This window comes from Aegilops tauschii, chromosome 7 (genome assembly GCF_002575655.3).
Source record: "Aegilops tauschii subsp. strangulata cultivar AL8/78 chromosome 7, Aet v6.0, whole genome shotgun sequence".
Classification (NCBI taxonomy): Eukaryota; Viridiplantae; Streptophyta; class Magnoliopsida; order Poales; family Poaceae; genus Aegilops; species Aegilops tauschii.
In genome coordinates this window covers 528453714-528525802 of record NC_053041.3, presented here as the reverse complement: position 1 = coordinate 528525802, position 72089 = coordinate 528453714, and positions in this window count along the sequence as shown.

Sequence of the window (72089 nt, the reverse complement as noted above, 5' to 3'; positions counted from 1 at the left end):
TCTGGAATATAAATGAATTTGAATAAAAAGAAACAACTGGGGGGGTGACGTCGAAGGCGTAAAGCCCAGGGGCGCCACCACTCGTACCGCTTCGCGCGTGTACTGAGTGGCTGACTAGCGGGCCACGCTAGTCAGGTGGGGGAAGAGGGAGAGAGAAACAGAGAGGGCCGCGGCTTCGCCGGAGCTCTCGCCGGCGACGAGGGCTCTTTGGCCCAAACGAGAGGGAGGGGTTGAGAGAGGGGACGATGGCGCACCTGCCCGTACCCGTAGCATGGCTAGGGGTGGTCGGACGGCGTCGGAAACTAGCTCGCAAGCGGAGGCAGAACATGGAGGTCGCCGGAGTTGAGGAAGATGACAAGCAGAGGTCACTCTAGAGGCTCCAAGCAGGCGAGATGGCCTCATCGGAGAGAGGGGGAGGCCTTGGAGGGGTCGCCCAGGCCTGGGAGGGGCTGGAGCTACCGCGGCTTCCAGAGGGGATCGCCGGTGAGCTCGAGCTCGGGGACGGCGGCCTGAGGCCTGCCCGGCCGGGCTACGGCTTCCTACTCGATCGTGGGGTGTGGGTGAGTGCTGGATGTTGCTCGAGGAGGCTAGGGGTGGCTCTATTTATAGGCGAGCGGCGAGGGTGCTTCGGGCTCCGCCGGTGGACACCTGTCCACGGCGCCCGGCGACGAACGGCGTCAGTGAGAGGGGAAGAAGGCGACGGAGGTCACGCGGCCACTGTGGGCGAGCGGAGACGAGCACAGGATCAAGAGGATGGCGACAAGCACAGTGCGCTCTGCACTGTTGGGCTGGCCGGACCTTGCCCGTGCTCGCTGCGGCGAGCTCAGGCGTCGGCGAGTGCCAGGGAGGAGTTAAAGACGTCGAGACGATGATGGTGGCGGGGTTTGGCATGGTTGGGCAGGCGGGGGAAGCGAGCACGCTCGAACAGAGCGCTCGGCGTCACCCAGAGCGTGTTGACACGCATGCCTGGCATCGTGGACTGGCGTGGTCACCGCGCGAACTCTCTCCTCAGGCCAGCCTTCATCCAAAAATCATGTCTTGCATGTTGTTCGTAGTAGTTTTGAAGTTTACCACGGTTTGGTTTGGATCCAGGTGCAGTAGAGAAGATTTTACAAGCCAGGTAAGTTTCTGGTCAGTAACTTTGGGATGTTACTGTGGTCAAATGGCTGGGAGTTTGGGGCTGTGCTTTGGAGGCTAGTTATAAGTTACTAAGGTAAAGATGCACAAGAAAGTTCAGGTCAAATGGAGTAAGTAAAATGGTAGTTGCTGTAGAAACCACCATTTCTGTCCAGAACAGAAAAGATTTTCTGTAGCAAAAATATTCCAAAAAGTGATGAAATATTTTTGCTCAGGAGGTGCCCTAGGGTCCCTAAAATATTTGTGAATTATCTTAGAATTTTCTGAGCCATAAAAATTAGGGTTGCCTTGAAGCAAACAGATCTGGCTTAGGGTTTTTGAGAGAAAATGAATATTTTTCATTTAAGAAAAATATTCCAAAGGTTATTTTGTGGTGGATTAGAAGTGAAGTGATGGTTTGGGAGAGAAGTGAACACTTGGGTGAAAGCCAAGGATGCCCAAGTGTTTAAGTCCAAATGAAAAGATTCAGAAACTCCAAGTTTCAAAAACTTTCAAATGAAATTTCAAGCAAATAAGAAGGGGCAAAAACCAGGCTTTCACAAACCTCCCCCACTTAGAATGAATCTCGTCCTCGAGATTCGGTTGCTTGGGAAAACCACTCTGGATACTGACTCTTAAGGAACTCTTCCTGCTCCCAAGTTGCTTCTGACTCGGTGTGATGCTCCCAGTGAACTTTGAAAATTTTTCTGACTTTGCTGCGAGTGACCCTTTCCACTTGATCCAAAATTTTGGATGGTCTTTCTTCATAAGTTAAATCCTTTGCCAATTCTATCTCAGTCATTGCAGTCCTTTTCTCAGGCGGGGATATGCATCGTCTCAATTGCGAAACATGGAATACATTGTGTATTTCTGACAACTCCGGGGGTAGTTCCAGTTGGTATGCAACCGTACCCACTCAAGACATAATTGAGAATGGACCAATGAATCTGGGTGCCAGCTTTCCATGAGTCTGAAATCGCTTAACTCCTTTCATAGGAGTGACTCGGAGGTACACATGTTCTCCGGGTTGAAAACTGACCTGCCAGTGCTTTGCATCATAATAACTCTTCTGACGGGATTTGGCCAATTGCAGTCGGTCTCTGATTTCCCTGACTTGTTTCTCGGCTTCCATCATGAGATCGGTTCCGAAGATATGGCTATCTCCAGCTTGATACCAATTTAGAGGAGTGCGGCACTTACGACCAGATAGAGCTTCATAGGGTGACATCTTTAGACTGGTCTGGAAACTGTTGTTATACGAGAACTCGGCGTATGGAAAGCAATCTTCCCAGTTCGCCCCGTTGGCTAGCACACAGGCTTGCAACATATCTTCGAGTATTTGATTTACTTGCTCTGTCTGACCGTTCGTCTGGGGGTGATAAGCGGTACTATACTTTAGTGTTGTCCCCAAGGCTTGATGGAGGCGGGACCAGAAAGCGGAGGTAAACAAAGAACCTCGGTCGGAAGTGATAGTTCGGGGTACCCCATGCAGACTAACGATTCTGGATACATACAGTTGCGCCAGTTCATTTGCTCTGTATCTGGTGCTGACCGGGATGAAATGAGCAACCTTGGTTAGGGTGTCCACTATAACCCAGATTGCGTCTTTGCCTCGCTGAGTCCTAGGCAATCCGGTGATGAAGTCCATGCAAACATCATCCCATTTCCATTGTGAAACTGGTAGTGGTTGGAGAAGTCCGGCTGGCTTCTGATGCTCCGCTTTCACCTTGTTGCATATGTCGCAACAGGCTACAAAATAGGCAATGTCTTTCTTCATCCCATTCCACCAGAATATTTGTTTAAGGTCTTCATACATTTTCGTACTTCCCGGATGAATGGAATACGAGGATTCGTGTGCTTCTGACAAGATTTTCCTCTTCAAGTCCGGTTGATTTGGTACACAATTTCGTCCACGGAATCGGAGGGTACCGAAGTTGTCCTTCAAGAAATCCGGGGGCTGCCTTGCATGTTTTTGTAGCTTGGCGTCATCTGGCTGGGCCTTGCGGATTTCCATCTCAAGTGTGGGGGTAACTTCCAAAATATTAGTGAGTCCAGCATCCACGATGACCAAGTTGAGCTGAGCGATCTCCTTCTGAAGTTCGGTAGGCAATGATTTTAAAACGACATTTAAGCTGACGGGCTTTCGACTGAGCGCATCGGCAACGACGTTGGCCTTGCCTGAATGGTAATTTATTCCAAGGTCATAATCCTTGACCAACTCTAACCATCTTCGCTGACGGAGATTTAAATCTGGCTGAGTGAAGATGTACTTGAGGCTTTTGTGGTCGGTGAAAATTTGGCACCTTTTTCCAATGAGATAGTGTCTCCAACTTTTTAATGCATGAACCACTGCAGCTAATTCCAAATCATGAGTAGGATAATTTCCCTCATGTGGTCGTAGTTGTCATGATGCATAGGCTACTACCTTGCCGCCTTGCATCAATACACAACCAATACCTTGTCTGGAGGCATCGCAGTACACGTCGAAGCTGCGATAAATGTCTGGAAGAGTCAATACGGGTGCGGTTGTCAGACGCGTCTTTAGCTCATAAAAACTCTTCTCACAGTCCTTGGTCCACTCAAACTTTGTATCCTTTTTGAGCAGTTCTGTCATAGGTTTAGCAATTTTGGAAAACCATTCAATGAAACAACGAAAGTATCCAGCTAATCCAAGGAAACTCTAGATCTGTGTTACAGTCGTGGGCGGTACCCAATCGAGCATCCTTTACTTTGCTCGGGTCCACGGCTATGCCTTCGGCGGATAGTACATGCCCGAGAAACCCAACTTGCTTGAGCCAAAATTCGCACTTACTGAACTTGGCGTATAGCTGATGGTTGCGGAGCCGTTGTAGCACTGCCCGGAGGTGATCCTTATGCTCTTCTTCACTCTTGGAGTAAATGAGGATGTCGTCGATAAAGACTACCACAAATTTGTCGAGGAAGTCCATGAACACCTTGTTCATCATATGCATGAAGAAGGCTGGGGCATTGGTGAGACCAAAGGACATCACAGTATATTCGTAAAGACCGTATCGTGTAGTGAATGCGGTCTTAGGAATATCTTCCCTTTTAATCTTGAGCTGATGATACCCGGTCCGTAAATCGATTTTTGAGAATACTTTAGCCCCACTGAGCTGATCGAACAGATCATCAATCCTTGGCAGTGGGTATTTATTTTTGATAGTGACCTCGTTCAGCTGGCGATAATCTATGCACATACAGAGACTGCCATCCTTTTTACCCATGAAGATTGTAGGTGACCCCCACGGTGAAGAGCTGGGACGAATATAACCTTTCCGGAGTAATTCGTCAAGCTATTTCTTTAGTTCCACTAATTTTGATGAGGGCATCCGGTAATACTTCTTGTATAATGGTGCCGTTCCGGGCACTAGATCTATGGCAAATTCCAGTTCCCGATCTGGTGGCATGCCTGGCAGTTCTTCTGGAAACACATCAGGGTACTCACTGACCACAGGAATAAATTCCAATTCGACCACAACATTGCACACTAGTTCTGGCTCGGGTATATGCTTGCAAGCATAGAATTTGGTGAGCTGCCCATTCAGACTGGTTAAATTGACTTCTCGGGTTGTGCAGTTTATACAAACTTGATATTTGGTCATCCAATTCATTCCCAATATAATATCCAACTGTTCAGACTCAATGATTATCAGAGATCTTGGAAAGTGGACCCCGTTGATATTGATCTCCAGATCACGGCAGACTAGATTGCTCTTGATAATAGATCCCGGGGTTTGTACCAGCATATTTTTGCCCAAAATTGTGCAAGGAAAATTGTTTTGGGCGGCAAAACTCCGAGAAATAAAAGAATGGGAAGCCCCAGAGTCAAATAAAATTACTGCAGGTATGTCATTAACAGAAAACATACCAATGACGACTTCTGGCTTCTCTTGGGATTCATCGGCGGAGATATGATTCACGTGCCCAGCGACGTTTTGCTGGGTTGGCCCTGACTCCATAGAGTTGACTTGTGGCCTGCTCAGCGCATTCACCTTGTGGTTCTTGGGGCACTGTTTGGCATAATGTCCGGGCTGCCCGCAAGTGAAACAAGAATTATTGCGCTGCCGCTCCTCATGCATTGGATTGGCCACAACATTCTTGACTTGAGTGGTGGTCTTGCTAACATTCTGCTGCCAATTTGGCCGGTATTCCACCTGAGTCTGCTGCCAGGTACAAGCCTTTTTCATAGGTTGCCCATCCTCCTTTGGCTCAAATTTGCGCTTGTTGTCGTTAACAGGCCTATTATCTGATATAAGCTTGTCTTCCTGTTCAGCAATGAATGCCTTGTCTACCAGAGTTTGGAAATCCGTGAAATCAAACATACTGAGAGCACACCGAAGTTGCGGATTTAAACCTCCAAGAAATCTGTCCATCTTCCTTTCTTCGGTGGCTACGTCATACAGAGAGTAATGGGCCAGATGATTGAATTTTTACAGATACTGAGCCACAGATTGATTTCCTTGGACAAGCGCGAGAAATTTACGCTGCTTGGCCTTCATAACTCCAGTAGGGATGTGATATTTGCGGAACTTATCCTTGAATTTTTCCCAGGTGACTTCCTCATCAATCGGCCACGTGGCTTTTGTATTTTCCCACCATATGGCAGCTGCGCCTTCAAGGTAATGGGTTGCAAATGGGACTTTATCATTTCCTTCAGTACGGGTGATCTCAAGCTTTTTCTCCATGGTGCGCAACCAATCGTCTGCATCCAATGGGTCAACAACCTGACTGAAATTGGGTGGATTGGTCCTCTGAAAATCTGACAGCTTTGAGTGATGACCATTCTGATTTCCATTTTGTCCAACTATAGCTTGCACACTTCTTAATATTTCAATCAGATCATTGTCCCTTTTTTCTTCAAACATACGCAGAACTTGCTCGGTGGAGGGAGGATCAGGCGGAGGAGGTGGTGGCTGAACGTACGGCTCGGGAGAATATCCTGCCTATCGTGCGGAACGACGAACATGAGTTCCCTCACGAACGTTGCTACTGCCGCCTCCCCGCGTCATCCTATTGAGTATTTTTCCCAAGGCAACGAAATCGAGATGAGAGACATCCAAGAATAAAATTGGGGAAAAGCCAGTAACAATTCTTGAAAAAGACAAAAGAGCAAAGAGAATGCGGCGATTAAAGTCCCATCATAATTATACATAGACTCATACATGAAAATTTAACAACCTGACTGGTTCCGCTACTCTCATACATGAAGCATCATGACTCGTACAACTACATCCGTACACCATCTAGACGACTGCGAATACTCAAAGACACTACTCCTCTGCTGGTGCTGCGGTGTCCTCCCCTGAAGCGGTCTGAGATCCCGAACTGACGTGGTTAACGGAAACCTCCGGGTTAAAGGTAACACGACGACGCTACCTCGAGGGCTCTCCCTCAGGGGCAGGGGTAGGACGAAGCATCGGGGCTGCAGGAGTAGCAAGAAGTGAGACCCACTCGGCAGGAGTACGGAGAGGGTTCACGGCCGGAACGCCTGTGCTACTCGGGGGAGTAACCGGCGAAATAGGGGAGCTAGAGCTAACTGGGACATAAGGGGTAAATCCCAGTGAGGATGGAGTAGTGGTGGATCTAGTAGTGACCAAGGTAGCGGCTAAAGCAGTACGGGCACGAGTCAGCTCTCGAGCCAGCTCGTGGATCATCAGATAGCTAGCAGTGATATAGCGAGCAAGATGGCTAGCAACACTATCAGACTCCGGGTTAAGGAGAGGAAAACGGACACGACCGTTGTCGTGCAGAGATGGGTAGTAATAGAATCCTGGGTGATGCTGCATTTGAACCTCGGTATAACGAAGCTCGACAAGGACCTCAAATGCGGCAAACTGGACAGCCTGAGAAGCGGTGGAGGCGTAACCGCTCCGAGAAGTGCGAGTGTAAGAGCCGGAATCGGAACTGGTGCGCAGAGTAACCACTGCATGATACTCAAACACTGAGTCTGCTAGACGCTCCCGGTACACACGGTAGACTGGTCCGTCTTCGTGAGGGTACAACCGACGCCACATGTTGCAGAGAAGGTGCGGTGACGTGTACGGCATCAACTGCAACTGGCACGGATACGACACCGGAGCCATCTACGCTCACAACCATTAACAGGTTAGCATAAAAATAATAATCAAATGACTACAATGCAACAACCAGCTATAACTGCTACCAACACTCACATTTACTCGTGTCTAGCGTCCTGTTAACACGTCGTAGTCTAGCATGGCCTACAGTCAGCGCGGCTCTGATACCAACCGTTGTGGCACCCCGGCTCAGAGCGACCGGTTTACCCTGCATTGCCAGCCCAGAGATCATGTCTTCTGGCAACACACAACATATTGGTACAGAAAACAACCGCTTTATTGATGCTAGCGGAACAGAGTTCATATTAGAACCGTGGTCGAGGCCAAGCGGCACACTCGGTGCGGCAGAACAATATGTACATTATTTAGTGAACATAAAGGGGCCTCGAATCGAACAACTACGTGGCAGAGGAATAACGTCATAGCGGAAGCTCCATATCACAGGGACACTGATGTGGACACGATCTAGACTCGAACAGCGCTCCTTTCCAACGAGACTTTCCTGAAATCTGACATGACACGCCAGGTCAGTACATTGAATGTACTTGCAAGCTCACAACAAGCATAATCATAATGACAAACAATATCATGATATTTAACCAATTATTAATAATGCAACATTATATGTCAACATGCTGTGATCAAGCCCGAACGTCCCTCAGGACAGCTTACCAACTGTGATCATCTCTGGACCACAAACACACCACCATAGTGGTCTTTCTCAAGAACATCTCGTGATCCTTACGGCGATCACAACCGCGACCATCATTTGGTCCCAAATACCTCGATGGCCTTTCTGCCATCCATTGACAATGCAAAGTTCATAGCTTAGTGTGCAATTTTTATTAAACGTTGACTCATGGTGTGACCTAATACGAGGTGTCCGTGACCGTGGACTCGGCTATCGATAGATTATACACTCTGCAGAGGTAGCACACTGTACCCACACCACGGAACCCATGGCCTCGCATTCCCATTCGGGTGGACCAACGACATTCCGACAAAACCCCTCCATTGCCACAGCACTCTCCCGGCCACTCCGACCCAATCCCCAACGGGCTGGTCCTGGGTGGCCCCATGTCTACCAAAGACACCCCGACCACCGTCGTGGTCAAAACACTCCCACCCGGGGACTCGGTACCATAATCTCATCAACGAGCACACAAGATTATGTGTGCTTACCGGGCCAGGGCAAACACGACATAATCTTCCCTAGATGGAGGCACCGACCAGAAGCCGTGTCAATGGACCGAATCAAGGCCTTCCCACAAGGCAAATGTGGTTGCACTGGAAAGAAACTCGATTCAGCGGCACCATGACCCAGTCAACGGTATATTCAAGTTGAGTTATATTCAGGATTAACTTTGAACTAAAAATGACCGGTGTCATAGCATGCCATGAAATGCAAAACAACACATGCATCACATATTGATAAAAATGACCGACGTCATCCATATGCACACCAAGCATAAACGTCAACAACTCATATTACTCTACTTGCTCAAAATGACTCACAACTTAACCAAAATATTTTGCAACAAGTCTTATTAATTTCCTACGCAAGAAAGTAACTCCGATAAATTTTTCATATGCTTGACTAAAAGATATCATTATCAACAACTCTTAATTTCTTTATCACTAAGTTGGGTTCAAACATTCTGTAAGACAAGTAATATGATTAAACAAGTATTTAACAGAATATTTTATAACAAATTTTTATCAATTTAATAATGCAAACACAAAGATTTATATAATTACTAACATGCATAACAAAATTATTTCTAACATCACCTCAAATAAATTTTAACTTGCTTTACCCACTTAAACTAGTTTCAACTATTCTGTAAATCAAGCATAACAAATGACCAATACTTAACAGAATACAAATAATTCAATAATTATTTAAATGCATGGGTTAATCATTTCATTTAAGTGAGAAAATCACAAATATTGAAATGGCATCATAAAAATGTTGCTGTGGCTTGCCTTAGTGCAGATGAGGTTCACAAGCCTCCTGGTGATCCTCAAGACAAGCCTCACCTTCTGAAAATAATTTTAAACACAAAAGGAGAATATCAAGAACACTTCTGAAATTTACCAGAAATTCTAAACAGCTCAGAAAAATCTCATCTTTGGTGAGCTGTTAGATTTCCTTTCAAAGAACACAATGCAAAAAGAATCATCTCATTTGGACTTATGGTTAAAAAATTAAAATTGTTTGAAGCTCTCTGGAATATTAATGAATTTGAATAAAAAGAAACAGCTGGGAGGGGTGACATCGAAGGCGTAAAGCCCAGGGGCGCCACCACTCGTACCACTTTGCGCGTGTACTGAGTGGCTGACTAGCGGGCCCCAATAGTCAGGTGGGGGGAGAGGGAGAGAGAAACAGAGAAGGCCGTGGCTTCGCCGGAGCTCTCGCCGGCGACGAGGGCTCCTTGGCCCAAACGAGAGGGAGGGATTGAGAGAGGGGACGATGGCGCACCTGCCCGTACCCGTAGCGTGGCTAGGGGTGGTCGGACGGCATCGAAAACTAGCTCGCAAGCAGAGGCAGAACGTGGAGGTTGCCAGAGTTGAGGAAGACGGCGAGCAGAGGTCACTCCAGAGGCTCCAAGCGGGCGAGATGGCCTCACCGGAGAGAGGCGGAGCCCTTGGAGGGGTCGCCCAGGCCTGGGAGGGGCTGGAACTACCGCGGCGACCAGAGGGGATCGTCGGCGAGCTCGAGCTCGGGGACGGCGGCCCGAGGCCTGCCCGGCCGCGGTACGGCTTCCTACTCGATTGTGGTGTGTGTGTGAGTGGTGGATGGTGCTCGAGGAGGCTGGGGTGGCTCTATTTATAGGCGAGCGACGAGGGTGCTTCGGGCTCCGCCAGTGGACATCTGTCCACGGCGCCCGGCGACGAGCGGCGTCAGTGAGAGGGGAGAAGGCGACGGAGGTCACGCGGCCACTGTGGGCGAGCGGAGACGAGCACAGGATCAAGGGGATGGCGACGAGCACAGTGCGCTCCGCACTGTTGGGCTGGCCAGACCTTGCCCGTGCTCGCTGCGGCGAGCTCCGGCGTCGGCGAGTGCCAGGGAGGAGTTAAGGACGTCGAGACGATGATGGTGGCGGGGTTTGGCATGGTTGGGCAGGCGAGGGAAGCGAGCACGCTCGAACAGAGCGCTCGGCGTCACCCAGAGCGCGTCGACACGCATGCCTGGCATCACGGACACGCGTGGTCACCGCGCAAACTCTCTCCTCGGGCCAGCCTTTGTCCAAAAATCATGTCTGGCATGTTGTTCGTGGTAGTTTTGAAGTTTACCACGGTTTGGTTTGGATCCAGGTGCAGTAGAGACGATTTTACAAGCCAGGTAAGTTTCTGGTCAGTAACTTTGTGATGTTACTGTGGTCAAATGGTTGGGAGTTTGGGGCTGTGCTTTGGAGGCTAGTTATAAGTTACTAAGGTAAAGATTCACAAGAAAGTTCAGGTCAAATGGAGCAAGTAAAATGGTAGTTGCTGTAGAAACCACCATTTCTGTCCAGAACAGAAAAGATTTTCTATAGCAAAAATATTCCAAAAAGTGATGAAATATTTTTGCTCAGGGAGGTGCCCTAGGGTCCCTAGAATATCTGTGAATTATCTTAGAATTTTCTGAGCCGTAAAAATTAGGGTTGCCTTGAAGCACAGATCTGGCTTAGGGTTTTTGAGAGAAAATGAATATTTTTCATTTAAGAAAAATATTCCAAAGGTTAGTTTGTGGTGGATCAGAAGTGAAGTGATGGTTTGGGAGAGAAGTGAACACTTGGGTGAAAGCCAAGGATGCCCAAGTGTTTAAGTCCAAATGAAAAGATTCAGAAACTCCAAGTTTCAAAAACTTTCAAATGAAATTTCAAGCAAATAAGAAAGGTCAAAAACCAGGCTATCACAAACAGTAATTTTGTAGCAAGTGTAACAGTGATGATAGCAGTAGTAACTTAGCAGAAACAATATAAGGTAAATTCATAGGCATTGGATCGGTGACTTGTTGGATGATATTCATCATGTGACGGTTATAACCTAGGGTGATACGACACTAGCTCCAGTTCGTCAATATAATGTAGGCATGTATTCCGTAAATAGTCATACGTGCTTATGGAAAGAACTTGCATGACAGCTTTTGTCCTACCCTCCCGTGGCAGCGGGGTCCATATTGGAAACTAAGGGATATTAAGGCCTCCTTTTAATAGAGAACCTAACAAAGCATTAACACATAGTGAATACATGAACTCCTCAAACTACGGTCATCACCGGGAGTGGTCCTGACAATTGTCACTCCGGGGTTGCCGGATCATAACACGTAGTAGGTGACTATAACTTGCAAGATCGGATCTAAAACATGGATATAATGATGATAACATAAACCGTTCAGATCTGAGTTCATGGCACCCGGGCCCAAAGTGACAAGCATTAAGCATAGAAAAGTCATAGCAACATCAATCTTAGAACATACTGGATACTAGGGATCAAGCCCTAACAAAACTAACTCGATTACATGATGAATCTCATCCAACTCCTCACCGACCAGCGAGCCTACGAAGGAATTACTCACTCCCGGTGGGGAGCATCATGGAATTGGCGATGGAGAAGGGTTGGTGGTGATGAAGAACGAAGACCCCCCTCTCCGGAGCCCCAAATGGACTCCAGATCTGGCCTCCCGATGAAGAACAGGAGGTGAGGGCGGCTCCGTCTCGTGGATCGCGATAATTCTTTCTCCCTGATTTTTTTCTGGAAAAATAGGATTTTATAGCATCGGTTTTAGGGTCTGTGGGGCCACCAGGTGGGGACAACCCACCTGGGCGCGCCAGGAGAGGGGGCGCGCCCTGGTGGGTTGTGCCCACCCAGGGGCCCCTCTCCGGTAGGTCTTGGCTCCAGAAATTCTTATATATCATATAAAAATTCCTCGCAAAGTTTCGTTCCATTCCGAGAACTTTTATTTCTGCACAAAAACAACACCATGGTAGTTCTGCTGAAAACAGCTCAGTCCGGGGTTAGTTTCATTCAAATCATGCAAATTAGAATAAAAAACAAGAGGAAAAGCGTTAGGAAAAGTAGATATGTTGGAGACGTATCAACTCCCCCAAGCTTAAACCTTTGCTTGTTCTGAAATAATTCAGTTGATAAACTAAAAGTGAAAAAGAAAAACTTTTACAGACTCTTTTGCTCTTGTTTGCATAAATAAGCTTAAACAGCACCCAGGTTTTCAGCCAAGATTATATTGACTCATATCAATGACATAATCAGCTAGCGAGCAATAATAAGATATCTCAAACAGCAACACATTGTCAAAACAACCATGATATAATATGACAGTAGTGGTATCTCTCTAGCCCTTTCTGAGACCGCAAAACATAAATGCAGAGCACCTCCAAAGTTCAAGCAGCGACTAAACATTGTAATTCATGGTAGAAAAGATCCAGTCATGATGCACCCAACATTAGCTACACACAATGCATAAATCATGACAGCTGTGCTCGTAGGTTCTGGCGCTTGTTTTAGAAGGTGATGACACAACATAAAAGTAAATAGATAGTCCCTTCACAAAGGTAGGCAGTGATTTGCAGAGGTGCCAGAGCTCAAGTTTTAAAACAGAGGTAAATGATATTTGGAGACATGCACCCTTCTCATTCACTTCACGACCATCAGTTACCAATATCTTTAAGGAAATATGCCCTAGAGGAAGAAATAAAGTTATTATTTATATTTCTTTATATCATGATAAATGTTTATTATTTATGCTAGAATTGTATTAACCGGAAACTTAGTACATGTGTGAATACATAGACAAAACAGAGTGTCCCTAGTATGCCTCTACTTGACTAGCTCGTTAATCAAAGATGGTTATGTTTCCTGACCATAGACATGTGTTGTCATTTGATGAACGGGATCACATCATTATAGAAGGATGTGATGGACAAGACCCATCCGTTAGCTTAGCATAATGATCGTTTAGTTTTATTGCTATTGCTTTCATAATGACTTATACATGTTCCTCTGACTATGAGATTATGCAACTCCCGAATACCGGAGGACACCTTGTGTGCTATCAAACGTCACAACGTAACTCGGTGATTATAAAGATGCTCTATAGATGTCTCCGAAGGTGTTTGTTGGGTTGGCATAGATCGAGATTAGGATTTGTCACTCCGTGTATCGCAGAGGTATCTCCGGGCCCTCTCGGTAATGCACATCACTATAAGCCTTGCAAGCAATGTGACTAATGAGTTAGTCACGGGATGATGCATTACGGAACAAGTAAAGAGACTTGCCGGTAACGAGATTGAACTAGGTATGATGATACCGACGATCGAATCTCGGGCAAGTAACATACCAATGACAAAGCGAACAACGTATGTTGTTATGCGGTTTGATCAATAAAGATCTTTGTAGAATATGTAGGAGCCAATATGAGCATCCAGGTTCCGCTATTGGTTATTGACTGGAGATGTCACTACAAAAAAAAGACACATCCGTGACATTTTGGGCCGAACGAATTTTTTTCTGTCATACATATGACACTTCTATGACGATAATTGTGACAAAACCCGGTATCATCATAGATGTGGTGGGCTCCTACTTCTATGACCAAAAATCATGACAGAAAATGGGCTTTTCGTCCTGGGCGGGCCGGAGACGTAGCTGCATGACATTCTATGGGCCGTCCATGACGGGAAAAACCGTGGTAGAAGCGAGGGCGAGGAAAATTTTGGGGAGTTCCCGGTTACGGTGGGAGGTCGGGGGCCGAGCGATGCGCGTTTCTCTCGTACACGTACGCGCGTGTGTGCGAGGCGTTGGCTCTAACTGAACTCGAGCGAGGCGTTGGGCTCTAACTGAACCCGAGTGATTGCACTGCAGGCTACACGTTACTGAACCCGAGCGATCGATCGATGGCTGTTAACTGAACCCGATCGAGCGATTCCTTCGCTACTGCTGCTAACTGAAGCCGATCGATGCTGCCTCTGGATGAACAGTGAGCGTTGCTGGGGGGGTTTGGATGAATAGTTCCCGATGGGGTGGATGAACAGGACCCCGTGGTGTTGCCTCTGGATGAACAGGACCCCGATCGATCGAGCCGGTTGGGGCTGGATGAACAGGACCCCGTGGACAGCAGGATGAACAGGACCACCCCAAGCAGGGCAGAATGAACAGTAGACGGTGGAGGGCTGGATGAACAGTAGCCCGTGGAGGGGTGGTTGAACAGGAGCCCGTGGAGAGGGCTGGTTGAACAGTAGCCGGTGGAGTAGCGCGTGGTGGAGGCTGGATGAACAGGAGCCCGTGGATGAACAGTCGCAGGTGGAGGCTGGAGGAGGTCGACGGTGGATGAATAGTAGCCCGTGGAGGCAGGAGGGGGTCGACGGTGGAGATGAACAGTGTCCCGTGGAGTCCCGTTTTGCGGTACGCCACACCCCTCCCGATGAACAGGACCCCCGTTTCGACCATAGCGCTCCAACACAAGTCTGTTTCCTCCATTTTGCGGTACACCACACCCCTCCCGATCAACAGGACCCCCGTTTCGACTGTAGGAGGTCCGTTTCCTCCGTTTTGCGGTATGCCAGACCCCTCCCGATGAACAGGATCCCGTTTCAAACGTGGCCGGTCGAACACAAGGCCGTTTCCTCCGTTCTGCGGTACGCCAGGCCTTGTTTCCATCGGCTGTTCCGTCCAAGCCCCCCCGATGAACACGACGACGCATTCTGTTCCGACCCAGCCGGTTACACGAGCCCTGGCCGTACGTATGCGCGAGTAGGCGTTCGAGACCCTGCCCGTATGTACGTACGTGGCCGTATTTTCTTTCTTGCACACTGGCCGCTGTACGTACGTGTACATGCTACGTGCGTGCCTCTACTACAACACGTACGCGCCTCTACATCGACCAGTATGTACGTACACGTTCGCGACCAGAATGACAATGCTACGTACGCTTCGACCAGGTGGGTCCCGACTGTCAGGCACTTCCTTGCCTGCCAAGATGTAGCTGGTGGGTCCCAGCAGTCATGGGGCGAATCTTTTTTTTTTTGCCCGGACACACTTCCTTGCGTGCGAAGATGTAGCTGGTGGGTCCAAGCAGTCAGGGGGAAATGTTTTTTTCATGAAATACAGTGGGCCGTCCAGTGGGTCCCAGCTATCAGGTGGAGAAATCATTATTTTCCGCGTAATAAGGAGGCACTTCCTTGCTGCGGCCGTGGACCCAGCTGTCAGCCTCTCCACGTACAGTCCACGTCCGATGGAAGTCGTTCCTTGGCCACGTTAACCACGCCGTGCTGAGAGCACCAGGGCGGTGGACGACGGCGAGGCCTAGGAAGGGGACGACGGGGAGCCGGGGAAGACGCGGCAGTGGAAGCCCGCGCGAAGAGGAGTACAAGGGTTCACTGGTTCGGCTGCGGTCTGAGGCTGCTATCTCTGCAGGGCCTGGCCAGCGGTGGGAATAGTAGGGGGGGTGAGGCCTCCGCGGCAGCACAGCCGGCCACGGGAGGCAGGAGCATGCGGCACGACCGGCGCTGCTTTGGGCGGCTGGAGCAAGAAGACCAGAGGTTGAAGAAGCACTACGGCCGTTGGATGGACATCGTACGGTCACCGGACCTAGAATCGTTCATATTGACTAAAGTTGACAAAGGCCCCCGTCCCAGTCAACTTAGTAGGCCCACAAGTCAGCCTCCCACCATGGTGGGTCCCAGCTAGCAGGGGGAGTATTCATTTTTTTGTGCGTAATAAGGAGGCACTTCCTTGCGTGCGAAGATATAGCTGGTGGGTCCGAGCTGTCAGCGGCGGTAACTTTTTTTTGCGAAATACAGAGGCCCTTTCGGTGGGTCCCTGATGTCAGGTGGAGGAATCATTATTTTGCGCGTAATAAGGAGGCGTTTCCTTGCGTGCGGCCGTGTACCCAGCTGTCGGCCTCTCCACGTACTGTCCACTTCAGATGCATGTCGGTCGTTGACCACGTTGACCAGGCCGCGCCGAGAGCACCAGGGCGGTGGACGACGGCGAGGCCTAGGAAGGGAACGACACGGAGGCAAGGAAGACTCGGTAGTTGTTTCCCACGTGGAGGGGAGTATGACTGTACGAGGGTTTACTGGTTCGTCTGCCGTCGCCGAAGAATAACAGCAGGTGTGGGTGAGTAGAGGGATGGCTAGGCCAGCGATGGGAGTACGGTGGGGCGGTGAGGCCTGCGCGGCAGCAGAGCCGGCCGCGGGGAGGAGGGAGCAGGCAGTCCCGCCGGCGCTTGTTTGAGCGGCTGGAGCAGGAAGAGCAGAGATTGAAGAAGCACGACGGCCATTGGATGGCCATCCAACAGTCAGTGCTTGTGCGTCAACCTATTTTTTAGGAAAGCCTCAAATCTGTGGAAAACAGCATACAGCCCATCTGCCATTATTTCTAATAATTTACAACCCATTTGCTAATTATTAAGGTTTTTTTGGAGCCCATATTCTTTTTGTTAGCATTACAGCCATATTGTGGCCATGGTTAAAAAATTATACGAAATTTTGCATGTTTCGGTGCGGTCCGAACTGTTTTTAATCCCGAAATTTTGACTTACATTCAAACTGATTTTAAAAATAAGTGTATATGAATATAAAATCCAACAAATTCTCCACGCATAAAAATTAATGTAATTTAAAATCTCGAAATGAAAAAAAGATATTTGAAACTAATTGCCGGTTTGATGTGTTTTAAAAATGTACAGCCCATTTCTCATTACCGATGGGCCATTTTCTCGGCCGGCCGAATGAAAGCTCTCCTCGTCTTGAAAGATTTGCAGCCCAACAGGCCTGACAAAGCGACTTACTTGGCAAATCACAAAAAAACTCGGTTGTGGCCGTGGACCCAGCTGTCAGCCTCTCCACGTACAGTACTCTTCCGATGGAAGTCGTTCCTTGACCACGTTGACCACGCCGCACGGAGCGCACCACGGCGGTGGACGACGGCGAGGCCTAGGAAGGGGACGACGCGGAGCCGGGGAAGACGCGGTAGTGGAAGCCCGCGCGGAGAGGAGTACGAGGGTTCACTGGTTCGGCTGCGGTGTGAGGCTGCCGTCGCCGCAGGGCCTGGCCAGCGGTGGGAATAGTAGGGGGCGGTGAGGCCTCCGCGGCAGCACAGCCGGCCACGGGAGGCAGGAGCATGCGGCACGACCGGCGCTGCTTTGGGCGGCTGGAGCAAGAAGACCAGAGGGTGAAGAAGCACTACGGCCGTTGGATGGACATCGTACAGTCACTGGAGCTAGAATCGTTCATATTGACTAAAGTTGACAAAGGCCCCCATCCCAGTCAACTTAGTAGGCCCACAAGTCAGCCTCCCACCATGGCGGGTCCCAGCTAGCAGGGGGAGTATTCATTTTTTGTGCGTAATAAGGAGGCACTTCCTTGCGTGCGAAGATATAGCTGGTGGGTCCGAGCTGTCAGCGGCGGTAACGTTTTTTCGCGAAATACAGAGGCCCTTTCGATGGGTCCCTTATGTCAGGTGGAGGAATCATTATTTTGCGCGTAATAAGGAAGCATTTCCTTGCGTGCGGCCGTGGACCCAGCTGTCGGCCTCTCCACGTACAGTCCACTTCAGATGCATGTCAGTCGTTGACCACGTTGACCAGGCCGCGCCGAGAGCACCAGGGCGGTGGACGACGGTGAGGCCTAGGAAGGGAACGACACGGAGGCAGGGAAGACTCGGCAGTTGTTTCCCACGCGGAGGGGAGTTCGACTGTATGAGGGTTTACTGGTTCGTCTGCCGTCACCGGAGAATAACAGCAGGTGTGGGTGAGTAGAGGGATGGCTAGGCCAGCGATGGGAGTACGGTGGGGCGGTGAGACCTGCGCGGCAGCAGAGCCGGCCGCGGGGAGGAGGGAGCAGGCAGTCCCGCCGGCGCTTGTTTGAGCGGCTGGAGCAGGAAGAGCAGAGATTGAAGAAGCACGACGGTCGTTGGATGGCCATCCAACAGTCACTGCTTGTGCGTCAACCTTTTTTTTAGGAAAGCCTCAAATCTATGGAAAACAGCATACAACCCATCTGCCATTATTTCTAATAATTTACAGCCCATTTGCTAATTATTAAGGTTTTTTTGGAGCCCATATTCTTTTTGTTAGCATTACAGCCCATATTGTGGCCACGGTTAAAAAATTATACAAAATTTTGCATATTTCGGTGCGGTCCAAACTGTTTTTAATCCCGAAATTTTGACTCACATTCAAACTGATTTTAAAAATAAATGTATATCAATATAAAATCCAACAAATTCTCCACGCATAAAAATTAATGTAATTTAAAATCTCGAAATGAAAAAATTATTTGAAACTAATTGCCGGTTTGATGTGTTTTAAAAATGTACAACCCATTTCTCATTACTGATGGGCCATTTTCTCGGCTAGCCGAATGAAAGCTCTCCTCGTCTTGAAAGATTTGCAGCCCAACAGGCCTGACAAAGCGACTTACTTGGCAAATCACAAAATAAACTGGGCTATGGCCGTGGACCCAGCTGTCAGCCTCTCCACGTACAGTACTCTTCCGATGGAAGTCGTTCCTTGACCACGTTGACCACGCCGCGCGGAGAGCACCACGGCGGTGGACGACGACGAGGCCTAGGAAGGGGATGACGCGCAGCCGGGGAAGATGCGACAGTGGAAGCCCGCGCGGAGAGGAGTACGAGGGTTCACTGGTTCGACTGCGGTGTGAGGCTGCCGTCGCCGTAGGGCCTGGCCAGCAGTGGGAATAGTAGGGGGCGGTGAGGCCTCCGCGGCAGCACAGCCGGCCACGGGAGCCAGGAGCATGCGGCAGGACCGGCGCTGCTTTGGGCGGCTGGAGCAAGAAGACCAGAGGTTGAAGAAGCACTACGGCCGTTGGATGGACATCGTAGGGTCACTGGAGCTAGAATCGTTCATATTGACTAAGTCGACAAAGCCCTTCGTCCCCGTCAACTTAGTAGGCCCACAAGTCAGCCTCCCACCAAGGTGGGTCCCAGCTAGCCGGGGGAGTATTCATTTTTTTGTACGTAATAAGGAGGCACTTCTGGTGGGTCCGAGTTGACAGCGGGGGGAACGTTTTTTTCGCGAAATACGGTGGCACGTCAGGTGGTTCCCAGCAGTCAGGGGGCAAACGTTTTTTTTCACAAAATACGGTGGCCCGTCCAGTGGGTCCCTGCGGTCAGTTGGAGGAATCATTATTTTCCGCGTAATAAGGAGGCACTTACTTGCTGCGGCCGTGGACCTAGCTGAGACTCTCCACGTATAGTATACTTCCGATGGAAGTTGTTCCTTGACCACGTTGACCTCGCCGCGTTCCGTTGCATGCATGCGTCCATGGGCATGGTGCGTCCCCACTGTCAGCCTCTCACGTACAGTCATCTTCCGATGACTCTCGGTTGTTGACCACATTGACCACACCGTGCCGAGCGCACCCAGACTGGAATGACCCGGAGATGGGGAAGACGGGGCAGTGGAGTCGCAGATGGAGAGGAGTGGGAAACTTCGCTGGTTCGGGTGCGCGGCAGCACAGCCGCGGTGCCGCCCACAGGAGACAGGAGCAAGAACAGAGGTTGAAGAAGGAGCACGGCTGTTGGATTAACATCCAATGGTCCAGCTGCTAGAATCAGTTGTTGATTAAGTTGACAAAGCCGTGCGTACACGTCCGCTTAGTAGGCCCACAAGTCAGTCACCAAATCTGACGGGTCCCAGCTGTCAACTGGATGAATAATTGTTTTCGCAAAGCAAGGAGGCACTTCCTTCCGTGCAAAGATACAACCGGTGGATCCCAGCTGTCAGGTGGAGGAAACATTTTTTTCAGCTTAATAAGGAGGAACTTTCCTTGCGTGCGACCATGGACCTCGTGGGTCCCAGCCGTCAGGCTCTCCACGTACAGTCCTCTTCCGATGACTCTCGTTTGTTGACCACGCCGCACCAAACGCAGCGAGGCGGTGGACGATGGCGAGGCCCCAGACGGGAATGACTCAGAGATGGGAAAATGCGGCAGTGGAGTCGCAGATTGAGAGGAGGAGAAGGGTTATAACTGGTTCTGTTGCGGCGTGGGGCTGTAGTCTGTGGAGAATAACAGGAGGTGTCGAGGGGTGGAGGGATAGCCTGGCCGGCGGTGGGGTAGCGCTTCGCAATGATGCGTGCTAAGCAGAGCCGCCAGCCGCCGGAGGCCGGACCAGGCGGTCCCGACGATGCTGGAGGAAGAAGACGAGAGATTGAAGGTGCATGCCGGCCGTTGGATATAAATCCAATGGCTGTGGATGACACAATCATTTGTTGACCAAGTTGACAACGCCCTGCGTAGGCTTCGACCTATTGGCCCACATGTCAGCCTGCAAAAATGTGGCATATATTTAACCCATGTTTTCTAGAATGTACAGTCCATTTGCTGGGCTGGGTGAACAAATAATTTCGCGTCAACCAGGATTTTCCTTGCCTGTGGGTCAAAAACAACCAGGATTTTCCTTGCCAACTTCCGTTAAACATTTACTTTTATAAGTTAATAACACGTGGGATGTTTTTATAATATATATATAAGTCTCTATAAAATATACAATAATAGTAATAATATAAATATATATAATGTGGTTAGAAGGGAAAACATAAATTGGACATAGCATTACTTTTATAAGAGACCTGCGTTTTATACCCCACAGTAGGCATACTAACAAGTTCACACACAAATACAACAGAAAAGGTAAACATTCATATCAAACTAAGGTTCACAGGACACGTTCATATTCATAGCCAACATTCACTATCAACAACTCAAAAGATTCATATATACACAAGCTCAGCATATCTATGCATCCAAATGATTGATAGATCACACGACAATATTCATACATAATTCACAAAAAGATTCAGATATACACATGTTCAGTATGTTTATGCATCCAAATGATTGAGATCACAGCCAATATGATCCATGTACGAACTTTAATTACCTAGGGTACAGACTGGTAAATGGTGTTCAATCGGAGGTACTTCTTGCTAAAATTAGTTCTTGTACGAGTAAACTTTCGAGTACATAAGAGGCAGCACAGACAATCTGAACTTTGCTTGTAGGTTTATCCTCAAATAGTGGCCTCATGCCGAGGGAGGTTTGAGCAACTTGGCCACTACTTTCACCAACTAGTTTACTGGCTCATCTTGGTCCTGTATCTCGCCAAAATTCTACATTGCAGACGAGAAAGGAGGCGGTTGAGAAAATGAACCACCCAAATTTTTTGTGCAGTTCAACTTAAATGGAGCATCCTTGGCGTGCAGACTGATTAAGTGCCAGATGAATATACGCGTCAACCAACTTGTCTGGAATCTTTAGACTCCATGCCATATAGTTCGCTACCATATGTGCCAATGTGCCGATAACCAAAAGGCACAAGTTGGGACCAAAGACTGGACTGCGTTTTTCTGGGCTATGCACCAAGCAATATTTTTGGCATTCACTCTCCTAATACTTGGAGTTTGACAATTGGTTGACGCCAGTTGATACTCAAATGAATATAGGCACTTCTTCTCAACATTGATGCTTGTCTGAGTGAACTTTGGAGTACATAGCAGTAGCATAAGTACATGTCCATATGATCATTTTGTGCAGTTCTACTGAAATCACCCGATGTAATGATTTTCCTGCGAGTTCAGGCTCCAAATTACTCCTTTATGAAATCGGCAAACAGTAGCACAATACCAAATTACCAATACATATGACAGGCACAATAATCAGGATAAAGACCAGTACCAACCTGTGTGAGGTAGATATCAATTACTATTTCCTTTGACTGGAAGCCGAGATAAGCCAAGCGACTGACAGCAAAGGAAGAAAGCAAGCGGAGATTAGCGACTGACAGGAAAGGACGGAAGCTGTCGAGGCAATGAAGCACCCAAAGTTTTTGTGCAGTTCCACCAAAATCGAGCATCCCTGTTGGCACATATATTAAGAGAGTGAGATTACTGTAATAGTGGGACTAGTTGATGAAACATACACTAACAAATAGAAGCACCCTCATTATCTTAATGGGTAAAGTTAGCAACATAGTAGTCTTGCTTAAAGAGAGGTATTAGTTTATTTAATCAGTGCTAATTAGCTCAACTCAACACTCAAAGCATTGCCATTTATCATAGGTTGCAAAACTTTAACGTGCAAAGATAAAGGAGTTTCTCATGACAGTAGCACAATACAAATAGAGATGACAGCAAACTAATATGGATGAAGGCCTTAGGCCCGTACCAACCTGAGAAAAAAGCTTATTCATGTAGTCCCATAAGAGATGATAAAGCACTCACTAGAATCACACAATAGTATATATTTTTGTGCACTTCAAATGTATGGTTGAAATCACTCTTGTTTACCAGTGCTGAGATTATATCGAAAGATTATCAAGAACTTCCAGCAGAGTTAAAGCACTGGCTGGGATACAGTTCATTCTATTGTCTTGTGTAGTTCCACTAAAATGTATGATTGGCACAACATGATCCCTGTTTGCACAATTAGGAACAAGGTGAAACCTTCATTACCTTACCGAGAAAGGATAGGAAGACATTAGCATATTACTCAAATAGTAGCATCAAATTCATGATGGACAATACGCAAAGCATTGCCTCATTGAACCAATGGCAATAAATTGACATGCAAAACAATAGCACTATTATGTCATGACACTAATAATATTCCCTCCCTGCTCCACCACATGATTCACCTCCATAGACAAACATACACACGTACATGATTCAGCATAGGGTCCTACTAAAGATTTGTTTAACTCCAACAGGAAAATTAGGCAGTAATAAATTAGTGGTACTTAAGTACTCCTAATTAATTAAGTGAGACAGCAGAAGTGGAAGGGCTCCCTGGAGGATCGTCTCACATGTAAGGTAGTCGTTGCCGGAGCCCTTGAATGACCTCGACTAAGGCCTCTGGCTTTAGCAAGATCGCCTTGGCACTGTTTATTCTTCTTCTTCTTCTTCTTCTTCTTCTTCTTCTTCCTCTTCTTGCTCTGTTTCTCTTTCTCCTCACCAGTTGGTGAAACCAAGTACATGATTGGCCTTCTAATTCAGAATTGGTTTTGTCAGTGAGGGAGTACAAGTGTACTAGTAAAAAACAGCATTAGTTTCTCATGGCAGTCGGAAAATAGAGATGAACACATGCATTAAATATCATTCTTACCTAAAGGAAGGTTATGGCGCCAATATGGATGATGAGGATTGGAACACAGATCTCCCTTTGTGTAGTTCCACCAAAATGAACCAACTGTTCCATTCTGACATTCCAGTTAAACAACACAAAAGTCACTTCTTTTAAGAAGAGTTTTGTGCAGTGCACCAAAAGGTCACAACAGCAACCAGGTGTATTGGATATCCCTATTTGCACAAAAAGGCACAGAGGAAACAGTCAGAGTCTCAAACAATTACAGGCAAAAACATTTGGCTAAACTTGTCATGGCTTATAACAGTGGCATGGCTTCATTTTTACCAGGGACATTAGATTAAGAACAGCTAAGGCTGTGTTCGGTTCACAGGTTTGGTGCAGGATTTTCGTAGGAACACAATTCCTACGGTATTCCTTCCCTTCCAACCGTTCGGAACACGGGAAAGGTGAATAGTGTTTCATAGGAAAGCTGGTCTGGTAGTACTGATTCCATAGGATTAGAAACATCCACGCACTGCTCATTTTTTGGGCGGAAGCCCGAGGCAGGCGCTCGCTGCCATGCGTTAGACAGGTTGCTGTGCTGTGTTGCCGGAATAAAAAAATCAACCTATGTGTGGTACGTGAGGTGAGGACAAGAGTAGTCACTGTGCAGCTGAATAAACAAATAGCATCTCATACTGCCAAGCATGCTACTGTAAAAAACAAATCTGTACATTTCATAGTCCATCCGAACACATTCTCTTGAGAGTTTCCTCTGGTTTGCTGTTCCATAGTTTTATACCTACATTCCTTTCCTATTCCTCTATTTTCATCAAGACCTATGTTTTCTGCCCCTTTATTCTGAACGGAGCCTAAATATTTGGTATAAGGGCATGGGACAGTGGGTGCACCAGCAGTCCAGCACCATGTACGTAAACATGGGCATAAAGTGGTGATTCATAGTTTGTTGCCCCGAGAAACAAACATCCAAGAAAAATATCTGGGTTGGTCCCATTTTTGTTCACTCTAGCCACCTACTCCTATGTGTGGATAGCAAATCTAGTCCTGGTCATACCACTGTGTACAGCGTTACCCCTATATTTCCCTTTTCGACAAGAGACCGGTTGGATGACCAGTCTGTACTACTTTCACTCCCTTTTCTTCCTGTTTGTACCAAGTCCAATGTACTCCCTCCGTTCGGAATTACTTCTCGCAGAAATGGATGTATCTAGATGTATTTTAGTTCTAGATACATCCTTTTCCGAGACAAGTAATTCTGAACGGAGGGAGTACATACTAAATTCCCCCACCCCCACTTTATTTCTTGTTTGAACCAAGTACTCCCTCTGTCCAGAATTACTTGTCATCAAAATGGATGTGTCTAGAACTAAAATACATCTAGATACATCCATTTCAATGACAAGTATTTTCGGACGGAGGGAGTACAAGATTCGACTCCATGAAGTAGCTTTACCTCTAACAATAGAAGAAAAAAATATGTGACGTTGGACCATCCGATCGAGAGGGGCTGAGAGGTAGAAAATGATGCACATGCAACGACGTAGTGAGCTGGGGAAGTAGAGCTAAGGCGGTTTCGAATGAAGATATACCTGAAGGTCGTAGGGATGTGGATAGGTGGGCGGCGGGAGGCCGGATCCGCCCACAGGCAATGACGAAGGGATCGGAGGACCTCCCGCGCCGGCGCTCGGCCAGAGATAACGGTGCGGCCGACAGTGGGTCTCCTCCCTCGCCGTCGACGACGGCCTAAACGCTGCCCCTCCTCCCCTTCACCGGCGGAGGGGGATACATCCGGATCTGTAACCAGCGGTGAGGATAGAAAGCCAGTGTTTTTTGAAGGGAGAAAGACAGTGTTACTACCCCTATCTTGTTTAGATATAGAGAGGATGAGAGTGTGTGAATAGAGCAACCCTAGCAAGCAAGCGCGGAGGCTCCGGCCTATATATACGTAGTGGGGTAGTTTTCCTTTTTCACTCCATCAAAATAATCGTTTAAAATTGTGTACTACTACATGCCAGGTCGCGGTTTTTTTTAGTTGTTGATTGTTTTTTGAGATAGCTACCAGCTTGTTCCAAGTGGTGTTACGGTGTGCCAGGTCGCACTTTGTATCGTTCAAGTCTGGTACTACAAGTCCCTCCATTAAATGAACAACCAACCCCTCGTAAAAATTGTGAACAAGCCCACGGCTAAAATTAGCGGAAACGTGGGTTGCCCCAACATGCATTATTATTTATATTTTCTACTCCCTCAGTTCCTAAATATAAGTCTTTTTTATAAGCCACACCTAAGAGAAGAATTTTTTTATTAGCAGTGAACCCCACATGTCATAGACACAAAAATTGTGGCAAGATTCCCTTAGGCAAGCCAAAGTGTGTCTAACAATTTGAGCAACTCAGGTTAGGCAAGTGTGGCAAGTGTGGGAAAAATAATGTGGCAACATAAGACAAACATAGTCACAATCCAAACAGCCCCGTAATTTTGTGTGACATGCATAAAAATTTGGTTAGTTAAATTTATAGTCAAAATTTGGCAAGGTGCATCAAATCAACACATGCAAGTATCAAAAGGAAAGTCACGGCATGCATGCATGCGTTGTACTCCCTCCGTTTCCAAATATAAGTCTTTTTAGAGATTGCAACAAGTGACTACATACGAAGCAGAATATGTCTACTCCTACATACGAAGTAGCCCATTTTAAATGTGTAAAAAGACTTATATCGAGTGCAGTGCTTTGATGTGTCGCGTCAACTCGTACAGGACCGAGAAATTTGATTACTACAACGCCCTCTCCCTCGCGGACTGAGCTCCGGTGCCTTAACTGCACCTGCCTTTGGCTGCATGACAGGAGGGCCAACCACCTGTTGGGCCCACCTGTCATAGACGCAAAGGCAGGAGTAGTAAGTAGAAGCTTTCGCTACACGCTATCCCTCCCGCACGAGTTGGACGGACATGCAGTAGTGGATTCGATACTGTAGAAGTAGGAGTAACATCATTGTTCGTCTTCTTGAAGAGGCGAAGAGCCAAGCGCAACCCGAACGTGGCAGTTGCGAACGCTCGCGTGGCGCGGTTCCTTGGAGTACTAGCCAGGCTCTTGCATGAGACAAAATTGCTATTGTTTAAAAATTAAACTCCATTATCCTTTGGGTGATACTCATTCTGCATAGGTCCACGCGCTTAGCACCGTTTCCTCCTGGGGTCACCAATGTTTATTTGCTAATTAATAGCATTGCATGCAATGAACTAGCCATTGCAAGTCATTAAAAGCATGCACACCTCTCATCTCTTATTGGTTGATATGTCAAGAAACAAGAAACAAGGTAGAAGTTAATGCACCGCGCCTATGTGTTTTGTGACTATTTGGTTTTCGTAAGATGACTTACACACCTAGACGGAGGGAGTAGTATAGCCCTGTAAACCGGAAAGGAGTATTTGCCTTTCTAGAGATTTCAACAAGTGACTAGACTACACCGTGTGTAGTACTCCCTCCCTTCCGGTTTATAGGGCTCAAATCTCATGAACCAAGGCATTTTGCGATTGGAGGAATGTATCTCGTACTTTACAAAACTACCCTAATTAAACTCATGCATTAATTACATAGTTCTCTCATTTTCCTCTCCGCCTTGGTCGCGGTGCACAATATTGAGCACTCCTATATGACTAGCCGCTCTATCTACATGCGGGACATTTCAAAGCATCCGGGCCCGCGTGCCATCCACCAAATCACAGCGAGGTGCTACAGTCGAGACTCACCTGTCACCCCGGTGTGGCCGTCATGACCCGTCATATCACAAAACCCACACCTTTACCAGCAGTGATAAGGTGGCCTCCAAGTTGGACTGGACGAAGCAACCATCATTTCACTGGAACGCTCGTTCAAGCCCTTTCTTCCCTTTCTTGAAGAAAACCTCACTCCAGGCTACTCACTTCTGCCATTTTTCTTCTGTACCGACGAAGGAAAGGTGGGCGAATCAGTTATGCTGCTATATTTTGATTCCAAGAATCTTCTTTTTGCGAAGCACCGACCGATTCTCACATCCTATTCTTTTCCCGTTTTCATTGAGATTGTGGTTTCCTTTCGATTGCTTTTTGTTTGTCAGTTCATTGATGGATCCTGGAGCACTAGGCAAAGAGTTGCCGGCGGACAACGCACTGGAGACAGCAATCTCCAGGAAGCGAGCACCGACCAATGAGTTGACCATGTTGGCGGGCCAACCCATGGAGACGAAGAACTCCAAGAAACAAGCACTGGCCAAAGAGTTGAGGACGTTGGTGGACGAACTCCTCAAAGAAAGTTGGAAGAACAGCAAGGGCCCCACCGTGCCTACCCCAGGAATTCTGATTGCCACCTATGTGAGGCTCAAGACCGAGTTTGAGGAGATAGTTGCCATTGAGAAGCAGTATTCCCCTGGCAAGGTGATGGCCCCCATCGAGGACGAGGAGATGGCCCCCGGAGGGATGAGATCCCCCGGTGAGCTGCACAAGGTAAAAAATAATGGCTTATTACCATAGTTGTGGTTTTTGATTATTTGCAATGTGCTTGCTAATATGTTAGGTTTGTGTAGGTGCCGGCGGACGTCCTTGATGATTCCGATGTCGTGCCCCGTCCTGTTGGCATCGCCCCGGAGATCGATTCCGATGCCGCTGTCCATCCTGTGGACATCGCCCCAGAGATCGATTCCGATGTCGCGGTCAGTCCTGTGGACATCGCCCCAGAAATCGATTCCCATGCCGCTGTCCGTGCTGTGGTCATTGCCTGAGAGATCGATGACAAGAAATAGTTGGTCGCGCTAATCCTTCAGGGTAGTTTGCATTGTCCTGTGTTTAATTACCAGAACGATGCGTGTTATCAAACCATCTTAGGGCTAGTGCACTGTCTTGTGTGGGCGGATCTTGCTACTTTTGTTTGATAGTGAATCATGCGATGAATCATGCGAACCCTCTCCGAGTTATGGAAACAGATGTATCCTCACCAGCTTTTGATGTAATATATGGCATGCTTAGATGTAAGTTTGCACTGTTTATCATATCAGCAGAGCTTGTTTGATGATTCTTGGTGTTAGTAGGCTAGCTACTGTGCGAGCTATAGTACATGCAAAACACTCACCGAAGAGAAATGTTGGGGCTGATGAGCTCGTGGTACGCTTATACTTATCCCTCGTCGATCGACCAATCGCCCTAGCTCCTAAAATTGTAGGCTTAGTGATCGATCAGACAATAGTCGACATACATTCAGGCCTCATTTGGTTCATAGGGTAGGAAAATCGTAGCAAAAGTACAGAGAACGTGCAACACAATATCATAGCAGTGCAGAGACGTACTCCCTCCGTTCCAAAATAGATGACCTAGGCGGGCTAGTTTGGCCTAGTGAGTTTCAGTGATATGACGTGGTATAGTGCCGTCCAGTCTTCGCGTGTGGTAGCAGTATTGCGGGTACAGTAAGTTTTCTTGAAGAAGCGGAATTCAACGAAGTCATGATGGTTCCTTCATCCGAACAACTTACAGTGGGAAAGGTTGGGCCTGCGATACGATCGGGGTAGACCAGGATAATTTTGTGCATGGCCGGTGGACCAGGATGGTCGACGTCCCACATGTCGGCGAATGAAAGTATTCTTTCCGATATAGAGGACGAGCAACGAGTATTCATTGTTTGTTTTTGATGAAAGCTATTGTCTCCACTGTTACGACGGAGGAGTGTGAAACACGGCAGCCCAGTGAACTTGGCATGTGCACCACTCCCTCCTTCCTCATGTAATGCCCAGGTTACAGCTTTTTCTCACTTTCTCTCTATCTATTTCCTCTCAAATGTTTTTTACCTTTCTTTTTTTAAGACACAATTGTTTTTATGCCTTTTTTTAGAATTATTTTTTTATACCTAGGGGCACGTGTAGAGACGCGCTCTTGCAGAGCCCACTCCTTGACTTTGTCAATGCCTCTCTCTCCTCCACATAAGGAGTACTACTTGCTATGCATGCATGCGGCGGGGAGCTGGCGTCTTGAGGGGCTAGGGCGGTGAGAGCGGGCTCCGGAAGCGGTCCGGACTCCAGCATGGCCCACCTCACATTATCACCATATATTTCTTGGAGTCCGTGCGCGGCGGGCGGGCGATCTCTTCTCCCTCCCCCGTTTCTCTCTTCTCAGCCGAGGCCCGCCGAGCGATTAGATTTCAGCTACCGACGGTTTATTCAATTACGGTCCCAGATGTCAGTGAAATTGCAAGACAACGCGTGTCCCCTCTGGTGAGCGGCGTGCGAGCCAGACTGTCGGGGTTACGACGCGTACGAGTCGTAAGTGTGCCGCCTTTTCCTTTAGAACTTGCGAAGCGTAACATTTTCGCGCGATCGATCGATAGAAATCCAGAACAAAATGACGAGGGCGGTGCTTTCCCGCTCATTAGGCGGGCTAGTTCGAGTGATATGACGTGCTACAGTGCCGTCCACTTGCTCCATTTTTATGTAAGCGAGAGTTTACACTCTTACGCGGGAGGAGTACGAAACACCGCGGATCTAATTTTGATCGAGGGATAACTGTTCCCTGCCAAATAATGGAGGATTGTTAGCAATTATAGCATGATAGTTAGGGCATCTCCAGTGCTGGCCAACAAATTTACACCGGCATCTGTCCGAGGACACTGATGGATGCCATCCGATGCTGCCCGCATACCTTTTGACAACTATATGAACTAACCGGACGAAATTCGTGCAAACAAAGCAAATTTCAAATTAACCGGATGAAATTCATTACATTTTGAAAACTTTTCCTACAAACTGGACGAAATTCATTACATATTTCGCGCAAACCGTACTAAAACCTACTGTAAACCTAATCTAAACGATCGCCGGCGCCCGGCCACCATGTCTGGCCATGAACCCGAGAAAGCCGGCCATTGCCTTTGCCTCCTCCTCATCCGCTTCGATAACCTCCTCCTCCAGAGCGGCGGCAACCTACCGTGTACTACACTTCCTCGCTGCCGGCTGCGCCCGCGCACACGCGCCGGCTTTGTGGTCGTGGCGGCGGAGGGCGGCCCGGGGGGTGCCGGCGATCTCCTTCGTTTGCTCCTGCGACAGTACGTCGAAGAGAGCTTTGGAGCGCGCCCGGAGCGGAGCCGCCGATGTCCCTCGTCTGCTCCTGCGACAGTACGTCCAAGAGAGCTTCGGAGCGCCAGGAGGCCATGGTTGAAGTGGTGCTGACAGAAGGAAGGGACCGGAGGAGAATAAGTGTGGGTCTTTGGCTATGGCTGGGAGCTGGGGCTCAATTAATATAGCAGGCGAATGGCAATGAGCCGCAGCAGACGGATGGACAACTGGCGCCGGAGTAGGTTCGTCGGGCGTGAATGCGGACGCTGCTTCAGTGACTTAACTGCAGATGCGTTTGGGTTACTGACATGTGATCCCAACGGGCATCTGGCCCGCATGTCAGTGACACACCAACTGCACCTGCAGTTAAGTCCGGTGAATGCGGCATTGACATTCTGGAGAGATAGTGACCGTTTCAGGCGGGAAGCGCGCGCTAGCGATGGAAGGGTTTTCGGTGTGCAGTGGCACTAAGATCGGTCGCTCACGATAGTACATACTCCCTACCATACTACCATAGTACCCTCTCTAGCTTAGGCTGTTTTATAGATTGTCGTTGTGATGGACGATATACATGAGCAAGGCGGTCCGAGTATGACCGTTGGTGTTGAGCCAGGTGAATACACGCTCGGCATTCGCGTAGGCCTCCATCAAACGTCTAAACAGTAATGTCAGGCACCGCCAGGGCACGCAGGTGGTGGGCTCGCCGTTTGCGTTGCGCCATGAGCTGGACTTTGATTTAGAGGGCGACGTGCATGCATTAGCATGCTTTGACAGCGTGAGCGTGAGTGTCTGACGCGAAGTATTTCATTTTCATTTGGCTGACGAGGGTGTGTTGCAGCGACGAGTCCGTGGTTTGATTCCCCACATACGCATAATTTTGGTTTCTACAGTATTTCTTTCTCCATTGACAGGTAGGCCCGCGTAGATAGATAAAGAACACGAGCTGATGAGGCGCATGCAGACTGTTTGACTGGTCAACCAGACAAATACGGAGCTATACGCTGAGCCAGTGACTGTATAATCACCATATCTCGTATACAATGATCAAAGTGAGCTATCAAGACAAGTTCGATGACTGCCAATGCATTTTACTCGGTAATAAATGACCAGGATTGAAGGGGAATCCAAATTTGCTTCGTCTTCTGTCCTTGAGCTCTTGACAAACCAATGCACTATACGGTTGTCCGGCCACTCCACCCCATAGCACTCACCAAGCGTCGTTCATGCCACCGCGCCGCACACTAACCGGTAAGGCAGCGATGGCATCCCGCCGCGCCGAGTTCCTCGCCACCCACGACCGCACACAAAATGGTAGGGAAGCGATGGCATCTCGCCGTGCCGAGTTCATCGCCGCTCACGACCTCACAACTATGTGCGAGGAATTTGAAGATGCCAAGGCCGAATGGGCGGTAGAGCAAGAGGCGGCCAAAGCCGCACAGAGGGAGTGGAAAAGTCAGAAAACACTCAAGAAAAGAGAGGGCCGCTGCCGCAAGAAAGAAAAGGACGCACGCGCTGCTGCGGAGAGGTCGGCGGAGATCCAAGCACGGTGGGGTGTCGCCGACAACGCCAGGAAGGAGAACGACGGCGTCTGGCTAGAATGTGAGAAGTAGTAGTACTAGTAGTTAGTGTGTGTGTCTGTGTCTGAGTATGAGCATGTACCAATACTACTAGTTACTACTGTAGTTTTTAAAGCAAATTACCAGTACATTAGCCTAGACTAAATGAAAAAATTCCTATCCTAAGCATCAAATGGCATCTCTTTCTCTATAGGAATTGAGATGCATGTCATCTTACTTCCTATGATTTTCATATTCCTATCCTATGAACGAAAGGAGGCCTCTGTTGGAGTAACTATTGTAGCTAGCAGTACTGCTGGTACAGTAGTTTTCTTCAAGAAGTGGAATTCAACGAAGTCATGATGGTTCCATCGTCCGAGCAGCTTCAAAGTGGGAAGTGGGCCTGTGATTTGACGGCTCATTAGTCATTGTTACTGCGGCGCGACGACCTGGGTGACTCTCCCTTGGAGTTCTGCGTGCATGGCAAGTGGACCAGGATGGTCGACGTCCCACATGTTGGCGAACGGAAGTATTCTTTCCGATATCGAGGAGCAAGGAAACCACGTGGTATAGTATCACTGCTGATTGGTTCGCAAAAAAATAGTATCACTGCCGATTTATAACTATTTTTTATTTCTGATGAATGCTAGCGTTTCAACTCTTACGACGAAGGGTGCCAAACACGGCACGTGCTCGATGTCCCACACGTCAGCGAAAGGAGTGGGACATGAACAGCGTGGTAGAGCCCAGCGTAAAAAAACAGCGTGGTAGAGCGTCTCCACTTCTTCCACTTCTGGGTCGGAGACCACACGTGGTAGTACTTAGTGGTATGAACGATACAAAGTGCGGCCTGGAGAGAAAGACACGTCTAGTTGGAAGGTCTCGGGGCATACATGTAAACAAATATAAAAGTTAATATGTGCCTCCAACTAATATAGCAGTAGTAGAGTACTTAGGCACGTACTCCATAACATCACCCTGCATTGCACGTACAACATTTAGTGGTAGTACGTAGTAAGAGACAAATGCCGCCCAAGAGTTCCCTTCTCGACCTACTTTTGGGTGTTTGGTAGAGTGTATGGAGGGTGCATGAGTCCACACTAGTTTAGCACAAATACACTAGAAGCATGCATAAAGAGAGCATGCATGAAGAGGGGTGTTGAGTTGAGCATGCATGAAGAGGGGTGTTGAGTTGAGCATGCATGAAGAGGGAACAACTATGCTGAGACGAGAACGCAACCAAACACACCCTATATGCCACGCATGTTCATACCATTTGTGCCTTTCTACTTCACTTACTGCGCTACAATACTTAGGTTCGTACGTCCACTCCTGGGTACATGTCCGTCTCGTAGTTCCAGTCCCACGTGTTCTTCATATAGATGGAACGATCCTTGCATAACACGTGCACCTTGATGCTAGATGTCTCGCGTGTTGGCAAAAGGATGAACAAAGCTCACATAAAAAATAGAGTGGAAGAACATAGATTCCGGACGACCGAGAAGGAGCAAGGAACCTCGTGGTGGAGCGTCTGCACTCATAATATTTAATATTATTCAGCGATATAAAATTAACCAATCATCTCCACAGTGGTCTGGAAGAGAAACACGGTAGCCCAGTGTAGTTACATCATACTAGTACATGGCTAACCCATGCTATCACCATATTTCTTGGCTTCCGTGCGACACCTATCTCTAGTAATCCAGCAGCCTGTATCGCTTCTCCCTCCTCGTCTCTATCAAAGTGCAGCGGGCTGGCGTTTCTGCCGTCTATTGAGGTCGGTTAACTATCACATGTTAGCGACATGCCAAGAGCATTCTAAAAAAAATTCCTTTCACGTTCCGTTTTCAAAAAGAAAGAAAATCCTTTCACGTACGAATTTGCCTGTATGCTTTGAGCAACTTGCATGTCCTATACTGCTCCTGTTTGATACTCTAACTTAGCTAGAGGTTAGACTAACTCATGACTAACCTTGAACTAACTTTGCCAAAGAGGTGTTTGGGTGACAGGGTTAGATTGACAATAAATGCACTTAATGGAGAGAGAAAAGTGATTTTTCAGTGGTCCCAATGAGAACTATCTCCAGTTAGCACCTCTTGGGTGGGATATTTTTTTTGGTGGGTTCGGTGCAACTTGCTCCAATTTAAACCCTCATGCTTGGATACTTTAGGGCTATTTGAGCCCCAACTAGCTCAAACTAACTCTAACCCATGGATCCAAACAGGGCCTATGGCTAGTCTCGACGCGGAGCAGTCGCGTGCACCGGGAAGCGGCGCTCTGTCGGCCGTCGCGCCACTTCAAAGCCGGCGCCAGTGAGAGGTCGCCTCCGCTCTGGCCGGGCATTAATGCGACACTGACGCTCCTGGGCGACGCTGACCGTTTCACACGGGAAGCGCGCGCTGGCAAGGGAGTATAGGTTTTGAACCGTTTCAGGTGTAGTACTGGTAGTTTGCAAAACTACTCAATTATTGCACTCAGTTTCCTAAGAAATTGTGGTAAAAAATGTTACTCCACAGCCCGCTTCCCTTCTCCTTCCTCTTCCACCACCCGCGCACGTTTGCAGGAAGCGACCGGTCAACCCTTATATAGGAGTGCTAGCACAAAAAGATGCATGCATGACCACTAAAATTTCCATATTAAAGCGCCGCTCTGGCGGGAGTATGGCGTATGTTGTTACCTTCGGCCGGCCCATGGCTACTGGGCGACAGCGACCAGAGAAGAGGCGGCGGGAGGGGAATGAATGCAGCTACTGTTTGGGTTCGCCTTCCGGCTTAAATAAATGCGCATCATCACGTGTGCCCGCGGGTGCACAAATTGTAACATACGTGTCTGCTTAAGTGGGCGTCACGTAACTGGTGTGTGTGTGAGAGAGATTCTGAGAGACAGAGTGCGTGTGTGCGACTCTACTCTTCGGACATGTACTCACCTTTTGCATCGGGATATAAGTATAATGGTATTTACTTTAGCTAGTGATTTACGTGGCCATGTTAACGTGGTTGTGTCAAAAAAATGTCACTTCCTGCTCATGATTTGCGTTATATAATTACAAGCAAGATTCTCGTACATTGCACGGAACATCAATATGCATTTTTTTCAGAACACCTGTTGTGATTGACCCATGCAGGAGTAATCCCATGTGTAAAAACTAATGATATCTCGAGAATTTTATCGGAAAACTGGTATCTCGAGAATGTCATGAAAAAAAATGAAAGATGAGAGATAAGGCGAGGAGGAGTTGGGCGTGGTGGTGACTGGTGGTCGGAATGGGTGGAGGCATGGGGATGGACGGCGCCGGCAGGCGGCAGCGGCCACCATGCATGCTAGATTGTTCTAGAGACTTATTCCTTTTTTAATTGCTGAGCAATGAGGTTGCGGGAGATAATGATGTGGAGAGACGTGCGGGTATCTTTTGTAAAATTATCATAATTTGCTTTCTATCCTCAGATATAGATCATACGGTCTGTATTACAAGATGGCAGGCACACCATCACCACCAACTCGTTTTTTTATAAGGGTACAGATGATAAGTTTGCTGACTACTAAAGTAAAGTGGAATTTGTCCGTGTTATGCAAGTAAATAAAGGTGATTGTTTATCATCCGGGTAAGGTTGGATGAAGGGTGGTAGGAACAAATGCTCCGACTAGAGCATGTGTGTCTGAGATGGAGTCTTAGTGTGTGTGTGTGTGAGAGAGAGAGAGGAGAGAGAGATGGAGTCTTAGTTTGTGTGTGTGAGAGAGAGAGAGAGAGAGTGAGAGATGGAGTCTTAGTGTGTGTGGGGGGGTGTGCGTGCGTGCGTGCGTGTGTGTGTGTGAGAGAGAGAGAGGAGTCTTAGTGTGTGTGTGTCGCGGGGTCCTCTGTGGCGGATGTAATTTAAGTGTGCATGGCTTCATCATAGAGAGGTGATGTGTATGGCAGAGGCCACCAACGATGGGGTGCGAGAGAGAAAATGCCCGTAGAGAGGGAAGAGGAGGTGTGTGCGCGTGAGAGGAGTCGACATCGAGAGGACGTGTTTGTTCGAGAGACACCGAGGAAGACTACTATGTATCGATGGTGCATGTAGGCGGGAATTAAACAAAGGGATGGTCTTATTGGTTTTGGGGATATAGGGGAAGAGTGAGAGGCGGGGGGGGGGGTACCTAGAAGGAGATTGTTAAGTGTGAGTGTGTGTTTTACCCATCCAGGCGGAAGTTATGTGCACAAAAGAGGAGAACGATTCGATGTGGCGTTAGGATCGAGGGTAATTAACTACGGATGGAGACATAGAGACCTTGAGCGTGCATGTGTGAGAGGTATACATGTATACGTGGGATGTGTGTGTGTGCGCACGCGCATGATCGAGATAAAAGAAAGAAGACATAATTCATAAGATCAACGACATGGGAGAGACGGATCGGTATGACAATATGCATGCATGTGAGAATGCAGGGAAGAAGGCCCGACAATTGAGCATGTGTTTTTGTCTTTAAGAGATAGTGGCGTGGGCTGGAGCATGCATCTATGGCGAGCAGAGGGAGTGAGGCGCAACGATTGTGCAAAAGAGACCAACCTATAAATGCATATGTATGGAGAGACATATATAGTGTGGGTGATAGGAAGCAAGACTCCGTGCGAGAAAGAAATGTTGACGGAGAAACTACAGATAGATACAGAGATGGAGATGCTAGCTAGAGGGACATCCGCTAGTTTGGGTGTTGGAGATGACCGTGGGTGGTTCAAAGGGTGAAGTTATATATGTGTATGAGAGGGCACTTGACTGCATGTAGAGAGAAACATATGTAGTGTGGGTGATAGGAATCAAGAGTGAGGGCGAGAAAGATGGTTGATGGAGAAACAGATAAATAGAAAGATAAAGATGCTAGCTAGTGTGCGTTAGAGATAGGAGTCGAGTGGATCAGAAGGCTGGGTTATGTGTGTGGGTGTGAGAGAGATAGAGAGAGGGTGCATGTGAGTCACATACAAACAGATATCAGAGAGAAATGAGATCCAGAGAGACGGAGTTTTGTGTTTGCGAGAGAGAAAAATATTTCACAACGAGAGTGATAGCTAGAGAGACATACGAGGGAACGCAAGATATCTCTAGGGAGAGAGGGTGTGTGTGAGCGACATACAAGAGAACAATGGAGAAATATGAGACCCTGGGAGACAGAGTTTGTGTTTGTGTGTGAGAAATAGACATTGAAGAGGAAGAGTCGTAGGTTCTCATATCTATATGAGGGGTGTGCGAGTGGCACACATGGGAATAGTAGAGAGAAATGAGACCCCAGGAGACAAAGTTTTGTGTTTGTGTGAGAGAAAGAGATTCCACATGGAGAATCATAGTTAGAGACACATAGCAGGGAGCGGGATATACTTAGAGAGAGATAGAGTGATGAAGGTCGAGGGAGAGAGTACCGTCAGTGTGTTACGAAGATAAAAGATTATTGTCGACATACAGGTAGCACGAGAGATACCTGAGAGATGATGAACGCGTATAGGTCCATAGAGATAGTCCTATATAAGCATGAGTGATAGCTATATGAGACGAATATCTGGATTAAAGGGGATTCAAATATTTAAACTGGAGATCACGACATCGATGATATCATAACGCAAATTGGTGTATCAGACATGCTTATTCATTTGAATTTGGGCACACGTGTAATGTTATATAGTTTATCAATATTGGTGATCCATAGATTCTTCAGTTACAAACAATGCATGGTTTATATGCAATTATTGTTTAAACGGGATTACACTATCTGTTGCGTGTGTGAAACACATTATACATGTTTGAGAAGTAAAACAACCCGCATGAAACACACATTAATTGGAGACAGTTAGCGAGGAATGCATACATTGGATTTCAACATAAAGTGGTTTCAAATATTTGAAAATCCAAATTGATGGATACAACCTTATGAATCTGAGATCATGCCATTTGTAAACCATATTTATGTATAAATGGTGTTGTGCTTTTGAAAGTATATATAAAAAAATGATGTATATAGAATGTAATTCCCATTGAAAATGGATCCCGCCCGAAAAAAATTAGAATACAAACGGGATTCGAATTGAGTTGGCACGGTAAACGTGCACTTTGCAAAATTTGAACGAAGCGGGGAAAGTCGCAGTAACCGCCCGAAACCAAAATCTGCGAGATGGAAATCACTACTGCCTATCCGTGCCACGCGAAGCCTATCTGCTGGATTTCTATAGGTTTCGATAGGGGTAGGTTTGTAATTTCACCCAAACGTGACGTAACCGCCTCTCACCAAAACACAGTGTGGGCGCCAAATTGGTGTCCTCGGCCGAAACTGACTCCCTCCCCGATTCATATTCATACACGGTGGGCGCCAAAAACAAACTCTCGTCGGCAAATATTCGGTGTATGCGAGATTACCGTCCTATCCCCAACCGACTAATGTTGCTGTGATGTAGTAGAAATTTGAAACGGGGGCTAAGTTTGTAAATTTCCTCGCATTTGAGACAAGCGCGCCCTGAATACATGGTTCCCCCCTTCCTCTCTACCTCCCTTTTCCCCATTCGTACTCCGTGGGCGCCAAAACACCCTCTCCACCCCACCCTCCTCCGTCCGCCGCCGTCCGCCACCCCATCCACCGCCGTCCTCCTCCACCATGCCGGAGCTGATACCCCGACGTTGCCGTCCATTACAAGAGATCGACCTCTCTCATCCACGGCTTCGGATCGGGATCCTTGCATCCCGTCCTCTCGCTTCATCCCGCCGTCGTCCACCTTGCCGGCGCCGCTCCTACGACCGTCTCGTCCACCACGCCCCGCCGCCACCGTCTACCCTCCTAGATCTGCTTCCACGCCGCCGACAGCCATCGCTACCGCAACACCGTCAAATTCTCAGCAGATGCGTACACAGCGCCGCACGAGAGGCGGTACTCTTTCGTATCTTCTCAACTTATTTATCGCAGCAAGAAAATAGATCGCCACTGCTTTACTATGATTTCTTGTCTTGGTTGCGAAGTTGCCTTTGTCCGGTTTGCACCTTCAGATCTGCCATGGCACGCTCAACACTATACTCCCAATGCTTATGGTTTTCCCCTTTTATATTCCACACTAGTTAAATCACAGTAGACTAAATTTCAAAATTGGGTCAGTTGATTTTTCAGAGCTCGCCGGAGTTTGCCGGTGCGAACGAAGGGGCTCGGGTGGTTGTGGGGCCTCGCGGAACGAAGAAAACTCGACGCGGGTGGGGTTGGGGCGGGGGTGGGGGTGGGGGTGGCGGAGGAACACAGGCGGCGGGGTCCGGTGGTCCGGCCGGCAGCCCGTGCGGTGTTCTGTATGGGAAGAATCAGAGACGAGGAAGAAGATGGGTTAGAAGACGTAGGATCTTCATCCAACCGCTTGAAATGGTCGAGAGACAGCTGGGAGTTGCATTCTTAATGCGCTCTGGTTCATCATGTGTGGGCACTGCGCAACCAACATTTTATTATCCAAAATCTGCTTGCTCTTCTTTACCATGTTCCTCTTATGTTCTTCTTTAATATGTACTCTCTCCGTTCCTAAATACAAGTCTTTGTATAGATTCCACCATGGACTACATATGGAGCAAAATGAGTGAATCTACACTCTAAAATGTATCTGGATACATCTGTATGTGATCCATAGTGGAAATCTCTACCAAGACTTAGATTTTGGAACGGAGGGAGTATGATAGTGGTACAGTATGTTCCTTGTACTGAAGATGAGCAGGAACTTTTGTAGTGTAGAGGTCTATACGGTCGGTTATGATGGACACTTTGAGCCTCTTTGATTCGTAGGATCTTGTAAACATAGGAATAGGAGTTGTAGTGACCTGCCCACTTGAATCCTATAAGAATAGTAAGGAAATGCGGGGACCTGTGTCGCCTTTGAGAGTAACACTGATATTAACAGTACCGCACCTTCACTTGAAGAGAGCTGGTATCCGAAGCCTTTCTAGCCGTACCGGAAATACTAGCACATATATTCCAGCAAGTTCCACTTTGCTGATTTTACTCTGATGCTTACGGTTTTCCCTGTTATATCTACACTATGATCTGTGTAGCTGCTTTGTGTCGCACTAGTAGCAGTCCACTCTTGAAGCTAAACACTTCAAAGACTTACAAAATTGGCACGAAGGCATTGAGTGCCATTCTGGATGCAATGAAACTCATACGCTCCCCACCTGTTGATTCTTGTTCAGAATATGATCCTAATGACTCTTGTTCAAAATTGCCACGTATAGAGAGACAACATGGAATTGCATTTCTTTGGGCGCTGTGATTCATCATGAGTGGGCAACCAACATTGTATGCAATGAAGCGGAACCTCAATAATATGCTTCCTCTTCTGTTCTTTAACATGTTCCTCTTTGTTTATTCTGTATTTAGTACGTACAGTATGTTCCTTGTCAGGAAGGGACGCAGGGACATCTGCAGTCAACAGCTGATAGAGCTGGCCTGTACGTGATCGATAGGCTTTCAATTACTAGCGGCAATACAACACCGTATTTTCAAGCCAGTTCCACTTTCCCGATTTATATATCGTGGTTATGGTGTACCCCTATTATGTACACTATGATCTGCCTAGTTGTTGTGTGCTCTTGTTATCATGGTTTGGCAATAAACTCTCTATATAGTATATTATGAACCTATCATCTGCCAGCTATCCTTACTTCTGGAGCCATTTTTTTGTGTACTTGTGCCAGATTATATAAATGCACGCACCATATTATAGCACACATGAGCTCTCTCATCAGAATCCAGTGATAGCACACAAGTTTTTACATGGGCGCCCCTATATTAGAATATTATCTGCATTACAAAGATAATCTCACAACTATTTATGTTTTCATGGTTCTCAGATATTATACGCAATTAGAGTGAATATCAGAATCCGTGCATCAGAAGAATATTGTGGAACACTGCAATGACTTACAAAATTAGCACCAAGGCAATGAGTGCCATTCTGGAAGCAATGAAACTCATACGCTCCCCACCTGTTGATTCTTGTTCAGAATATCATCCTCATGACTATTCTAACCTCGAGGAGTCAAAGGCAGATGGCCTGTCCTGTTCACCCATCAAGGTGCCTGTTCTAATTTGGCAAGGTTTTATTGATTGCGCGTATCTTGCATATGTTGTCTTGCATTTCTTCTACTTTGTTGCACCACCATCTACTTAGTTTACTCATCATATAACTCGAGATGCCATGCCCATCCATTATCAATACATATTCCATCTGTCATCATACCATGTTTTTCCACTCAAATGCTATTCTTGTGCATCAGACATCAAAAAGGAAGAGGGTGATTGCCGAACCTGAAGGAGCACCAACAAAGTCCTTGAAAAACGTGGTGGTGCCAGAGAAATCAGACAGCGCCCCACTTATATTGGTTGTACAACCAATGACACTAAACGTAGGACCGAGTCCAGCAGACTGTACCCGTACTTCACTGGCCACACCACTAGCCCCACCACACAGGACCTGCACTCCAGCAAAAGGTATAGCGATTTCATTTGCCATAGCACCAGCTGTACCACAGAGAAATCCCACTCCAGCAAAAAGTACAGCAAGTCCACCGGCCGAAGACCTATCCCAACTGCAGAGACGGCCAATTCCTGTAGATTGGAACCCCATTCCATTTATTCACAATTTAAAAGACAATGCTTTCAATGTTGTTAGGGACTACGTGCATATAGCCCCATCATGGGAAGATTATAGTGAAGACAAACACCATTTTCACATCTTCCTGTCCAACTTACGTGTAAGTGCTATTATTCATGGTTATTATTTTCCTGTTTTCTGCTGATCGAACACATCAATGATTTACATTACATTGTTGTAACTAGGCGAGGGTCAATCTGGATAGTCATGACGAGCAAAGCTTGCTTGTGCTTTTCAAGGAAGCATTGCAGCAGTATCGGTGTTACTTGAGGAAATCACACTTTGATGGCAAGTCTATAAACGAATTTTCGGTGAAGTCTCCTGTGCTAAATTTAGAAGACATTGAATGGAAAAACCTTGTTATGCACTGGTCTCGTTTCCAGGATGAGGTACTCTCCATGAAATCAAATGACAATTTGAACTTCTACTTTTCCGCATGTGCCTTACGGATCTTTTTGGCAGGAAATCTGCTCGAAGAAGAATTCCAGTTTGAAAAGAACGACATGATATCGCAAATATGCTGCCCGCTGCTTTGCCCTTGTTAGTACCTGTTGTCCTGTATCACTGTACTTGCATACATACCTTGTTCATTATGTGACAGCAGTATGCATGATAGCTTGCTTATCAATTGTTCGCTCCAAATTATCTGATCTGTATGAATGGTTACATTAGTGTAGAATATATCCAATGCCAATGATTTTTTTAGCTCTGCATTGTTCTTGTAAGTACATGCTGTCCTTTATCAGTGTACTTATATTGACAGGTAGTTGTTCATGTACCATCACTCTGCAGCTTATTTTCCTTTGCCCTCCATTTTCTACACATCAGATCTATATTTACTCTTACCATAAGGTTGGTACTGAAGAAGTTTAGCTGTGCATTGCTCTTGGCTGTGCCTTTTGCCTGTATCGCAGCACATACATTTATAGCTAGTTGGTTATGTAGCATCACTCTTCATCTTATCTTAAATATTCTCCATTTTTTCGTATATTATCACATCTAAATTTACTCTTAACAAAATGTAGAATAAAGGCAATGCTTATGAATACGATTCTGTGGTAAACTTGTTGAATTGCCCCCCCATCAGCATGGACAAGGGCTTTATAGAGCCTGTCTTCACCAGTAATGTAAGTTTGTCCTTCTCAAGCCTTCAAACTTTGTTGTGTATATTTGGTTAGGCATGACTGCAACAGCTGTTTATTTTTGGTGTTTGCATCAAATTGCATGTTTAAAGTTTATTATGTAGTTCATAAACAAAAGTTTGTCCTTCTCAATTTAAGTTTCTAGTTGTACAACCAAGTTCCTTCTTCATACCATGTAAATTAAACTATACAGAGCAAGTGATCTTCTTTTGCACTGCATGTATGCTTCTGTTCTTCATCCGTAATCCAGTGGTGTGGTGAACCTACCCACTACAACACAATGTCATATTCTGCAATGTCTTAACTATGAACAATGTCATATGATTCTACTATTATTTAAACCGTCTCTTTATTTGCCAATCTGAAATAGGATAAATTGACAGCACACTAACCATTGATACTTATGAGTTCTTGATCTGTAATCCAGTGGTGTCGTGAAGCTGCCAACTCCTTCACAATGTCATTTCTTGCCATGTCTTGACCTGAACAATACCATATTGTGTTAATGCAATTTTAAACTGTGTCAGTTTATTTGTCAGTAAGAAATGTGATGAATTGTCAGCACTGATACTTTTATGTGCAAAACCTGTCATCTGTCTCCTTGTTTATCTTTCAGAGTGAGGAAGATATAAGTGTTGAACAAGCACAGTCTCATCATCTTGCTCAGGTGGTTGTGCTGCAGCTCGCCAGCAGGGCTAACCTTTCTTGAACTCTATTGAAGTGCTGTCGGTTTTGTATGTTATTTTGTCGGCGTGTTTATTCGCACTGGTGGCGATCTTTGATGCCCAGTGTATGTAATCTGCTGTCTGCTTGTGCTTTATTATCATAGTGGCGAACTTTGATGCCCAGTGGATGTAATATGCCGTAATTTCTTTATTGTATAGTCTAGGTTTTTTCTTATTCACGATGCTGCAGTTATTTTACTGTATATATATCCTGTCTTCGCAGTAAACCGGCCAAATCGTAAAATTACGGTACATAATCGGGCCGTCATGTAATCACGATGTATGATCTGCATCATGGGCCTCGTCAAACTGGCCCACTAGTTGATTCGGGCCTTTAATAGGCCGAGTAACCCCCGGCCCTCTTTTCGCAAGAAAACTCAATGGGCTTTTAGGAGGCTGAGAAGTAGGTTGGGCCTGAAACGTGCCGAACAGCTCACGGGCCGGCAGCAGCCCGAAATGGACCCCGACCCTTGATTGTGCGAATCAAATCACGGGCTTTTAACAGGGCAAAATTGTCTCGGTCCTTGTTTGGCCAAATCAGATATCGGCTGCGAGCAGGCCGGATGCAAACCGGGCCATAGTTAGGCCCAACTATATGACGGGCTTTTAACAGGCCAAAATTAATATAGGGCCGAAATGTTAAACGGGCCGTTAACAGGCCGAAACTAATATTAGGCCAAATTACTAAATGGGCCTTTAGCAAGTGGGCCCAAAAGCATAGCGTCCAGTTAACGGGCCCAATCTGATATGGGCCATAATTGAGGCCAAAGCCTCTTAAAGGGCCGGACCTAATCTGGGCCGTGATTTTGCCCAGAACGTGGGAGGCTTTTAACGGGCCGGATCTCATATGGGCCATTATTAGGCCCGGAACGTGGCAGGCCATTAATGGACCGGATCAAATATGGGCCGGCATTTGGCCCAAAACATGGCAGCCAGTTAATGGGCCGGCCTACTAGGGTCCTCAAAATCTTGTGGGCCTACAGCTAGGCCGGCCCATTAGTGTCGGCAAAATCTCGTGGGCCTTTATCTGGGCCGGCCCATTATGATCCGCAAGAATTTTGTGGGCCTTTACCTGGGCCGGCCCATTATGGCACACAAAAATCTTGTGGGCCTTTACCTGGGCCGGCCCATTATGGCCCGCGAAATCTTGTGGGCCTTTAGCTCGGCCAGCCCATTATGGTCTGCAAAATCTCGTGGGCCTTTAGCTGGGCCGGCCCATTATGGTCCGCAAAATCTTGGGGGCCTTTAGTTGGGCCGGCCCATTTAAACTTGATGGGTCGTGCCATGTGTCGACGTATCATAGGCGCCTTCTGTCCAATGAGTGGATGACATCTCTCCCAATGATGAGCCGACACGTGTTTCCTCCAGCCAATGATGATTTTACACGTGCAAAATCCCCATTGGTCGCGGCTGTTAACGGGTTATCGGATCCAAAACCTGACTCGATAGCCTAACAGCATTCCGTTACAGTGGATGCCACGTGTCGGTCACCCTTGAAGAAAACACTTCTGTGATGCGCGATTTATCGTCATGGAAGTGGACACTTCCGTGATGATAATTTTGGTAATGTCATGGAACACTTCTACGACAGCACATGTATGACTATCTTGATTCTGTCATAAATTTGTCATGGATGTACATGCATGACAAAAAACGCGACCTACTGTGACAAACACGTATCATCACGGAAGTGTATTTTTTTGTAGTGTGTGTCTCGGTCATGTCTACATAGTTCTCGAACCTGTAGGGTCCGCACTCTTAACGTTCGATGACGATTTGTATTATGAGTTATGTGATTTGATGAACCGAAGTTTGTTCGGAGTTCCGGATGAGGTCACGGACATGACGGGGAGTCTCAAAATGGCCGAGACATAAAGATTGACATATTGGAAGGCTATATTCGGACATCGGAATGGTTCCAGAGAAGTTTGGGTATTTTCCGGAGTACCGAGAGGTTACCGGAACCCCCCGGGGAGTTGATGGGCCTTAGTGGGAGGGAGAGGCGGCAGCCAGGAGGTGGTGCCCCCCAAAACCCAGTCCGAATTGTACAAGGGGTTGGGGCGCGGCCCCCCTCTCCCTTCCTTCCCTCTGCTCCTTTAGGTGGAAACCTACTAGCATTTGGAGTCCTAGTAGGATTCCCCTTCTCCCGGCGGGCCCTAGCCTGGCCGGCTGGCCTCCCCCTCCCTCCTTTATATACGGGGGCAGGGGGGCACCCTAGGACACACAAGTTGATCTTTTAGCCTTGTGCGGTGCCCCCCCACAGTTACACACCTCGATCATATCGTCGTAGTGCTTAGGCGAAGCCCTGCGTCGGTCACTTCATCATCATCGTCACCACGCCGTCGTGCTGACGGAACTCTCCCTCGGCCTCAACTGGGTCAAGAGTTCGAGGGACGTCATCGAGCTGAACGTGTGCTGATTGCGGAGGTGTCATACGTTCGGTACTTGGATCGGTTGGATCATGAAGACGTTCGACTACATCAACCGCGTTACTAAACGCTTCCTCTTTCGGTCTATGAGGGTACGTGGACACACTCTCCCCTCTCATTGCTATGCATCTCCTAGATAGATGTTGCGTGATCGTAGGATTTTTTTTGAAATTACCGTGTTCCCCAACAGTGGTATCAGAGCCAGGTTTATGCGTAGATGTTATATGCACGAGTAGAACACAATGAGTTGTGGGCGATAATAGTCATACTGCTTACCAGCAACGTCTTAGTTTGATTCGGCGATATTGTTGGATGAAGTGGCCCAGACCGACATTACATGACTGTGTTCATGAGACTGGTTCTACCGACGTGCTTCGCACACAGGTGGCTGGCGGGTGTCAGTTTCTCCAACTTTAGTTGAATCGAGTTTGACTACGCCTGGTCCTTGTTGAAGGTTAAAACAGCACACTTGACGAAAAATCGTTGTGGTTTTGATGCATAGGTAAGAACGGTTCTTGCTAGAAGCCCATAGCAGCCACGTAAAACTTGCAACAACAAAGTAGAGGACGTCTAACTTGTTTTTGCAGGGCTTGTTGTGATGTGATATGGTCAAGACGTGATGATATATAAATTGTTGTATGAGATGATCATGTTTTGTAAAAGTTATCGGCAACTGGCAGGAGCCTTATGGTTGTCTATTTATTGTATGAAATGCAATCACCATGTAACTGATTTACTTTATCACTAAGCGGTAGCGATAGTCGTAGAAGCAATAGTTGGTGAGACGACAACGATGCTACGATGAAGATCAAGGTGTTAAGCCGGTGACGATGGTGATCATGACGGTGCTTTGGAGATGGAGATCAAAGGCACAAGATGATGATGACCATATCATATCACTTATATTGATTGCATGTGATGTTTATCTTTATGCATCTTATTTTGCTTAGTACGGTGGTAGCATTATAAGATGATATCTCACTAAATTTGAAGGTATAAGTGTTCTCCCTAAGTATGCAATGTTGCTACAGTTCGTCGTGCCGAGACACCACGTGATGATTGGGTGTGATAAGCTCTACGTTCACATACAACGGGTGCAAGCTAGTTTTGCAAACGCAGAATACTCGGGTTAAACTTGGGGAGCCTAACATATGCAGATATGATCTCGGAACACTGAGACCGAAAGGTCAAGCATGAATCATATAGCAGATATGATCAACATAGTGATGTTCACCATTGAAAACTACTCCATCTCACGTGATGATCGGACATGGTTTAGTTGATATGGATCACGTGATCATTTAGATGACTAGAGGGATGTCTAAGTGGGAGTTCTTAACTAATATGATTAATTGAACTTTAATTTATCATGAACTTAGTCCTGATAGTTTTTGCATATCTATGTTGTAGATCAATAGCTCGCGTATAGCTCCCCTGTTTTATTTTTGATATGTTCCTAGAGAAAAATAAGTTGAAAGATGGTAGTAGCAATGAGGCGGACTGGGTCGATGATCTGAGGATTATCCTCATTGCTGCACAGAAGAATTATGTCCTTGATGCACCGCTAGGTGACAGACCTATTGCAAGAGCAGATGCACACATTATGAACATTTGGCAAGCTCGGTATGATCACTACTTGATAGTTTAGTGCGCCATGCTTTACGGCTTAGAACCGGGACTTCAAAAACGTTTTGAACGCCACGGAGCATATAAGGTGTTCCAAGAGCTGAAATTGGTATTTCAGACTCATACCCAAGTCGAGAGGTATGAGACCTCTGACAAGTACTTTGCCTACAAGATGGGGGAGAATAGCTCAACCGGTGAGCATGTGCTCAGAATGTTTGAGTACTACAATCGCTTGAATCAAGTGGGAGTTAATCTTCCATATAAGATAGTGATTGACAGAGTTCTAGTTACTATCACCAAGTTACTGGAACTTCGTGATGAACTATAATATGCAAGGAATCACTACAAAAAAAAACACTTCCGTGATGATACGTGTTTGTCACAGTAGGTCGCGTTTTCTTTCATGCATGTACATCCATGAGAAATTTATGACAGAATCAAGATAGTCATACCTGTGCTGTCGTCGAAGTGTTCCATGACATTGCCAAAATTATCATCACGGAAGTGTCCACTTCCATGACGATAAATCGCGCGTCACAGAAGTGCTTTCGTCAAGGGTGACCGACACGTGGCATCCACCGTAACGGAACGCCGTTAAGCTATTGGGTCGGATTTTGGATCCGATAACCCGTTAACAGCCACGACCAATGCCGATTTTCCACGTGTAAAATTCTCATTGGCTGACGGATCCACGCGTCAGCTCCGCGTTGGCACAGGTGTCACTCATCCAATGGTCGAGATGGGCCTATGATATGTTGACACGTGGACCGGCCCAAAAGTGGCCCACAAAGTTTAAATGGGTCGGCCCAACCAAAGGCCCATAAGATTTAGCGGACCATAATGGGCCGGCCCAGCTAAAGGCCCACAAAATTTAGCGGACCATAATGGGCCGGCCCAGCTAAAGGCCCACACGATTTTGCAGACCATAATGGGCCGGCCCAGCTAAAGGCCCACAAGATTTTGCGGACCACAATGGGCCGGCCCAGCTAAAGGCCCACAAGATTCTGTAGACCATAATGGGCCGGCCCAGCTAAAGGCCCAACATTCTCTGTCAAATCGGCCCATCAACAGCCTGTCCTAAACTTGTCATCAACGCGGCCCATGGTCACTTCTGGCCCGTTAACAGTCCGCTAAGTAATTGGGCCGAATTACGGCCCGGTGTATTTCTGGCCTGTTAAAGGTCCGGCTTCATTTGGGCCCATTTACAGGCCATCAAAACTTTCGGCCCATAAACGACCGTGAAGGATTTGGGTCATATTCGGCCATGTCTGACATTCGGCCTGTTAGAGGCCCACTATAGCTTTGGGCCACTTTCGGCCTGTTGTCATTTTCGGCCTGTTAACGCCGGACGTAAACCATGGGCCATATGTGGCCCAACGTCATATCGGGCCCATTAACGGCCCATATAAAAATGAAGATAATCTAGCCCGACCGAAGTTCCGGCCTGTTAAAGGCCCGTGTATTAGGTTGGCGCATTTACGGCCCGTCCGAATTTCGGCCTGTCAAAGATCCTCATCGTAAATGGGCCACCATTTCGGCCTGCTAAGTCCAGTGGGTTATTTGGCACAATCAGGGCCCAATCTCACTTTCGGTCTATTAAAGGCCCATGTTTTTTATGGGCTCGAGATATTTACACCTGTAAACGACCTATTTTTACTGAGGGCCCAAATTATGTTTAGGCCTGTTAAAGGCCCACTATGGGCACATGCCTGCTAGAAAAATATGAAAGCTTATGCTGATTTAGGCACAGATATTTTTAGTGGGCTACATGCCAATTTCGGCCCGTAATCATTTTTAGCCCAATTGGAATGGGCCCGACGAATGTTGGCATGTTGGGCTCCTATGAAGCTTTCGGCCGAATACATTACTAAGATAAACCTACACTATACAAAAATAGCGTCGTAATTACTGCAGCCTGAGGCAGCATCATAATTGTTGTATCACAACAAAATAAATTCCAACCATACAACAAAAGGCCTGTTGGCATAAAGTTTACAGTCCTTCCAGATAAAAGCACCATCAGATGTATAGAAGCACAAATCATTTGACCTGAGTGCTAATGCTTCAGGCTGTAGAATCTGATGGAGCAGCACGATCTCCACCTTTTTTCCGCCATTGCTCTTGAACAACGAAGCGAATGTCTGATAGTCTGGTTTCAAAACCATTCATATCTTGACGACATTTCTCAACCACTATTCTTGTTTCTGAAACAACGTCCATTAGGGATTGGACTTGTGTCTGGAGCACAGATATATCACTCTGTCTAGCAGGAAGATTTCGTTCAGTAGGCGATTTGGACGAGGTTACCTTGACAACCAAGCCAGAATTATGCAGGAAGGTGCTTTTTGCACTGTTAGTGGAGAGATACTGACACACTGCAGCATGAGGTGACATTGTGCCTGTAGTAGCCTCGTCACTTTTAGGTGGTTGTGGCTGTTCAATCATTTGTTCCATAGCTTCCTGAAAGTTTGAACTTGTAGATTAGTGTACCAGATAAGTTACTAATGAGACAAAAACAAACAAAGTAGGTTAAACGTTTATACATAACTTATTTTGGTGAACTACTGTAATACATTAGCATGTATTGTAGTGCCAACTACATAATAAAATCACTTTCGGAACATATGTCCATGTAGCATGCCTACTGTATTGTCTATTTCCTCACATTCATTGACATCTAAGGATAAAGAGACATGGTTTAAAGTAGGATGAACATAGTATGACATCATTCATATCATGGGCAAACAGATATAAAACAAACATGCTATTTTATCATTGTGTGCGCACGTGAACATAACAACTAGATTACAGATCAAGACCAAAAGAATATCCTTCATCTCTTTTAAACCATGTAAGGTGAAATGATACGTTAAGACAACTGTGAATAAAAGTGAACAGAGTAACTGACATTGGCTGCAAACCAAGTAGTTAAATGAACACATCACAATATCAATCAGTTCAAGGCAGGAGGAGTAAGGACTTACAACAGCGGCTTGAACTGGTGTGCTCATGCCCTTCATCTTGCTGGTGTGGCAATCCTTGAAGATTTGCACTGCATTCGGTTCAGGTTCTTTTTGGTCCGCACAGGCTTTCCTCTGTATTTGGAACAAGTCAATATAGATACGATAATATAGCACAAGAAAAGAAGAAGGAAGTAGCAGCTATTTACAAGAGCCTCGCAGTGTGCAATATAGCTATGAGATCCTGTTGTCTGTTGGAATTTCATTTTAGAACGGTTGGTTTTGTTCTTCAAACAGTTAGCCTAGAAGAAGATACACTTGTAAGGCACATACATAAATACAAGTTCAATATGTGGTCTGATCAAATACATATAGCCTACCTGATATTTTGGATCAGACCAGTGTTTAACATGGGTAGTCCAGTCTTCATCTGTAATATATTCCACTGGAGATGTTTGGGCGATTTCATTGTTAGCCTTGCCTTCAAAGTGAGATTTTCTAAGGTGGTACCGATACTGTCGCAGAGCAGACTGAAAAACATGAGTGCATGCTTGTTTAGTTGCACCAGCTTTCGGATCCAACTTGAACCTCATCTGTTGAAAAAAGAATGTGAGTCTTATTAGGAGGAAGCTAGAAAGTATGGGACAGAGCAAGACAATATTACTAATTGCAATGAATAACATTACTTACGGATAAATGGTCAAGGAATGTCACGACCGGTTTTTCAATAAAATAATTATTGAGAAACCAATCCCTGTTACGGACCAGCGAGGAAGAATTCCTTCTCACTGATAGACAATACATTGGTCACAGAAGAAAAATACCAGGAGTACTAAATATAATACAAAGTTGAGCAGAGACTGCCCAACAATTTATTACATGCACGCCGATAAAACAATACGGCGGATAGGGTGGCAAACTTCTAACTCACGATAATAACGGTGGTGGAAATATCACTGCAAAGCGAGTGACATGATTCTAGAAAACTACAACTCATCGAGCGTCGGAGTGAGGCTCGAGAAGACTTATTGTCGGGGGGGGGGGGCGGAAGCGTAAACAACATAAGTGACCAATATCCGGGATCGCGCAGGACTGACTGGGACTCCTCTAAGCATCGGACGCGCTATCAAACTCTTCATCCAAGAGATCGCCTTCGTCAACATCTGGCCAAATCAACAAGCCAGGTGAGTACTATGAAAGTACTCGCAAGACAGTTCGGACATAAGGTATAACAAATGCAAACATGAAACACATGAACAAGTTAACCAGGGCGATCAGACATAGAGATAATAAATACTGGGTGCCAAGCAAGGGTCTGAATGACGCCTCGAGCGGAAACTGCAGAATAGTAATGCGGGTGCCAAACGAGTGTCTGAAAGACTCCTCGAGCGGAAAATGCGGAATAATAATACTGGTGCCAAACGAGTGTCTGAAAGACTCCTCGAGCGGAAAATGCGGAATAATAATACTGGTGCCAAACGAGTGTCTGAAAGACTCCTCGAGCGGAAAATGCGGAATAATAATACTGGTGCCAAACGAGTGTCTGAAAGACTCCTCGAGCGGAAAATGCGGAATAATAATACTGGTGCCAAACGAGTGTCTGAAAGACTCCTCGAGCGGAAAATGCGGAATAACAATGCCGCAGTCGGGCGTCGGGGTGACACCACATAAAGGGCTTATAACAGAAAATAAAGACAGTACATGCCACAGTCAGACGTCTGAGCGACATCGCATAAAGGGCTTATATTTAAAGTGAGAAACGAGTACACGCCACAATCAGACGTCTGCGCGACGTCTCATAAAGGGCTTATATTGTAACACAACAATACAATAGTTCGGGAATATAACTTATCACAAGCACGAGACAAATATAATGTTAGTCCATCCACAGGAATAACAATGAAATTGAATTTACCACTTGAGCTTGTTCACCGGGGGCAAGTTTTTCACACGGATAGATTTGGATATAAAGTCTACATTACTGATCATGGATACGATGATTTGGAAAGAATTGACTCTGCAGAGTTTGTACTTAACCACAGCCAACGGATTTCAGTAGTCACGGGGACTAGTTCCGTCTACGGTGTTATGGAAGGAACACGTCTAACCAGTACACACCCAATTTAACCATCCGAAGCCAGGGATCACCCTCGGCAACATTCAAGAAAAACCTTGAGTCGGGGAGGCTACAACCTCGCGTAGCATGGGATCAAATTTCTATACGCGCGCTATAAGGGGGTGCCCCCCCTCTCGGTCCCAACCGGAAACACCCATGCCCCCTGACCGAATGACTGGCTTTAATCCTGGGCCAAGGTACCATCATCCCGGCCTCTCTGTTTGGTGTGTACACGGAAAGAGGTTACCAACTTACTAAACCGTATCCTGGCAATGAGACATGTGGTAGCACGGAAAGGGGAAGGGACGATAACACGGCTCCAACCATGTTAACGTCGGAAAAGTCGTATGACACAAGGCTGGCATGCTACAACAGTACCACCTTGCTGCCCTTCATGTCACCACATGATTAGGCCACCTCTCATCAGAGGTCATCGCAACTTTGGAACATGCGGGAAAAGATCGATAACGTGGCTCCAACCACGTTAACGTCGAAGAGAGTCGGATGACGCAAGGCTGGCATGCTACAACAGTACCACCTTGCTGCCCTTCATGTCACTACATGATTAGGCCACCTCTCATCAGAGGTCATCGCAACTTCGGAACAACCGGGTCGTTGCCTTACAAGCAACGAGGTATTTACCGACACTCATATGCCACACACAAACTTTCACATGAACATGCAAAACTTCTGCCATATCAAATGTCCAAACATGCTTGCCTGGTTCGGAGAAGTCGGAGTCTAGCTCGGCGAAGTTCGCGGCTCCGTCGCCTCTCCCGGAACCTACGACAATCACGAAACGGGTTCTAACGTGAAAAACCAACACATGCACAGAAACTTTTCCAAATATTTTTCAAATAAATCCCATAAAAAACTAGACAAAATTTGAAAATTGTCAGAAAAAGAATCACTCAAAAATACCTTTTTATTAAAAAGTTATAAAGGTTTCTGTCCAGGGACTTATCTGTAATGAAACAGAAAAGTTCCAGGGTTTTAACTGAGAAAACAGAAAACGCTTCGGCTGGGAATGCGCAAGCGCAAAGGGGAAAACGTATTTTGCCCGAAGGCGCCAACAGAAAACGGTTCGGGGAAAATAAAACAGAGGCTGACACGCGGGGCCCGCATGTCAGGTTTGAAAAGGCTCGCCGGCGCCCGAAGACGGCGATGGACGCCGGCGTCGAACCACGGCGAGTTAGGAGAAACGGAGGGTACCAAGAGCTTCAGTGTCTTCTTCCGCGTCGGTGGGTGGTGGACTCGTCCAACGGGGAGCACCACGTCGACGGCGACACTTTCTCCGGCGGACGGCGGTTCGGGTAAGGATGGGGAACTCCGGTGGAGGGCTGCAAGCTTCAAATTGAAGTGCGGGTCAGAACGAGGGATGCAAGGTGAGGCTACTGGCACGAGAATGGAGGCTGTGGAGCACACACGGGGGCGAATCGGGCTGGATCCCGTGGCGGGTCGTGGCGGCCGGAGTTGAGGAAGGAGACGTCCTCGGGGCTCTTCCAGTGGCTAGGCGTGCTCTAGGGGAAGTGTAGGGCTGGTGGGTGCTCGAGTTGAAGCTCGGGGCCCCTATTTATAGGCAGATCGACGGGGTGGCCGTGAACGGAGAATCTCCGGCGAGCGATTACGGCGGAGTAGTGGGTTGGCAGGGGGTTTGAGCGGTCGAGCAGCATCAGTGGATCTTACTGGACTCGATTTGCAGCTGAACGGGGTTGGTCTTTGCGTAATGGCGTCGGTCCACGGTGAGGTGACCGCACGGGCTCAACGGCGGCAAAAAGCGCGCTCCGCGCCCTGTGGTTCACAACGAGAGCGGCAGCGCGTTCGGGGGAGTGGAAGGCCACGCGGCGGGCTCCGGTGGTTTGGGCGGCGCTGGGTGGCGTCGTCGGCGCCGTGTCTCCCGCTGGCGCCCGCAAAGCCGCCGCCGGCGTCGGTCACGGGGCGGCGCACCTTCTGCTGCTCGTCGCCGACGCCCGCAAGATGCCAGGCACTCGTGTGGTGCAGGAACAAGAGGGCGAGGACGAGGAGCAAGGCGACGCGATGGCACTGGCGAGATCGATGCCCGTCTCTGAAGAAAACGACAGTGAGCACTCACTGAACTCTGAAGTTAACTGAACTTGACAGTGACCATGCACTGCAGGTGTTCGACAGAAGGATTTGGTAAAGAGATAAATTTTTCTGGAGCTGTAACTTGGTGAGACGATCACTCAAAGCACCCAGGGGCTGCATGAATTTATTTGGAATTTTTGGAGAAGGTTTTGAATGAATTTCACCAAATTTGCCAAATCTGGTCCAAACTTGCAGCTGATGTAGTTTGAAAATTTTGAACTGGAGACCAGTGGATCTTCATGGTTCTAGGTTGAGGGTTCAAAGGACTAGGTGGGGAAAGAAGTTTGGTGGTAAAAGTCCAAACAGAAAATGGAGTTCCTTTGTAAATCTCCAAGAGGTAGAATAGAAGGCAGAAAATATTTGAATAGAATTTGAATGGAAAATAAATACATGGGGAGGTTCAACTTGCTGGATTTGATGTAAATCATGATCCAGAGGTGAGGGAGTGTTTAGGAGAGAGGATTTGCACTTATGCCATGGCAAGAAGGAATAGTTGAAAGTGGCAAAGTACTTTCCAAAAGCCATAGTGCAAATTCAAGAAAAGGTTTTCAAAAGTTATTCTCTCAAATGAAAAACATTTTGTCTTGAGCCCAAATGAAGAGCAAGAACTCCCCAGGTCAAAGGCAGATCTTGGGTGAATTCAAATAAAATTTTTGCCATAAAGAAAAATATTTGAGAGTGAGAGTTCTCTTGAAGAAAATTTTTAAATCACTCCCTTCAAGTCAAATAAAATCTTTTTGAAAAATTCAATAGAAACTTGGGTGTCACAACACCTACCCCCTTAGGAAAAATCTCGTCCTCGAGATTTCTGCTGATCCTCAAATAGATATGGATAATCTGCTCGGAGGAAATCTTCCCTTTCCCATGTGGCTTCATCCTCAGTGTGGTTGCTCCACTGGACCCTGAAATTTTTTTTTCGTTTTCTGACGGGTCCTCCGTTCAGACTCTTCTAAAATCTTTACTGGCCTTTCTCTGTAGGTGAGATCTGGTTGCATATCAATGTCCTCATGAGGTACATGTTTCTCCGGGTTACTCACACATTTCCTCAACTGCGAGACGTGGAATACGTCATGGACGTCTGACAGCTCCTTGGGGAGGTCTAGTTGGTAGGCTACTGTGCCTCTTCGTGCCTTTACACAAAATGGTCCAATAAACCTTGGGGCTAGCTTCCCCTTAATTTTGAACCGTTGCAGACCCCTCATAGGAGATACTCGGAGGTATACGGAATCACCAGGTTCAAAGCTGACCTCACGATGCTTCTGATCATAGTAGCTCTTTTGTCGGCTCTGTGCTGTCTTGAGTCTGTCCCTGATTTGTTTAACTTTTTCCTCGGCCTCCTTAAGCATATCTGGGCCGAAGATACGGCTGTCACCTGTTTCTGACCAATTCAATGGGGTACGACACCTCCGTCCGTACAATGCTTCAAAGGGTGCCATTTGCAAACTGGTTTGGTAACTGTTGTTGTACGCAAATTCGGCATACGGCAAACTCTCTTCCCAACTGGATCCATAGGTGAGCACACAGGCTCTTAGCATATCCTCTAGGATTTGGTGTACACGCTCTGTTTGTCCATCTGTCTGAGGGTGGTATGCTGTACTGAAAGCCAGTTGTGTGCCCAGAGCTTGTTGTAGGTGTTCCCAAAATTTGGAGACGAATTGGGTGCCTCGGTCAGATATTATAGTCTTTGGGACTCCGTGCAAGCAAACTATACGGGAGAGATAGAGTTTTGCCAGTATTTGTGTGGAGTAGGTAGTCTTCACGGGAATGAAGTGTGCAACCTTGGTTAGTCGGTCTGTGATGACCCAGATGGCGTCATTTCCACGCTGTGATCGGGGTAATCCGACAATGAAGTCCATTCCGATTTCATCCCATTTCCACTCCGGTATCCTGTTAGGCTGGAGTAGCCCTGCTGGCTTTTGGTGCTCGGCCTTGATGCGCTGACATGAATCGCAACAAGCAACGAATGTGGCTATATCTCTTTTCATACCGTGCCACCAAAATCTTTCCTGAATGTCCTTGTACATTTTGGTTCCTCCAGGATGTATCGAGTATGGAGCGGTGTGGCTCTCCGTCAAGATCTGTTGCTTGAGTTCCTCAATGTTAGGTACGCAAAGTCTGTCCCGGTACCATAATGTTCCTTCACTGTCCGTGACGAATTCTGAAGTCTTACTACGGTTCATTTTCTTCTTTATGCCTTCGATACTGGGGTGTCCCTGTTGGGCCTTCTTGATTTGTTCCACTAGGGTGGGTTGTATCTCCAGGTTCGATATGGTGCCCTCAGAGACTAACATCATGTTGAGCCGAGTGAACTCTCGCTGAAACTCAGGCCTCAAACTTTGCTGACCGTCACTGTCCGGGCTGGGGTTTTGACTAAGGGCATCGGCCACTACATTTGCTTTTCCTGGGTGGTAGTGGATGCCGACGTCATAGTCTTTGACCAGTTCCAACCAGCGTCGTTGGCGTAAATTCAGCTCTGGCTGTGTGAAGATATATTTGAGGCTCTTATGGTCCGTATATATTTCACAACAATTTCCCAACAGAAAGTGCCTCCACTCCTTGAGTGCATGTATGACTGCTGCTAGTTCCAAGTCATGTGTTGGGTAATTTTCCTCATGTTTTCGCAGTTGCCTGGAGGCATATGCGACAACTTTGCCGTCTTGCATTAGTACACATCCGAGACCTTTTCGGGACGCGTCACAATATACTTCAAAACTCTTGTGTATGTCTGGCACAGTTAAGACTGGTGCGGTTGTCAGCTTTTTCTTGAGTTCTTGGAAGCTCTGCTCGCATGCTTCTGTCCATACAAATTTCTTGTCCTTCTTGCCACAGTGGAGAATCCTTCAATAAACCTCCTGTAATACCCGGCCATTCCTAGGAAACTCCGCACATCTGTAACATTCGCGGGTGGCTTCCAGTCTAGTATGGCCTTGACTTTTTCTGGGTCTACGGCCACGCCTTCTTGGTTCAATATATGGCCCAAGAAACCAACTTTTCTTAGCCAAAATTCGCATTTGCTAAATTTGGCGTACAACTGATGTTTCCTCAATTCTCCCAAAACAATTCTGAGGTGCTCAGCATGTTCTTCTGGTGTCCTTGAGTAAACCAGAATGTCGTCAATGAATACCACCACAAATTTGTCCATGAATTTCATGAATACTTTGTTCATGAGGTGGACGAAATATGCGGGGGCGTTTGTTAGTGCAAACGGCATCACCGTAAACTCGTATAACCCATATCTGGAAGTGAAAGCTGTCTTGGGAATATCTTCCGTCCGTACCTTCAATTGGTGATATCCCGATCGCAAATCAATTTTCGAGAATACCTTGGCCTGTGCGAGCTGGTCAAACAAATCATTTATTCGTGGCATCGGATATTTGTTTTTGATGGTGACCATATTGAGGGCTCGATAGTCTATGCACAGCCTTAAAGTCCCATCCTTTTTTTTTGGCGAACAACACAGGCGAACCCCAAGGTGAGGAGCTGGCTCGAATAAATCCTTTATCCAATAATTCTTTTATCTGCTTCTTTAACTCCACCAATTCTGAGGGTGCCATTCTATATGGCTTCTTATAAATGGGAGCGGTGCCCGGTGCTAGTTCGATGCTGAATTCGATCTCTCGGTCTGGTGGCATGCCTGGTAGTTCTTCCGGGAACACATCAGGGAACTCGCATACCACTGGCACTTTTCTTAATTCTGCGATGTCCATCTTGTTCAGTTTTGGTTTCTGTGATCGTGGCCTTTCTTGAGCGGAAACTCTTATAGTCTTGCCGTGATGGTGAGTGAGAATCACTGTCCGATTGAAACAGTCGATGAATCCTTTGTTGGTGGTCAACCAGTCCATTCCTAAAATGACATCCAGTCCTTTACATTCCAACACGATGAGATTCGCGTGGAATGGTAGTCCTTCGAACTCAATGACCACTCCTTGGCAGTAACCCTGAGCAATTTGCTTATTTCCGGGGGACTTGATGATCATAGATTTTTCCAAGGGGAGTATCGTAAAACCATGTTGCGAAACAAAACTCTTCGAAACGAACGAATGGGAAGCTCCAGAATCAAACAAAACCGTGGCAGGTACTGTGTTGACAGGGAACGTACCGAGCACGATGTCTGGGGCATTCTGCGCTTCTTCCCTGGTCACATGGTTCAAGTGACCCTTCCTGTGGTTGTTGCTGGGATTGAAGTTGTTGCGCTTGGGGGCTGGATTGTTTCCACCATTGTTCGGCTTGGGTGCCGAGTCTCTTGGCTTCGGGCACTGTTTAGCATAATGCCCTTGTTGACCACAAGCATAGCAGGTGACCCCTGGACGGTATGTGAACTCCTTGTCTCTGGCATGAAATTGTCCGACGGGTCTTGGCTCAGTAGTCGTGGATCTCCTCGTGTCTGTCCTTGGGACCTCAGTCTTGCCTCGGTTGCTGCGGGCAAGAGTCGTCTTGTCCCTCTTCCGCTTGCGGATATCTTCCAGACTAGGGCGCTCATTCTCCAGGGTGATGGCCTTGTCCACCAGCGTCTTAAAATCCGGAAAGGTGTGTACAATCAGTTGGCATCTTAATGCTGGTGCCAGGCCGTCCAGGAATTTTTCCATCTTCTTGTTTTCTGTCATGTGCTCGTCGTAGGCATAACGAGACAGTTGGGTAAACTGGCCGTTGTATTCTGTGACGGTCATGCCTCTTTGCTTCAGGTCATCAAACTCTCTTTTCTTGATCTTTAGGATGCTCCTGGGAATGTGTGCCCCACGGAAGCCTTCCTTGAATTCTTCCCAGGTGATGTTGTGTTCCCTGGGGTGCATGTGTAGGAAGTTTTCCCACCATGCTGCGGCTGCTCCAGTAAGGTAATGTGGTGCATAAAGCACCTTCTCATGATCTGAGCATTGAGCGATAATCAGTTTCCTTTCAATCTCGCGAAGCCAATCATCGGCTTCTAGTGGCCTGTCGGTGTGAGCAAAAGTTGAGGGGCGAGTCTTCTGTAACTCAGATAACTTGGAATGTGGTTGATAGGGTTCACGGTGGTTTCCCATATTGATGACATGGTTCATCATCTCCTGGTGCTGTTGCTGGCTTTGCTCGAAGAGACGGCATACTTGAGATAGTGCCGCTTCGCTGTCCTGTTGGCTGGACTGACCCTGAGTGAAATTGTTGCTGGTCTGTGTTCCGTAAACCTCTTCTGGCTGATTGGGCATAGAGCGAGTCCAAGGGCGAGACATTTTTCCAGTCTGGGGTATCATTTGCAAAACCCATGAGAAAAAAACTGCGTAGCGCAGGAAAACCCTTGCAAAGGCAATAATCAAAAAGGCTTCAAGGTTTCCAAGAAACACAAATGATTTTCACGGAGAAGAAGTGCTTAACACAAATCTTACACGCGAAAGCAAACACAAGATACAGCACTCAGGTTGTGCGTACACAATCCTGACATGTTATTAAAAACTAGCGTACTACTCCGGAAGGCAGCAAACACACCAACACAAACTAGCGTACAGATAAAAACAACACATCAAACAAGCAGGCATAACACGCGGCTACTCGATGCTCTCAGTCGGAGATGGTGAAGATCTCCTTCCCCTTGCCGAGGGCAAGGCTCAGCGGTCCAAGAGAATCAACCTCCTCCTCTCTAGCTGGCTCCTGGCGTGCGACGCTGCGCTACGGTGATGGTGCGGGGGCGACTGGCGGTAGAGCGCGTGCGGTAGGCGGTGCGGCTCTGACTGGAGTAGGAGCGATGACTCGGTCGAACTCCTTAGTGGTAGGCAGACGGCGAGCAGTGGCCAAAACGGCCGGTGCATACGAGGCTGAAGACGAGACGAATGTCAGAGGCGGCGCCGTGTGGAGAAGCTCCTTCCTGCTGGCAGGACCGCCCCGGACTAAGTCCATGCGGGCAGCCACAAGATCATCTACGAGGTTGTCGAAAGACTCCTCCAGGGCCTTGAGATACTCCACAACCATCTCGATGGCTTCATCTCGCTCTCCCCGATGGCAGGCGAACGCATAGTGGCTGGTGTAAGGCACATGACATGGGAGGTAGCGGTAGCGACGAGTCTTCATCGTAGGAAGGATGTCCCGAAGGCGAGCTATCGCCTCACGGGCAGCCATCTACATGGCATGCCTCTCCGTAGGCATGGCCCTTCCCACAAAACGGAAGTGGCGTGCAGCTGAACGTCCTCCCTTGAACTGCACCACAGCCTGGTGCATAGACACGTCGTCACTGAGCTTGTGCTGATAGAGGGTGAACTCCGGGCGAGCTGCTGGCCCGATCGCGAGCTTGGTGATGGAGACAAGGAGATTGACAAACCCCTCGGGCACGTAGGTGAACACTCGATTCTCACAGCTGCTGCCAGCCATCTACAAAAGTAGGCAAAATTTCTGAGTAGTCATGTCATAAATTTTATGATGACCAACAGAAAATAGCTACAATTGCAAAATGCTGAAGAAGCACAAAAGATGCTAATCACTGATTAGCGGTCGCACCTAGTGGCTTCCTACAGTCAACCTGGCTCTGATACCAAGCTTGTCACGACCGGTTTTTCAATAAAATAATTATTGAGAAACCAATCCCTGTTACGGACCAGCGAGGAAGAATTCCTTCTCACTGATAGACAATACATTGGTCACAGAAGAAAAATACCAGGAGTACTAAATATAATACAAAGTTGAGCAGAGACTGCCCAACAATTTATTACATGCACGCCGATAAAACAATACGGCGGATAGGGTGGCAAACTTCTAACTCATGATAGTAATGGTGGTGGAAATATCACTGCAAAGCGAGTGACATGATTCCAGAAAACTACAACTCATCGAGCGTCGGAGTGAGGCTCGAGAAGACTTATTGCGGGGGGGCGGAAGCGTAAACAACATAAGTGACCAATATCCGGGATCGCGCAGGACTGACTGGGACTCCTCTAAGCATCGGACGCGCTATCAAACTCTTCATCCAAGAGATCGCCTTCGTCAACATCTGGCCAAATCAACAAGCCAGGTGAGTACTATGAAAGTACTCGCAAGACAGTTCGGACATAAGGTATAACAAATGCAAACATGAAACACATGAGCAAGTTAACCAGAGCGATCAGACATAGAGATAATAAATATTGGGTGCCAAGCGAGGGTCTGAATGACGCCTCGAGTGGAAACTGCAGAATAGTAATGCGGGTGCCAAACGAGTGTCTGAAAGACTCCTCGAGCGGAAAATGCGGAATAATAATACTGGTGCCAAACGAGTGTCTGAAAGACTCCTCGAGCGGAAAATGCGGAATAATAATACTGGTGCCAAACGAGTGTCTGAAAGACTCCTCGAGCGGAAAATGCGGAATAATAATACTGGTGCCAAACGAGTGTCTGAAAGACTCCTCGAGCGGAAAATGCGGAATAACAATGCCGCAGTCGGGCGTCGGGGCGACACCACATAAAGGGCTTATAACAGAAAATAAAGACAGTACATGCCACAGTCAGACGTCTGAGCGACATCGCATAAAGGGCTTATATTTAAAGTGAGAAACGAGTACACGGCACAGTCGGACGTCTGCACGATGTCTCATAAAGGGCTTATATTGTAACACAACAATACAATAGTTCGGGAATATAACTTATCACAAGCACGAGACAAATATAATGTTAGTCCATCCACAGGAATAACAATGAAATTGAATTTACCACTTGAGCTTGTTCACCGGGGGCAAGTTTTTCACACGGATAGATTTGGATATAAAGTCTACATTACTGATCATGGATACGATGATTTGGAAAGAATTGACTCTGCAGAGTTTGTACTTAACCACAGCCAACGGATTTCAGTAGTCACGGGGACTAGTTCCGTCTACGGTGTTCTCGAAGGAACACGTCTAACCAGTACACACCCAATTTAACCATCCGAAGCCAGGGATCACCCTCGGCAACATTCAAGAAAAACCTTGAGTCGGGGAGGCTACAACCTCGCGTAGCATGGGATCAAATTTCTATACGCGCGCTATAAGGGGGTGCCCCCCCTCTCGGTCCCAACCGGAAACACCCATGCCCCCTGACCGAATGACTGGCTTTAATCCTGGGCCAAGGTACCATCATCCCGGCCTCTCTGTTTGGTGTGTACACGGAAAGAGGTTACCAACTTACTAAACCGTATCCTGGCAATGAGACATGTGGTAGCACGGAAAGGGGAAGGGACGATAACACGGCTCCAACCATGTTAACGTCGGAAAAGTCGGATGACACAAGGCTGGCATGCTACAACAGTACCACCTTGCTGCCCTTCATGTCACCACATGATTAGGCCACCTCTCATCATAGGTCATCGCAACTTTGGAACATGCGGGAAAAGATCGATAACGTGGCTCCAACCACGTTAACGTCGAAGAGAGTCGGATGACGCAAGGCTGGCATGCTACAACAGTACCACCTTGCTGCCCTTCATGTCACTACATGATTAGGCCACCTCTCATCAGAGGTCATCGCAACTTCGGAACAACCGGGTCGTTGCCTTACAAGCAACGAGGTATTTACCGACACTCATATGCCACACACAAACTTTCACATGAACATGCAAAACTTCTGCCATATCAAATGTCCAAACATGCTTGCCTGGTTCAGAGAAGTCGGAGTCTAGCTCGGCGAAGTTCGCGGCTCCGTCGCCTCTCCCGGAACCTACGACAATCACGAAACGGGTTCTAACGTGAAAAACCAACACATGCACAGAAACTTTTCCAAATATTTTTCAAATAAATCCCATAAAAAACTAGACAAAATTTGAAGATTGTCAGAAAAAGAATCACTCAAAAATACCCTTTTATTAAAAAGTTATAAAGGTTTCTGTCCAGGGACTTATCTGTAAGGAAACAGAAAAGTTCCAGGGTTTTAACTGAGAAAACAGAAAACGCTTCGGCTGGGAATGCGCAAGCGCAAAGGGGAAAACGTATTTTGCCCGAAGGCGCCAACAGAAAACGGTTCGGGGAAAATAAAACAGAGGCTGACACGCGAGGCCCGCATGTCAGGTTTGAAAAGGCTCGCCGGCGTCGAACCACGGCGAGTTAGGAGAAACGGAGGGTACCAAGAGCTTCAGTGTCTTCTTCCGCGTCGGTGGGTGGTGGACTCGTCCAACGGGGAGCACCACGTCGATGGCGACACTTTCTCCGGCGGACGGCGGTTCGGGTGAGGATGGGGAACTCCGGTGGAGGGCTGCAAGCTTCAAATTGAAGTGCGGGTCAGAACGAGGGATGCAAGGTGACGCTACTGGCACGAGAATGGAGGCTGCGGAGCACACACGGGGGCGTATCGGGCTGGATACCGTGGCGGGTCGTGGCGGCCGGAGTTGAGGAAGGAGACCTCCTCGGGGCTCTTCCAGTGGCTAGGCGTGCTCTAGGGGAAGTGTAGGGCTGGTGGGTGCTCGAGTTGAAGCTCGGGGCCCCTATTTATAGGCAGATCGACGGGGTGGCCGTGAACGGAAAATCTCCGGCGAGCGATTACGGCGGAGCAGTGGGTTGGCAGGGGGTTTGAGCGGTCGAGCAGCATCAGTGGATGTTACTGGACTCGATTTTCAGCTGAACGGGGTTGGTCTTGGCGTAATGGCGTCGGTCCACGGTGAGGTGACCGCACGGGCTCAACGGCGGCAGAGAGCGCGCTCCGTGCCCTGCGGTTCACGACGAGAGCGGCAGCGCGTTCGGGGGAGTGGAAGGCCACGCGGCGGGCTCCGGTGGTTTGGGCGGCGCTAGGTGGCGTCGTCGGCGCCGTGTCTCCCGCTGGCGCCCGCAAAGCCGCCGCCGGCGCCGGTCACGGGGCGGCGCACCGTCTGCTGCTCGTCGCCGACGCCCGCAAGATGCCAGGCACTCGTGTGGTGCAGGAACAAGAGGGCGAGGACGAGGAGCAAGGCGACGCGATGGCACTGGCGAGATCGATGCCCGTCTTTGAAGAAAACGACAGTGAGCACTGACTGAACTCTGAAGTTAACTGAACTTGACAGTGACCATGCACTACAGGTGTTCGACAGAAGGATTTCGTAAAGAGATAAATTTTTCTGGAGCTGTAACTTGGTGAGACGATCACTCAAAGCACCCAGGGGCTGCATGAATTTATTTGGAATTTTTGGAGAAGGTTTTGAATGAATTTCACCAAATTTGCCAAATCTGGTCCAAACTTGCAGCTGATGTAGTTTGAAAATTTTGAACTGGAGACCAGTGGATCTTCATGGTTCTAGGTTGAGGGTTCAAAGGACTAGGAGGGGAAAGAAGTTTGGTGGTAAAAGTCCAAATAGAAAATGGAGTTCCTTTGTAAATCTCCATGAGGTAGAATAGAAGGCAGAAAATATTTGAATAGAATTTGAATGGAAAATAAATACATGGGGACGTTCAACTTGCTGGATTTGATGTAAATCATGATCCAGAGGTGAGGGAGTGTTTAGGAGAGAGGATTTGCAATTATGCCATGGCAAGAAGGAATAGTTGAAAGTGGCAAAGTACTTTCCAAAAGCCATAGTGCAAATTCAAGAAAAGGTTTTCAAAAGTTATTCTCTCAAATGAAAAACATTTTGTCTTGAGCCCAAATGAAGAGCAAGAACTCCCCAGGTCAAAGGCAGATCTTGGGTGAATTCAAATAAAATTTTTGCCATAAAGAAAAATATTTGAGAGTGAGAGTTCTCTTGAAGAAAATTTTTAAATCACTCCCTTCAAGTCAAATAAAATCTTTTTGAAAAATTCAATAGAAACTTGGGTGTCACAACACCTACCCCCTTAGGAAAAATCTCGTCCTCGAGATTTCTGCTGATCCTCAAATAGATATGGATACTCTGCTCGGAGGAAATCTTCCCTTTCCCATGTGGCTTCATCCTCAGTGTGGTTGCTCCACTGGACCCTGAATTTTTTTTCGTTTTCTGACGGGTCCTCCGTTCAGACTCTTCTAAAATCTTTACTGGCCTTTCTCTGTAGGTGAGATCTGGTTGCATATCAATGTCCTCATGAGGTACATGTTTCTCCGGGTTACTCACACATTTCCTCAACTGCGAGACGTGGAATACGTCATGGACGTCTGACAGCTCCTTGGGGAGGTCTAGTTGGTAGGCTACCGTGCCTCTTCGTGCCTTTACACAAAATGGTCCAATAAACCTTGGGGATAGCTTCCCCTTAATTTTGAACCGTTGCAGACCCCACATAGGAGATACTCGGAGGTATACGGAATCACCAGGTTCAAAGCTGACCTCACGATGCTTCTGATCATAGTAGCTCTTTTGTCGGCTCTGTGCTGTCTTGAGTCTGTCCCTGATTTGTTTAACTTTTTCCTCGGCCTCCTTAAGCATATCTGGGCCGAAGATACGGCTGTCACCTGTTTCTGACCAATTCAATGGGGTACGACACCTCCGTCCGTACAATGCTTCAAAGGGTGCCATTTGCAAACTGGTTTGGTAACTGTTGTTGTACGCAAATTCGGCATACGGCAAACTCTCTTCCCAACTGGATCCATAGGTGAGCACACAGGCTCTTAGCATATCCTCTAGGATTTGGTTTACACGCTCTGTTTGTCCATCTGTCTGAGGGTGGTATGCTGTACTGAAAGCCAGTTGTGTGCCCAGAGCTTGTTGTAGGTGTTCCCAAAATTTGGAGACGAATTGGGTGCCTCGGTCAGATATTATAGTCTTTGGGACTCCGTGCAAGCAAACTATACGGGAGAGATAGAGTTTTGCCAGTCTTTGTGTGGAGTAGGTAGTCTTCACGGGAATGAAGTGTGCAACCTTGGTTAGTCGGTCTGTGATGACCCAGATGGCGTCATTTCCACGCTGTGATCGGGGTAATCCGACAATGAAGTCCATTCCGATTTCATCCCATTTCCATTCCGGTATCCTGTTAGGCTGGAGTAGCCCTGCTGGCTTTTGGTGCTCGGCCTTGATGCGCTGACATGAATCGCAACAAGCAACGAATGTGGCTATATCTCTTTTCATACCGTGCCACCAAAATCTTTCCTGAATGTCCTTGTACATTTTGGTTCCTCCAGGATGTATCGAGTATGGAGCGGTGTGGCTCTCCGTCAAGATCTGTTGCTTGAGTTCCTCAATGTTAGGTACGCAAAGTCTGTCCCGGTACCATAATGTTCCTTCACTGTCCGTGACGAATTCTGAAGTCTTACTACGATTCATTTTCTTCTTTATGCCTTCGATACTGGGGTGTCCCTGTTGGGCCTTCTTGATTTGTTCCACTAGGGTGGGTTGTATCTCCAGGTTCGATATGGTGCCCTCAGAGACTAACATCATGTTGAGCCGAGTGAACTCTCGCTGAAACTCAGGCCTCAAACTTTGCTGACCGTCACTGTCCGGGCTGGGGTTTCGACTAAGGGCATCGGCCACTACATTTGCTTTTCCTGGGTGGTAGTGGATGCCGACGTCATAGTCTTTGACCAGTTCCAACCAGCGTCGTTGGCGTAAATTCAGCTCTGGCTGTGTGAAGATATATTTGAGGCTCTTATGGTCCGTATATATTTCACAACAATTTCCCAACAGAAAGTGCCTCCACTCCTTGAGTGCATGTATGACTGCTGCTAGTTCCAAGTCATGTGTTGGGTAATTTTCCTCATGTTTTCGCAGTTGCCTGGAGGCATATGCGACAACTTTGCCGTCTTGCATTAGTACACATCCGAGACCTTTTCGGGACGCGTCACAATATACTTCAAAACTCTTGTGTATGTCTGGCATAGTTAAGACTGGTGCGGTTGTCAGCTTTTTCTTGAGTTCTTGGAAGCTCTGCTCGCATGCTTCTGTCCATACAAATTTCTTGTCCTTCTTGAGTAACTGTGTTATAGGTTTTGCCACAGTGGAGAATCCTTCAATAAACCTCCTGTAATACCCGGCCATTCCTAGGAAACTCCGCACATCTGTAACATTCGCGGGTGGCTTCCAGTCTAGTATGGCCTTGACTTTTTCTGGGTCTACGGCCACGCCTTCTTGGTTCAATATATGGCCCAAGAAACCAACTTTTCTTAGCCAAAATTCGCATTTGCTAAATTTGGCGTACAACTGATGTTTCCTCAATTCTCCCAAAACAATTCTGAGGTGCTCAGCATGTTCTTCTGGTGTCCTTGAGTAAACCAGAATGTCGTCAATGAATACCACCACAAATTTGTCCATGAATTTCATGAATACTTTGTTCATGAGGTGGACGAAATATGCGGGGGCGTTTGTTAGTGCAAACGGCATCACCGTAAACTCGTATAACCCATATCTGGAAGTGAAAGCTGTCTTGGGAATATCTTCCGTCCGTACCTTCAATTGGTGATATCCCGATCGCAAATCAATTTTCGAGAATACCTTGGCCTGTGCGAGCTGGTCAAACAAATCATTTATTCGTGGCATCGGATATTTGTTTTTGATGGTGACCATATTGAGGGCTCGATAGTCTATGCACAGCCTTAAAGTCCCATCCTTTTTTTTGGCGAACAACACAGGCGAACCCCAAGGTGAGGAGCTGGCTCGAATAAATCCTTTATCCAATAATTCTTTTATCTGCTTCTTTAACTCCACCAATTCTGAGGGTGCCATTCTATATGGCTTCTTATAAATGGGAGCGGTGACAGGTGCTAGTTCGATGCTGAATTCGATCTCTCGGTCTGGTGGCATGCCTGGTAGTTCTTCCGGGAACACATCAGGGAACTCGCATACCACTGGCACTTTTCTTAATTCTGTGATGTCCATCTTGTTCAGTTTTGGTTTCTGTGATCGTGGCCTTTCTTGAGCGGAAACTCTTATAGTCTTGCTGTGATGGTGAGTGAGAATCACTGTCCGATTGAAACAGTCGATGAATCCTTTGTTGGTGGTCAACCAGTCCATTCCTAAAATGACATCCAGTCCTTTACTTTCCAACACGATGAGATTCGCGTGGAATGGTAGTCCTTCGAACTCAATGACCACTCCTTGGCAGTAACCCTGAGCAATTTGCTTATTTCCGGGGGACTTGATGATCATAGATTTTTCCAAGGGGAGTATCGTAAAACCATGTTGCGAAACAAAACTCTTCGAAACGAACGAATGGGAAGCTCCAGAATCAAACAAAACCGTGGCAGGTACTGTGTTGACAGGGAACGTACCGAGCACGATGTCTGGGGCATTCTGCGCTTCTTCCCTGGTCACATGGTTCAAGTGACCCTTCCTGTGGTTGTTGCTGGGATTGAAGTTGTTGCGCTTGGGGGCTGGATTTTTTCCACCATTGTTCGGCTTGGGTGCCGAGTCTCTTGGCTTCGGGCACTGTTTAGCATAATGCCCTTGTTGACCACAAGCATAGCAGGTGACCCCTGGATGGTATGTGAACTCCTTGTCTCTGGCATGAAATTGTCCGACGGGTCTTGGCTCAGTAGTCGTGGATCTCCTCGTGTCTGTCCTTGGGACCTCAGTCTTGCCTCGGTTGCTGCGGGCAAGAGTCGTCTTGTCCCTCTTCCGCTTGCGGATATCTTCCAGACTAGGGCGCTCATTCTCCAGGGTGATGGCCTTGTCCACCAGCGTCTTAAAATCCGGAAAGGTGTGTACAATCAGTTGGCATCTTAATGCTGGTGCCAGGCCGTCCAGGAATTTTTCCATCTTCTTGTTTTCTGTCATGTGCTCGTCGTAGGCATAACGAGACAGTTGGGTAAACTGGCCATTGTATTCTGTGACGGTCATGCCTCTTTGCTTCAGGTCATCAAACTCTCTCTTCTTGATCTTTAGGATGCTCCTGGGAATGTGTGCCCCACGGAAGCCTTCCTTGAATTCTTCCCAGGTGATGTTGTGTTCCCTGGGGTGCATGTGTAGGAAGTTTTCCCACCATGCTGCGGCTGCTCCAGTAAGGTAATGTGGTGCATAAAGCACCTTCTCATGATCTGAGCATTGAGCGATAATCAGTTTCCTTTCAATCTCGCGAAGCCAATCATCGGCTTCTAGTGCCCTGTCGGTGTGAGAAAAAGTTGAGGGGCGAGTCTTCTATAACTCAGATAACTTGGAATGTGGTTGATAGGGTTCACGGTGGTTTCCCATATTGATGACATGGTTCATCATCTCCTGGTGCTGTTGCTGGCTTTGCTCGAAGAGACGGCATACTTGAGATAGTGCCGCTTCGCTGTCCTGTTGGCTGGACTGACCCTGAGTGAAATTGTTGCTGGTCTGTGTTCCGTAAACCTCTTCTGGCTGATTGGGCATAGAGCGAGTCCAAGGGCGAGACATTTTTCCAGTCTGGGGTATCATTTGCAAAACCCATGAGAAAAAAACTGCGTAGCGCAGGAAAACCCTTGCAAAGGCAATAATCAAAAAGGCTTCAAGGTTTCCAAGAAACACAAATGATTTTCACGGAGAAGAAGTGCTTAACACAAATCTTACATGCGAAAGCAAACACAAGATACAGCACTCAGGTTGTGCGTACACAATCCTGACATGTTATTAAAAACTAGCGTACTACTCCGGAAGGCAGCAAACACACCAACACAAACTAGCGTACAGATAAAAACAACACATCAAACAAGCAGGCATAACACGCGGCTACTCGGTGCTCTCAGTCGGAGATGGTGAAGATCTCCTTCCCCTTGCCGAGGGCAAGGCTCAGCGGTCCAAGAGAATCAACCTCCTCCTCTCTAGCTGGCTCCTGGCGTGCGACGCTGCGCTACGGTGATGGTGCGGGGGCGACTGGCGGTAGAGCGCGTGCGGCAGGCGGTGCGGCTCTGACTGGAGTAGGAGCGATGACTCGGTCGAACTCCTCAGTGGTAGGCAGACGGCGAGCAGTGGCCAAAACGGCCGGTGCATACGAGGCTGAAGACGAGACGAATGTCAGAGGCGGCGCCGTGTGGAGAAGCTCCTTCCTGCTGGCAGGACCGCCCCGGACTAAGTCCATGCGGGCAGCCACAAGATCATCTACGAGGTTGTCGAAAGACTCCTCCAGGGCCTTGAGATACTCCACAACCATCTCGATGGCTTCATCTCGCTCTCCCCGATGGCAGGCGAACGCATAGTGGCTGGTGTAAGGCACATGACATGGGAGGTAGCGGTAGCGACGAGTCTTCATCGTAGGAAGGATGTCCCGAAGGCGAGCTATCGCCTCACGGGCAGCCATCTACATGGCATGCCTCTCCGTAGGCATGGCCCTTCCCACAAAACGGAAGTGGCGTGCAGCTGAACGTCCTCCCTTGAACTGCACCACAGCCTGGTGCATAGACACGTCGTCACTGAGCTTGTGCTGATAGAGGGTGAACTCCGGGCGAGCTGCTGGCCCGATCGCGAGCTTGGTGATGGAGACAAGGAGCTTGACAAACCCCTCGGGCACGTAGGTGAACACTCGATTCTCACAGCTGCTGCCAGCCATCTACAAAAGTAGGCAAAATTTCTGAGTAGTCATGTCATAAATTTTATGATGACCAACAGAAAATAGCTACAATTGCAAAATGCTGAAGAAGCACAAAAGACGCTAATCACTGATTAGCGGTCGCACCTAGTGGCTTCCTACAGTCAACCTGGCTCTGATACCAAGCTTGTCACGACCGGTTTTTCAATAAAATAATTATTGAGAAACCAATCCCTGTTACGGACCAGCGAGGAAGAATTCCTTCTCACTGATAGACAATACATTGGTCACAGAAGAAAAATACCAGGAGTACTAAATATAATACAAAGTTGAGCAGAGACTGCCCAACAATTTATTACATGCACGCCGATAAAACAATACGGCGGATAGGGTGGCAAACTTCTAACTCACGATAATAATGGTGGTGCAAATATCACTGCAAAGCGAGTGACATGATTCCAGAAAACTACAACTCATCAAGCGTCGGAGTGAGGCTCGAGAAGACTTATTGCGGGGGGGCGCAAGCGTAAACAACATAAGTGACCAATATCCGGGATCGCGCAAGACTGACTGGGACTCCTCTAAGCATCGGACGCGCTATCAAACTCTTCATCCAAGAGATCGCCTTCGTCAACATCTGGCCAAATCAACAAGCCAGGTGAGTACTATGAAAGTACTCGCAAGACAGTTCGGACATAAGGTATAACAAATGCAAACATGAAACACATGAGCAAGTTAACCAGAGTGATCAGACATAGAGATAATAAATACTGGGTGCCAAGCGAGGGTCTGAATGACGCCTCGAGCGGAAACTGCAGAATAGTAATGCGGGTGCCAAACGAGTGTCTGAAAGACTCCTCGAGCGGAAAATGCGGAATAATAATACTGGTGCCAAACGAGTGTCTGAAAGACTCCTCGAGCGGAAAATGCGGAATAATAATACTGGTGCCAAACGAGTGTCTGAAAGACTCCTCGAGCGGAAAATGCGGAATAACAATGCCGCAGTCGGGCGTCGGGGCGACACCACATAAAGGGCTTATAATAGAAAATAAAGACAGTACATGCCACAGTCAGACGTCTGAGCGACATCGCATAAAGGGCTTATATTTAAAGTGAGAAACGAGTACACGCCACAGTCGG